At 42.1% G+C, this 69,387-nt stretch overlaps 1 protein-coding gene and 1 pseudogene across 2 annotated transcripts; one reads left to right on the plus strand and one right to left on the minus strand.

Annotated features, from left to right (window-relative positions):
• Positions 1-7,394: 7,394 nt before the first annotated feature.
• On the minus strand, positions 7,395-11,630 carry nono (non-POU domain containing, octamer-binding). Of its 2 annotated transcripts, none has more exons than XM_020464534.2 (10): positions 11,501-11,630; positions 10,702-10,828; positions 10,417-10,610; positions 9,812-10,113; positions 9,610-9,705; positions 9,253-9,449; positions 8,825-9,012; positions 8,554-8,584; positions 8,118-8,218; positions 7,395-7,918 (listed from the first exon to the last, which is right to left on the minus strand). In XM_020464534.2, exons 2-10 carry the CDS (start codon positions 10,826-10,828, stop codon positions 7,811-7,813), a joined length of 1,344 nt encoding a protein of 447 aa, XP_020320123.1. In that variant the 5' UTR covers positions 11,501-11,630; the 3' UTR covers positions 7,395-7,810. The 2 variants fall into 2 exon arrangements, with proteins under 2 accessions (XP_020320123.1, XP_020320125.1); XM_020464536.2 differs by having other exon boundaries at positions 7,395-7,915; positions 11,501-11,612.
• Positions 11,631-26,980: 15,350 nt separating this feature from the next.
• On the plus strand, positions 26,981-32,888 carry LOC109872681 (melatonin receptor type 1C-like; annotated as a pseudogene).
• The last annotated feature ends 36,499 nt before the right edge of the window (positions 32,889-69,387 follow it).

Below are 69,387 nucleotides of genomic sequence, written 5' to 3' on the forward strand. Positions count from 1 at the left end.
GCGAAAAACGAAAGCAGAAAGCACCAGTAGAAACAGATGCTAAGCTAGAGGACTGTTTTGCTAGCACAGACTGGAATATGTTGCTGGATTCTTCCAATGGCATTGAGGAGTACACCACATCAGTTACTGGCTTCATCAATAAGTGCAATGACGTATGTACGTACGGTCACTGTGAAGCCATGGATTACAGACAACATCCACACTGAGCTAAAGGGTGACGCTTATAAGGAGCAGGACTCTAACCCGGAAGCTTATAAGAAATCCCGCTATGCCCTCCAACGAACCATCAAACAGGCAAAGCGTCAATACAGGACTAAGATTGAATTGTATTACACCTGCTCCGACATGGTCTGATGTGGCAGGGTTTGCAAACTATTACAAACTACAAAGGGAAGCACAGCTGTGAGCTGCCCAGTGACACAAGCCTACCAGACAAGCTACAGCATATTACTTCTATGCTCGCTTCGAGGCAACTAACACTGAAACGTGCATGAGAGCATCAGCTGTTCCAGACGACTGTATGATCACGTAGCCGTTGTGAGTAAGACCTTTAAACAGGTCAACATTCAGAAGGCCGCAGGGCTAGACAGACTCCGAGCATGCGCTGACCAACTGGCAAGTGTCTTCACTGACATTTTCAACCTGTCCCTGACTGAGTCTGTAATACCAACATGTTTCAAGCAGACCACCATAGTCCCTGTGCCCAAGAACACTAAGGTAACCTGCCTAAATGACTACGGACCCGTAGCACTCACATCTGTAGCCATGAAGTGCTTTGAAAGGCTAGTCATGGCTCACATCAACACCATTATCCCAGAAACCCTAGACCCACTCAAATTTGCCTACTGCCCCAACAGAGCCACAGATGATGCCATCTCTATTGCACTCAATACTGCCCTTTTCTACCTGGACAAAAGGAACACCTATGTGAGAATGCTATTCATTGACCACAGCTCAGTGTTCAACACCATAGTGACCTCAAAGCTCATCACTAAGCTAAGAACCCTGGGACTAAACCCCTCCCTCTGCAACTGGATCATGTACTTCCTGATGGGCCGCCCGAAGGTGGTAAGGGTAGGTAACAACACATCCGCCTCGCAGATCCTCCTATTGTACTCCCTGTTCACTCAAGACTGCATGGCCAAGCATGACACCAACACCATCATCAAGGTTGCCGATCACCGACAACGATGAGACAGTCTATAGGGAGGAGGTCAGTAACCTGGCCATGTGGTGCCAGGACAACAACCTGATCAAGACAAAGGAGATGATTGTGGACTACAGGAAAAGGAAGACCAAGCACACCTCCATTCTCATTGACGGGGCTGTAGGAGAGCAGGTTGAGAGCTTCAAGTTCTTTGGTGTCCACACCACTAACAAACTAACATGGTTCAAACACACTAAGACAGTCATGAAGAGGGCAAAAAAAGCCAATTCCCCTCAGGAGACTGAAAAGATTTGGCATGGTTCCTCAGATCCTCAAAAGGTTCTACAGCTGCACCATCGAGAGCATCTTGACTGGTTCCATCACTGCCTGGTTAAACAGAGAGTAGCAGCAGTGTGGCAACTGCTCGGCCTCCGACCACAAGGCACTACAGAGGGTAATGCGTATGGCCCAGGACATCACTGGAGCCAAGCTTCCTGCCATCCAGGACCTCTATACCAGGCGGTGTCAGAGAAAGCCCCTCAAAATTGTCAGACTACAGCCACCCTAGTCATAGACTGTTCTCTCTGCTACCGCACTTCAAGCGGTGCCAGAGCGCCATGTCTAGGTCCAAAAGGCTTCTGAACAGCTTCTATTCCCAAGCCATAAGACTCCTGAACAGCTGATCAAAGGGCTACCCAGACCCATTTTTTTACACTGCTGCTACTCTCTGTTTAATATCTATATATATGCAGTTACTTTAACTCTACCTACATGTCCACTACTGTTCAAAAGTTTGGGGTCACTACGAAATGTCCTTGTATTTGAAAGAAAAGCTCATTTTTTTGTGAAGAGGCGACTCCGGGATGCTGGCCTACTAGGCAGAGCTCCTCTGTCCAGTGTCTGTGTTATTTTGCCCATCCTAATCTTTTCTTTTGACCAGTCTGAGATATGGTGTTTTCTTTGCAACTCTGCCTAGAATGCCAGCATTCCGGAGTCGCCTCTCCACTGTTGACATTGAGATTGGTGTTTTCCGGGTACTATTTAATGTAACCGCCAGTTGAAGACTTGTGAGGCGTCTGTTTCTCAAACTAGACACTAATGTACTTATCCTATTGCTCAGTTGAACACCGGGGCCTCACACTCCTCTTTCTATTCTGGTTTGAGCCAGTTTGCGCTGTTCTGTGAAGGGAGTAGTACACAGTGTTGTGCAAGATCTTCAGTTTCTTCACAATTTCTCGCATGGAATAGCCTTAATTTCTAAGAACAAGAATAGACTGACGAGTTTCAATAGAAAGATCTTTGTTTCTGGCCATTTTGAACCTGTAATCGAACCCACAAATGCTGATGCTCCAGATACTCAACTAGTCTAAAGAAGGCCAGTTTTATTGCTTCTTTAATCAGCACAAGAGTTTTCAGCTGTGCTAACATAATTGCAAAAGGGGTTTCTAACGATCAATTAGCCTTTTAAAATTATAAACTTGGATTAGCTAACACATGCATGTCAACATCAGAAGCCTCCTCCCTAAGTTTGTCTTACTCACTGCTTTAGCACACTCTGCTAACCCTGATGTCCTTGCCGTGTCTGAATCCTGGCTCAGGAAGGCCACCAACAATTCTGAGATTTCCATACCCAACTATAACATTTTCCGTCAAGATAGAACTGCCAAAGGGGGAGGAGTTGCAGTCTACTGCAGAGATATTCTGCAAAGTAATGTCGTACTTTCCAGGTCCATACCCAAACAGTTCGAACGACTAATTTTTTAAATTACTCTCTCCAGAAATAAGTCTCTCACTGTTGCCGCCTGCTACCGACCCCCCTCAGCTCCCAGCTGTGCCCTGGACACCATTTGTGAATTGATTGCCCCCCATCTAGCTTCAGAGTTTGTTCTGTTAGGTGACCTAAACTGGGATATGCTTAACACCCCGGCAGTCCTACAATCTAAGCTAGATGCCCTCAATCTCACACAAATCATCAAGGAACCCACCAGGTACAACCCTAAATCTGTAAACAAGGGCACCCTCATAGACGTCATCCTGACCAACTGGCCCTCCAAATACACCTCCGCTGTCTTCAACCAGGATCTCAGTGATCACTGCCTCATTGCCTGCATCCGCTACGGATCCTCAGTCAAACGACCACCCCTCATCACTGTCAAATGCTCCCTAAAACACTTCAGCAAGCAGGCCTTTCTAATCGACCTGGCAAGGACATTGACCTCATCCCGTCAGTTGAGGATGCCTGGTCATTCTTTAAAAGTAACTTCCTCACCATTTTAGATAAGCATGCTCCGTTCAAAAAATGCAGAACTAAGAACAGTTATAGCCCTTGGTTCACTCCAGACCTGACTGCCCTCGACCAGCACAAAAACATCCTGTGGCGGACTGCAATAGCATCGAATAGTCCCCGCGATATGCAACTGTTCAGGGAAGTCAGGAACCAATACACGAAGTCAGTCAGGAAAGCAAAGGCCAGCTTCTTCAGGCAGAAATTTGCATCCTGTAGCTCTTACTCCAAAAAGTTCTGGGACACTGTGAAGTCCATGGAGAACAAGAGCACCTCCTCCCAGCTGCCCACTGCACTAAGGCTCGGTAACACGGTCACCACCGATAAATCCATGATTATCGAAAACTTCAACAAGCATTTCTCAACGGCTGGCCATGCCTTCCTCCTGGCTACTCCAACCTCGGCCAACAGCTCCGCCCCCCCCCCCCCAGCTACTCGCCCAAGCCTCCCCAGGTTCTCCTTTACCCAAATCCAGATAGCAGATGTTCTGAAAGAACTGCAAAACCTGGACCCGTACAAATCAGCTGGGCTTGACAATCTGGACCCTCTATTTCTGAAACTATCCGCCACCATTGTCGCAACTCCTATTACAAGCCTGTTCAACCTCTCTTTCATATCGTCTGAGATCCCCAATGATTGGAAAGCTGCCGCAGTCATCCCCCTCTTCAAAGGGGGAGACACCCTGGACCCAAACTGTTACAGACCTATATCCATCCTGCCCTGCCTATCTAAGGTCTTTGAAAGCCAAGTCAACAGACAGGTCACTGACCATCTCGAATCCCACCGTACCTTCTCCACTGTGCAATCTGGTTTCCGAGCCGGTCACGGGTGCACCTCAGCCACGCTCAAGGTACTAAACGATATCATAACCGCCATTGATAAAAGACAGTACTGTGCAGCCGTCTTCATCGACCTTGCCAAGGCTTTCGACTCTGTCAATCACCATATTCTTATCGGCAGACTCAGTAGCCTTGGTTTTTCTGATGACTGCCTTGCCTGGTTCACCAACTACTTTGCAGACAGAGTTCAGTGTGTCAAATCGGAGGGCATGCTGTCCGGTCCTCTGGCAGTCTCTATGGGGGTGCCACAAGGTTCAATTCTCGGGCCGACTCTTTTCTCTGTATATATCAATGATGTTGCTCTTGCTGCGGGCGATTCCCTGATCCACCTCTACGCAGACGACACCATTCTGTATACTTCCGGCCCGTCCTTGGACACTGTGCTATCTAACCTCCAAACGAGCTTCAATGCCATACAACACTCCTTCCGTGGCCTCCAACTGCTCTTAAACGCTAGTAAAACCAAATGCATGCTTTTCAACCGTTCGCTGCCTGCACCCACACGCCCGACTAGCATCACCACCCTGGATGGTTCCGACATAGAATATGTGGACATCTATAAGTACCTAGGTGTCTGGCTAGACTGTAAACTCTCCTTCCAGACTCATATCAAACATCTCCAATCGAAAATCAAATCTAGAGTCGGCTTTCTATTCCGCAACAAAGCCTCCTTCACTCACGCCGCCAAACTTACCCTAGTAAAACTGACTATCCTACCGATCCTCGACTTCGGCGATGTCATCTACAAAATAGCTTCCAACACTCTACTAAGCAAACTGGATGCAGTTTATCACAGTGCCATCCGTTTTGTTACTGAAGCACCTTATACCACCCACCACTGCGACCTGTATGCTCTAGTCGGCTGGCCCTCGCTACATATTTGTCGCCAGACCGACTGGCTCCAGGTCATCTACAAGTCCATGCTAGGTAAAGCTCCGCCTTATCTCAGTTCACTGGTCACGATGGCAACACCCACCCGTAGCACGCGCTCCAGCAGGTGTATCTCACTGACCATCCCTAAAGCCAACACCTCATTTGGCCGCCTTTCGTTCCAGTTCTCTGCTGCCTGTGACTGGAACGAATTGCAAAAATCGCTGAAGTTGGAGACTTTTATCTCCCTCACCAACTTCAAACATCTGCTATCTGAGCAGCTAACCGATCGCTGCAGCTGTACATAGTCTATCGGTAAATAGCCCACCCAATTTTACCTACCTCTTCCCCATACTGTTTATATTTATTTACTTTTCTGCACACCAATATCTCTACCTGTACATGACCATCTGATCATTTATCACTCCAGTGTTAATCTGCAAAATTGTAATTATTCGCCTACCTCCTCATGCCTTTTGCACACAATGTATATAGACTCTCTTTTTTCTACTGTGTTATTGACTTGTTAATTGTTTACTCAATGTGTAACTCTGTGTTGTTGTCTGTTCACACTGCTATGCTTTATCTTGGCCAGGTCGCAGTTGCAAATGAGAACTTGTTCTCAACTAGCCTACCTGGTTAAATAAAGGTTAAATAAATTTAAAAAAAAAAAACACAACCTGCCATTGAAACACAGGAGTGATGTTGCTGATAATGGGCCTCTGTATGCCTATGTAGATATTCCATTTAAAAAAATGTACAGTTTCAGGCTACAATAGTCATTTACAACATTAACGTCTACACTGTATTTCTGATCAATTTTGATATTATTTTAATGGACAAAAAATTGCTTTTAGCTCCAAAACAAAGACATTTCTAAGTGACCCCAAACTTTTAATGGTAATATACATATTACCTCAATTACCTCGACTAACTGGTATATAGCCTTGCTATTGTTATTTTCAGCTGCTGTTAAATTATTTGTTACTTTTATTTTCTATTTTTTACTTAACACGTGCATTGTTGGTTAAAGGCTTGTAAGCATTTCACTGTAAGGTCTACACCGGTTGTATTCGGCGCATGTGACAAATTAAATCTGATTTGATATGGGTGAGAAAAAATCTATTGAATCCATTTTGAATTCAGGCTGTAACACCAAAATGTGGATTAAGTCAAGGGGTATGAATACTTTCGTAAGGCTAAACTTCACGTCAGTTGCATGTTCTACCTCTTTCCCTTTAGGTACGTTGGACATTTGATCTACTACATCAAAATGTATTTGATTGGTAGTGGTCAAAACCTATTTCCTGCACTTGAAATGGACAGAATAAGGTAGCGTTTCATTCCACCGTCAAATACGCTAATTAAAATGTAGGCTATAGGTTTTGGGTTAAATGTGATTATTTGAGTTTATATCCCCCTTTCATCTGTTTATACAATCTCTTTCAGATATTTCCCTGCAAGCTGACATTTTAATTCAGCAGCATCTTAGAGATCCTAGTATTATCCCCTGGTGCTTTTGAAGTGACACTTGGTGAGCTAGTCTTGTTGTCCTTGAAGTGTCTTACTTCAAATGTATTGTTTCGATGGTAACACTAGGTTATCTCAAATCTAGTGAATATTGGTGTACCATTTATTAAATTTTCTCTAAAGATACACCAGTGTGGTCCAAGCTTGAATCAGGATACATCCCATCTTCAAAGACGTTTCTGAGATCCTGGATGGTAACTTTGGAGTTGAAACATACAAATTCTTATAAAACTATACATCAAGCTAACCAGCTACTCCTGAGATCTATGGACTGTCTCATGGCGAAATGAAGGTCAAGCTAACCAGCTACTCCTGAGATCTATGGGACTGTCTCGTGGCTAAATGAAGGTCTGCACTAAAAACAGCATGCTCTGGGTCCAGGCCTGATGTCCAGTCACGTCACATTCTTGCTGCCTCTGGAAATACAGAATACCTCAAAGCTCGCATTGTTTCACTTAATGGCCAACTATTAAAGAGAAATCTAAACAAACCTGAAAAATGTCAAAACATTTACGCTATTCTGCAAATAAATGGTAAGAGCAGGTTGTCAATGTGGTAAGTTGTAGACTGTAAACCCCCCCCTGCTTACCCACATTGAAATGCTTGGAATGGTCTTCCTGTGAAACGCATTAAACAATGCCCCCGTTAATTTCTACTCCCATCTCATGTCCTGTCCTTACATTAGTTGTTTAAGCAATACATTGTGCCATACAACAAATACAAATGAGTTTTCCCCCACAAAAGGGCTTTATTACAAACCAAAATACTCCTGACTCCTTCGCTGAACCAGCCTTTTGAAGGAAAGGATTACATTCTAACACGGTTAACTCACAAATAAAACACATTAAAAAGTACCAAGGAATTACAATTTTATTTAAAACTGTCCAGAAAGGCTTATTGAGAGAGAATGAGTGACACATTTACTATTGCTATATAAAACATTGCTTTGAGGAATAAAATAAAAAAAGTCTATACAGAATCAGTATTCATCGGAAATACGAAAATGCCAACTCGTGATGCTATTTTAAAACAAAAACATTCTGAATATTTTCCATGCAATTTTCACAGTACATAACATACCATGTATGAATTTTTAAATATAGTACAGTTTCAAAAGTTAAAAAAATGTAATTGACCATTTTAGAATCTGCGACGCTTGTTGGCACCAAAGTCCGCAGGGCCTTGGCCAGGGACTCTTGGGAACACAGGCTGGCCTCCTACGGGCATGTTGTTGTTTCCTGCCCCCTGCTGGGAGAAAACAGAAAAGACACACAAGATGAGTGATAATGACAAATGAAAGAATCTTATTTACATGAGATTTACAAGATTAACAAAGAGGTGAAATGATCAAATACATATTTGGTTACCCTATCCCTGTTGGCACAATAAATGTGTTGATCTTGGTATGTAAATATATTGTTTGTTATTCTAAAATGTCTAACATTACCATTAAAGGGGGGTTCTCAGCAGGTATGTTGGCAGCTCCAGGGATGGGCACGCTGGGGTTTCCTTCACCAGCACCCATCGAGTTTCTGTTAATTCCTTGACCTACACCAAACCAAAAAACAGACCAATACAATACAGTGGGGTCAGGAATGATTGGATCCCTTGATTAAGACTAGAAAAAAATACTGAGCTATATTGTATGCTAAAAATAAAATAAAAAATATATTTTATCCTAATGCAATTGCTCAGCAAAAGAGGTTGCAAGAAGTCTTTTTTTTTTATTCTAAAAAAGATGGGGTTCATAAGAACACATTGGGAGGGATCAAAGACGTTTCAAGGGATCCAATAATTCCGGACCCCACTGTATATACTAGATAACATGGTGACCATCACCCTTGACAGCTCAGTGAAGATCTGAAAGCTAATGTAAACCTTACCTTGCATGTGCATCCGCATCTCCTGCTCCCGCTAAGAAAAATGATAACGCGTTTAAAAAATGCATTCTTTAATCAGATAGATTAAACAATAGACAGCTTAGAATAAGCAACCAAAATATTGTTTTAGTGAATAATGGTCCTTTTTCCAATTGCTTTACCACAAACACAATTGCAAAGGTGCTTAGAAACATTTAGGCAACTCCCATATGAGTATAGAGGAATAATGATAGATATATATTTTTTAAACCAGTCTCAAATAACGATGACTCACATTTCCAGGGAAGTTCCCCTTGAAGCCCTCCTGCTGCCGCCTCATCATCTCCTCACTGTGCATCCTCATCTCCTCCTCCCTCCTGCGACGTTCTTCTTCCTGACGCAGCTCCATCTGCTTCCTCTTCTGCATCTCCTGGTTATGGAGCTCCTCCATTCTCCTCAGCTCCTCTTGACGCCTCAGCAGGTCTGTAATGAGATTAACACCCCATTTGTTAGTAACCTAGTCAAAAGACCTACACGATATGAATCAATTACCAACAGGCTTGGATTTAAGTGGTGTATGACATTGACATCTGGGCTACATCTGGGGTAGGACACTTCAAGAAATACATACATTTCTCCATAAGACACCCTGTTTTGTGTTTATTAGTGTCCTTAACCTTGGACTGATAAGGTGTCTGTAGAGTGGACCCAGACCATACATACCTTGTCTCATCAAGATAACCTGGTGCTCATGTCTAGCTGCCTCCATCTCTTGCTCCAGCTTCTCATGAGCCTCCTTGATGTTCCTGTCCACCTGCTCATACTGTTGCTTCTCCATCTCCATCAGGGCCTTCCAGCGCATGGCATACTCATACTCAAATGTCCCTGGCTGAGCAAATCTCGGTGGCTGCTCCCGCTCCCTGGCAGAGAGATTTTACACAAGAAAACCAGATCAATATGCAACACTTTGTCATGGATTGTACCTCTTTTCAGCAGCATGGTGCAAGATTGTTCTATGCACAGTTCTGATCAATGTATTTGGAGAAAGTATGCCAAAACCCAAAAACTATGATTACTCACTTGTGAAACACTTGGTTTTTGTTTACAATCCTCTCTGGCAGTCCCTCATCCTCATCAAACTGCTCCATTGGCTCAACTGTCACTGGCCTGGGGAATCTGAAAAGCGTAAAACAATCAGCATTACCTCTCCCATTTTGAAAACATCACAACAAAATGCATTTGAAACATCACGTTTTTATTTTATTTACAGCCTGATACTTACGCAGTCAATAGAAAGGCCCCATCTGCACACCTATCCAGAGCCTTCCTTGCTGCAGGCTTGGCTGTGTATTCCACAATCCCTTTTCCTGTGGGTCTCCCTCTATCATCTACTATGACTATGGCCCTTTCAATCTGGCCAAAGACAGAGAAAGCCTCTTCCAGGAGCTCATTGGAAATGAACTGTGGCAAATTCCTCACAGTTAGGGCAGCACCATGTGTTGCAAATCGCACGCGCAACTGTCTGCCTCTGAATGAAGTGTCATCAAGCTCGGCTTTAGCAATCTCAGCCACTGTTTTTGTCTCCTGTTGGTAGAAAAGTACAAAATAAGAACATTTAGAAAGTAGTCACACGTGAATGCTTTCCCATTCATTTAAGATTGAGGAATATAACTTATATCCCTTGAACATGCTACTGTGAGAGTGGAAATTAAGCCCAAACCGGAGCGCAAACCTACAACCCTCCCCACTGTAACAAAAACTCAAGAGGCACTGTCAATACAACTGACCCAGAAAGCTAAGGCAATTCTGAATCGGGGGTGACGGTACTTCTACATCTCAGTAAGGCAGTAGTGATGCACTCGGTCATCCGCTACACTAACTACTTACCAGTCTAATGAATCCAAACCCCCGGTCCTTGTTGATGAAAATCTCAGCTGCCTTGCCATACTTGGAAAACAACTTCTCCACCTCTGCCTCTGTAACACCAGTTGGTAAATTTCCCACAAACAGACGGCTGCGCTGAGTGTAAGTCTTCTCTCCAGGTTTCCTGAAGTTTTGTAGATCTATGGTTATCCCTGCATCTAAAGAGAAGAAAATATTAGAATCATCTAATACTGGATGATTTAATTTCTTTCCAATACAGGGCTCAGGAGTCAATGAAACCTATCTTACTTGGGCTCTCCTGCTCATCTGCATGCTGTCCATTGCTGTTGACTCCAGGATTTTTCTGGTTTTCAAACTGGTGTCTAGATGGGCCATGATACTGCTGTTCTCCACGGGGGCCCTGGTTTCCTTGCATCTAATTAAAAGGACAGTCATTAACAGAGTCACTACATCGATTTTTTTATAGTTAACACCATCGGGCAAAAAAAAATGCATGAGGATACACGAGATGTCAAAGCCAGAGGAAGGCTAAAGCTAACGTTAAGCTGGCTAGCAACGTGTTTCGTTATAACGTTAGCTATAACAGATCATTTCAGTCTAAATCACATTTTGGCTAACGTTTAACAAGCAAATCGTATATGGTAACGAGTGGCGTTGAGAGTTACCATTGGCTAGGTAACTAAATGTAATATACAGTAGCTAAATCAACTAGCTAGCCAACGTTAGTTACTGTAGAGTAACGTAATCAAAATGTGAAAGCCACCGTCTTTGTTTGCTAGCTAGCATAGCTAGCGAACTAGTTCAAGACGGGCAGTGGCAGCTAGCAAACCAATATCGATTGTTCAACAATCTGTTAGTTAGCTAACGAATTAAAACATGTTAGTTAACTGTTAGCTACTTATGTGAAGCTGGCTAGTAATTTCGCTACTTACCTAAGCTAACCTCCTCACCACTAAGCTAACATAGCTAACTAGCACAACCGTTTTGTTCCTAGCAAATGTATGTAACATATTGCAAGTTAGCTAATATAAGCAACTTCTCAGATGAAAGCAAACATGTTGCATATTCAACTAATACGTTTTCATACCTTCACAAAATAAATGTTTGGGGATTCCAACACACGTAGAAGGGGAAATCGCTCTTTGCAAAGAGCATATAATGGATTTCACAAACAACCTATTGATTCCACTTGAGGAAGCAGATTGGCTAACTGGGAGAAGGCGGATGTAGTGTAGACATGCAGTGATTGGAAGAATTCCCGTCAATTATCTAGAGAATAGTAAATCTAACAATCTAATTGGTACATATTCTATTTGGACCATTCCTTGATTTTTGTCAGAGATCTGAAAGAATGACTATTGAAATTAGATTAATTGAACGGTTTTGGAACCTATGACCCTGGCTATATGACGGATAAACTCTTGGGTACACTCGCAATGGCTGCCTGGTATTATGATGCAATAATTTCCATGTAATGTAGAATATTCCTTAGGATAATGTTAACTGATGTGGATCATGCAATTTAATGTACTTTTTGCAACGTCAATTGCGTTGAATCAACAAATCACAACACATTTTGATGGATACACTTCCTGCTTATACTTATTTTACTTCCTGCTTTGCTCCATAGTACCACAGTATGAGTGGTAGTCAAACAGGGAAATGGTTTCAATCTTTTTTCTTTCTTTAAAAAAAATTAACAACAAATCAATACATAAAGCACATGAGAGAACACAAGCATACATAGATGACAAACAATGGACAATCGAGCTAGGGGGTACAATATGACAATATGACATCACGTGACATTACACAAGGACCTTAAGGGACACACATATACTTACAATTCGAACAGCTATTTTGTTAGTAGAGCATTTAACCGTCTTAAAATAAACTTCAATTTCTTTTTTTAGGGTAAGAAAATGTGGTTTTCTGTTTGTAAATTTACATTTGTGTATATGAAATTTGGCCAAATGAATAATGAAATGAATTACATAAAATTGCTTCAGCTTATATCTAACGTATGTAAAGAATCCAAGCAGTACATCTCTCCACAATAGTGTAAAATCTTCATAAATGTGTTCAATTATAAATCTACTGATGTCTTGCCACAGTTTTCTTACATGAATACAATGCCAAAAAAGATGCAACACTGTTTCTGGGTGGTCCTTAATTAAAAGTCTTCATATAGTGGTTGGCAGGATAATATTTATTAATAACTTTAAAGGAAACGTCCTTAATTTTGTTAACAAGTAGGTATTTGTGTGGCAACATCCAAACTTTTTCCCAACAGATATTATCAATAAATCCATTCCAATAAGGCATGACATAAGGTATGGATACAACATCCTGCTGAAACAAGGATCGCATCACTGTTGTTGAATGGACCAAAAGAGAAACAAATCTTTCCTACTGATGAGTCAACCGGGTCAATAAAAGGTAGGCTCTGAGGGTCAGGTCTTGACAAGTTCCTGAATAACAGAGCAACACCTGAGGGAATGGCATCTAAACGAATTGCAAAATCTTTAGGTGTTACATTGACCTTGTAAAGTGATAAGAATTCCTTATAACTGATTAAAAGACCCTCTGCATTTACCAGTTGGCTCACCAATAGGATATTATTTTGGAACCAATATTCTAAAAACAAAAGTATTTTTTATACAATATATCCCGATTATTCCTATCAAATATCTGTGTGGAGAAAAATGGTGTTTATAAATTAAGGACCATGATAAGAAAACCTGCCGATGAAAAGCAGAAGGTTTCACTGGAATATTATAATTGCAAAACAACATGAAGTTAAGGCCACCAAAAGTAGAGAAGACATGATGAGGAATAAAATTCCAGATAGAAGTGGGTCTTCTTAGGAATTGTTTTATCCAATTGATCTTAAAAGTATTATTTAAAGTAGTAAAGTCCAGAAAATTCAGTCCACCATTCTCATAAGTGTTCATTACAACAGTTTTCCTAATGTAATGGGTACGGTTTCTCCACAGAAAGTTGAAAAGCATCTGGTCTATCTCCTTCTTATTTTACTGTCAAGATATAAAGATAGAGCGCCATATGTTAGTCTAGAGATGCCTTCAGCCTTGGTTATTAGGACTCTACCTTTTAAAGATAAGTCCCTCTGTAGCCATTGATTTAGCTTCTTCTGGTTTTTTTTAATAAGAGGGTTAAAATTGAGTTAGCCTCTAGACTTTTGATCCTTTGTAATGGTTATGCCTAAATATGTAAGTAACTTCTTTTACTGGAATACAATAATATGAAGGTGTCACACAATCTTTGACAGCTATGAGTTCACATTTATTAATGTTAAGATATCACATTGATCAATATGGGAATTTGGTTTAGCGTCTTTCAGAAAAAGTGTAGTATCATCAGCCAGCTGGTTTATAATAATTTCTTTACCAGCTATGGAAATACCTTGTACAGGACTATTATTATTATTATTTAAAAATAAAAATAAATTAAACTCTGTTTATGAAGTTTTACACACACACAGACAAGATAAAGCAATATAAAAAATACAAATATATATATATTTTTAAATGGCTTTAAAGATACCAGACTTTAGACAAGTTAAACACACCAGGCAGAAGGCTACAGAGGTTAAAGGGCAATCTATAGTACAGGGACAGAGCAAACACCTCACCATTGTTCTTGTCAAGGGATAAGGGTGGAGAAATGCAACCACTCACAGAGAGTCATGGCCACAGACCGACCATCCACTGGATAAAAAAAAAAGTTTACAATGCTTTAAAATTAAAAATAAATAAATAGAATGATTATTCATGTAGGCGTGAACAGAATGTAAAAATAACTGGGAAAAACAAGCTCACATTTCATTCTCAGCCCGGGCAAGATGAACAAGGCATCTGCGGATCACAATCAATAAGCACATTTTTTTTTTTTTTACCTTTATTTAACTAGGCAAGTCAGTTAAGAACAAATTCTTATTTTCAATGACGGCCTAGGAACAGTGGGTTAACTGCCTGTTCAAGGGCAGAACGACAGATTTTGTACCTTGTCAGCTCGGGGATTTGAACTTGCAACCTTTCGGTTACTAGTCCAATGCTCTAACCACTAGGCTACACTGCCGCCCCATGGACCTTAATGCCCTCCCCAGCAAAAACACAGAGAGAAGCTCCTCCAACCCTCAAGTCACAGACTTATTTAGTATTAATTGGAATGCCATCAGAGGATGGACTGTTTAAAGTAAGACCGGAATGGAGCCCAAGCCTCATCAAACAGTTTGGGGTTCCCACGTGAATTGAATAGATTTTTTTCTAGTTTCTGAGAGCACAACATATCCCTCACCCAATATTTATAAGATGGGGGAGCTGCCATCTTCCAGTTCTGTAGTATTAGCCGTCTAGCTAAAAGAGCTGTATAAGCAACAGTGTCCGACTGGATTCTTGATAGGGGGGTACCCATGGGCAGTACTCCAAAAAGGGCTGTAAGGGGAGACGGATCTATAACAGTGTCATATATATCAGAGAAACATTTAAATATTAATTTCCAGAAACCTGACAGTTTTTGACAGCCCCAAAACATATGCAACAGTGTGGCTGGTTCCACTTTACATCTGACACAGGTAGGATCAAAATCAGAGAATATTCTTCCAAGTTTGGCCCTCTCGACCAGTGGATACGGTGAACCACCTTGAATTGAATGAGGCTGTGTCTAGTGCTAAAAGACGACGAGTGCACCCTGTGCAGCACAGATTCCCAGGCGTCTTCCCCAAGTTCCTCCCCCAAATCCTTTTCCCATCGAGTCTTTAAAGGCACCAAAGAAGGGTTCTGTAAGTCATGAATGATTGCATATACATCTGAAATTGCGCCCCTAGGAAGCTTGCTCAGCTCCAAGATGCTCTCTATAGCTGTATTCGCAGGCCTATTGGGTAATCCAGGTGTGTTAGCTCTGACAAAGTTTCTAGTCTGGAGATAGCGGAAAAACTGGGATTGGGGGAGATTGAACTTTTCCTGCAGCTGAGAAAAAGAGGCAAATGTATCATCAAAGAATTAATTGGGCTACCGAGGAGAGGCCTAGTGAGTGCCAAATGCCAAAAGCCCCATCATTCAAAGATGGAGGAAATAAAATGTTCTGATTGATTGGGCCTGATAGAGAAAAGACTCGGAGGCTAAAGGCTAAACGGAACTGATTCCAAATTTTAAGAGACTGCTTTACAATTGGGTTGACACACCTTTTGCCTAGGGACACTGGGAGAGACGAGCACAGCACAGAGGAAAGTGCTGCAGGTTTACACGATTCAGACTCCATCTGGACCCAGAGTGGTCTAGGGCCAGTAGGATCAGTCTGCAGCCAGTACAGAATGGCTCTGAAATTCGCAGCCCAGTAGTATGTCTGAAAATTTGGTAGAGCTAAACCCCCCAATGACCTAGGCTTCTGTAAATGTTTTCTACCAATCCGTGGTACCTTGCCATCCCAAATAAAATGCATGAATGTTTGAATAAAAATGGGTAAACATTGAAATAAATATAAAAATTTGGGCAACACATTCATTTTAATGACATTAATCCTTCCGATAAGAGAAAGGGGTAGGGAATTCCAAAAAGTAAAAGATTGTTTCAATCTGTCTGCTAGAGCAACAAAGTTTTCCTAAAACAAATTTGAATATTTCCCTGTCACTTTTACTCCCAAGTAAGTGAATTGATCCCGGACAATCCTAAACTGAGAACTTGTAAAAGAGCACTTTAAAGCAGCCTTGTTTACCGGAAAAAGCTCACTCTTGCCTAGATTCAGCTTGTACCCTGAGATTGAACCAAACTTTTTAAGAACAGATAGGGCACGTGGCAATGAGGTATCGGGGTTGGAGATAAACAAAAGGAGGTCGTCAGCATATAGCGAGACTTTCTGCTCCCAACCCGCCCTGATTATACATCGAATGGCATCATTAGAGCGTAGTGCAATGGCGAGAGGTTCGATTGCCAAAGCAAACAACAAGGGGGAGTGTGGGCAACCCTGTCTGGATCCGCGGTGCAAGGGAAAATAGTCAGAGGACAAGTTATTAGTCCGTACCGAAGCCATGGGGGAAAAATAAAGAATCTTTATCCACGCAATGAATTTGGGGCCAAAGCCAAATCTATAAAGGGCAGCTGTTAGGTAATCCCACTCAACGCGGTCAAACGCTTTTTCGGCATCAAGTGAGACCACCACCTCCGGGTCCTCCGACGCTGGGGAGTACAGTATATTCATAAGGCGCCTAATATTGAAAAATAAATGCCTATTTCTCACAAAGCCAGTCTGGTCAGAGTGTATTACTTGGTGCAGCAAGCCTTCCATACGGATGGCTAAAAGCTTAGCTAGGATTTTGTAATCACAGTTTAAAAGCGAGATTGAGCGATAGGATCCACATTCCAGGGGGTCTTTGTTTTTCTTTAGTAGTAATGAAATTGAAGCCTGATAAAGACTAGGCGGTAGCTTTGAAGTATTAAGGCACTCTGCAAATAGTCGAGACAAGAATGGACAAAGCAGACCAGAAAACGTCCTGTAAAATTTGGTTGGAAAACCGTCCGGACCCGGTGATTTACCACTTTTCATTGCGGACACTGCTGTTGCAATCTCCTCAAGCGTAAATTCTTCTTCTAGATAGTCATGGGAGTTTGTATCAATTGAAGGCATATTCAAGCCATTAAAGAAGGAGTCAATCAGCAAAGGGTCTTGAGGGGTTTCAGAGGTGTATAGCGCAGAGTAAAATTGTTTAAATTGATCATTGATCTCTTTATGGATAACTGTGGTGGCACCAGACGGGGTCCTTATTTGTGGGATTAAACGTGAGGCCTCAGATTTACGGATCTGATGCGCAAGGAGTTTACTGGCCTTGTCGCCTTGTTCATAGACTTTGTATCGAGCTCGCAAGAGTAACTGTTCAGCTTGCCAGGTAGAAAGCTCATAAAATTCAGATTGGAGTAGTTGGCGCTCTTTATCCAGATCAGAGGAAGGATCTGTAGCATACTTCTCATCCAATGTGGCTATGGACTCGCTCAGGTCCCGAAGTCGCTGGGAGCGAACTCTGTTTTGGTTGGCTGTATAAGAAATAATTTGGCCACGTAGGTATGCTTTGAGAGACTCCCATATGGTAGAGCAGGACATACCTGGTGTTGAATTAATTTCTAGGAATAAGGTGATTTCAGAAGAAATGAAATTGACAAACTCCTTATCTGAGAGTAAAATGGGGTTGAGACGCCATTGATAACACATAGGAGGTCGCTGGGGAAACTCTAGTTCAAGCACTAATGGTGAATGGTCAGAGATAACAATACTCTCGTAAGTACACTGCCGAAGGTTAGGCAGAAGTTTTTTGTCCAAAAAGAAGTAATCAATCCGGGAGTATGTTTGATGAACATGAGAATAAAAGGAATACTGTCTATCTATAGGATGTAGGAAACGCCAGGCCTCAAACATAGCATATTTCTGAAGAAAGGATTGAATAAGTAGAGCACATTTAGATGGGCCTGTATTTGTTTGTGAGGACTTGTCAAGAACTGGGGACATTTTACAGTTGAAATCCCCCCCTAAAATCAACAAATGAGAATCTAAATTGGGAATAGCAGACAGAAAGGAAGAAATGAAACTTGTGTCATCCCAATTGGGAGCATAAACACTAGAAAGAAAACAGTTCACCGGTTACTATGACGTATCGTCCCTTAGGATCAGCAATAACCTCAGAAGCTACAAAGGGAGTAGCTTTATCAACCAGAATAGCAGCACCTCTTGATTTACTATGAAAGTTCGAGTGGAACACTTGACCAACCCAGTCCTTACGCATCCTAAAATGCTCACCAGTCCTCAAGTGAGTCTCTTGTAGAAATGCAATATTTGCATTCAAACCCTTTAAGTGTGTCAACACCCTCTTACGCTTCATCGGGTTGTTAACCCCTTTGGTGTTCCAAGAAATGTACTTGATCGCATTATTTCGGCCCCTCTGGGCATTCCCGTTATTCAACCCTGTCATTAGAGCATAGAATGGAAAAGCAATGAGCGCCCAAAACCCCCAGAATAACTTGTCTCAGAGTAATAATGTACGGTGGTAAATGTTTGGAAAAAGTACAGAAAAAAAAACTGAAAAAAAACTAAAAAGACAGAATGACAACATTAGAACTGAACAATTCAACCTGCCCCCCCACCCCCTCCCCCCATACCAGACAATACCTCCCCAAACGAGGTACAAGCCTAAATAGAACATGTTCTCTTCGCACAGTATGTCTGTGAGAGTGCGGTCTTAAACCTAAACCCACAGTCCCGCTCTTTAAAGTCGCGTTTTGTTAGTGGATCAAGCAGCAAAAAGAAAGATTTGTATGTTTTTTTTTCAAATAAAAAAAAAGGCGAATCCCTTGTGCAAACGGAATGACAAAGCACCACCTGTAGATGTGTATAATTGTATTCCCAGTCTTATAACAGGCATTGAGAGAGAAAATAAATTAAAAGTATAAAGGCTCTCAGCCAAAAATCTAATTTGAAGTAAGGAAATCGTAGTAAGACAATCAAAAATAATAGTAATTATAATAGTAGTCTAGTTGATGCTGAGACAGCTTACAACCAATACCAAAAAACTATGTGTGCGCAACGTTGAACGTTTGCTGGGCAAAACCTTTACAATTAAAGTGAGGCCCCAAAAACCGTGTAGCCTCGGAACATTTACTGTTTACTGGGTCAATGCAAACGGATGCAGTAAACAAATAACCAAAAATATTTTGAGTCACTGAGACAATGTGTAAACAAACTAAATAGGTGAGCGAGATAAGGCACGCACACTAGATGATCAAAACATTAGATCACATCAAATAAGCCTGAATAGTTTCGCCAACTATACAAGACTAGCCTGTTATATCTAAACATAATTTTACCACAGGTGGGTTACTTACTATCCACAGTTCGCTAGGAACAGTTGCTGAATTGTGAGCATATTCAAGACTTCTTGATGTGACGTTGAATGTGAGCCATAGCCTCATCCGGAGATTCAAATGTGTAGTCTTTACCCTCTTGAGATATCCATAAACGGGCCGGGAATCGCAGTCCATACTTCACACTTGGATGGTCCTGAAGTACTCGTTTGGCCTGTCTGAAAGCTGCGCGCTGCCTGGAAACAGTGGCAGAGTAGTCCTGGTAGATGGAGAAGCTCTGTCCTTGAAAGCTCAGAGTGGTATTGCGGGCTCGATGGAGGATCTCCATCTTCTCATGAAAAAAGTGCACTCGAAGAATTATGTCACGGGGCCTCTCCCCATCCCGGGGCTTTGGGCGCAGCGACCGGTGGGCTCGATCAATCAGGGGCTTTTCATCTAAGGCAAGAACATCCTTCAGCAGCCCTGAAACGAAATCCGTGGCGCGATGCATTTCCGCGGACTCTGGGACCAATACAAGTCTCAGATTATTGAGGCGAGAGAATCCCTCTAGACTCACACAGCTCTCCTTCACCTTTTTCAAATCCGCAGCTAGGCGTTTAACTTCAGCCTCCAGGGATGTAGTTAAATCGGAGACATTAGTAGCGGAGGTCTCCAGTGCTGCAATCATTGTAGTGTCGTTCCGCAGGATGGTTAAATCTGCTTTTAAAGTATCAGAAACCTCCTGTATTCTGGCTTCAATCGTAGCAACCACCTGTGTTTTCATTTCAACTATCTCAGAGCGTAGTAGTTTGATGGCCTCTAGAACGTTCATTTCAGCGCCACCGGGCCAAGCCGCGCCCCCGGGTAAAGTGTGCGTCCCCGGGCCCTCAGACTCAGGAGAGGGCGGTGATGAGAGCGGGTCTTGTAGGCCGGGTTTTCTCAAAGTCATGCTTTTGGCCTTATGCTTGGTCGACATGCTAACATTCGGAAGCAAAGTAGTCTTGGTTTTTACGGAAAGGGATCACCAAATTAATATTTGAAAATAAATACGGTTCTGCTGCAGAATTCACATAAACTTTAAGAATACCACGGGAGCAAACGGAAAACACGTCAGTCGCACATGGCGTCCCCTACCATCCCCCTGAGGACTATTATTTAAAGAATTCGCAAGAAGTTGGGTGATTAATAAAAACAGGTACGGAGAGATAGTACAACCTTGCCTAATTCCTCTCTTTAACTCAAATCTAGGTGAGGTGCCATATTTCTATTTGATAGAGCTGTTATCATTTGCATAGAATGTCTCAATAGCCGTACAGAAAAAATCCCCAAAGCCAAGTCTCTCAAGGGAGTGGAAGAGAAACTGATGCTCTACTGTGTCAAATGCTTTATAAAAATCTAAAAATAATATGAAGCTATCCTCAGTTATTAGGTCTGAGTAGTCAAGTATGTCTAATACTAGTCTGACATTGTTAGAAATATGTCTGTTCCTCATGAAGCCAGACTGTGTTTCATCAATGATTGCATCCAGGACTTCTTTAATTATTTTTGCAAGTAGTAAGGCTAATATCTTATAGTCATTATTAAGAAGACAAAATGGATGCCAGTTATCGATGAGCAGCACGTATCTTTTAGACTTAGGTATCAGTGTTATTAACCCCTGGGCGCTGGGAGGGTGCAGTACGTCCTATGCCTGCGCTCCGCCCGTGCCGGGCGAATGTGGGCATTGAGCCTAAGGGAGAGGTGCGAGTAGTATGCAACAAATCTCCAGTGCTCACCCACAGCTCAGTTCAACCTGTGCCTGCACTCTGGATGGTCCGGGCTAAAGTGGTCATCCAGCCTGGAGGAGTGGTGCCAAGGCTGCGCACCAGAGCTCCAGTGCTCCCCCACAGCCCGGTCCATCGGGTGCCCCCTCCACGCACCAGGCCTCCTGTAGGTCTCCCCAGCCTGGTGGGTCCTGTGTGGCAGCCCCACGCACCAGGCTGTCTCTCTGTCTCCTCCTTCCAGGTTCAATCTCCAGGCCAGAGCCGCCCGTCAGTCCGGAGCTGCCAGAGCCACCCGTCTGTCCTGAGCTTCCGGAGCCGCCCGTCTGTCCTGAGATACCGGAGCCGTCCGTCTGTCAGGAGCTGCCGGAGCCGCCTGTCAGTCAGGAGCTGCCGGAGCTGCCGGAGCTGCCCATCAGTCAGGAGCTGCCGGAGTCGCCCTTCACTCTGGCGCTGCAGGAGTCTTCACTACGGCGCTGCCGGAGTCGCCCTTCACTACGGTGCTGCCGGAGTCTCCCGTCTATTCGGGGCCCGCTGTTAGGGTTCCCAGTACGAGGTCGGCGGCGAGGGTCGCCGCTCCAAAGGCGCCACTTAAGTGGGCCAAGACTATGGTGGAGTGGGTCCATGTCCCGCGCCAGAGCCGCCACCGCGGGGGGGTACTGTCACGTTCTGACCTTAGTTCCTTTTTTACGACTTTGTGTTAGTTTGGTCAGGGCGTGAGTTGGGGTGGGTAGTCAATGTTCTTTTTTCTATGTTGTATTTCTGTGTTTGGCCTAGTATGGTTCTCAATCAGAGGCAGCTGTCGATCGTTGTCTCTGATTGAGAATCATACTTAGGTAGCCTGTTTTCCCCATTTTGGTTGTGGGTGATTATTTTCCGTATCAGTGTTTGCTCCATACTGGACTGTGTCGGTTTCCATTTATTCTCTTATTCTTTTGTTTTCTGTGTTCAGTTATCTTTCATTAAAATGATATTATGGACACTTACCACGCTGTGCATTGGTCCGATCCTTCCTACTCCTCCGCAGAAGAGGAGGACAAAAACCGTTTCACCCTAACTCATTGTAGGAGGGAGAACATTGTTTTTAATACTCTCTAAAAAATACTTCAAATAGGAAGGGAGCTACTAGTTCAGAAAATAATTTGTAAAATTTTGATGTAATTCCTTCAACACCTGGTGATTTATTGTTCTTCAGATGTTTGATTGACTCTATAATCTCTTCAATTTTGATGAGTTCATCACACTGTTTAGATTCTATATCACTGATAGAGCGAACATTATTCAGTGAGTTAAAAAACATATCTGTGGATTCCTGACAGTACGTAGAGCTATACAATTTTCTGTAAAAATTGATACAGTATTTTGCGATTAATTTTTGGTCGTCTGTAATAACACCATCAATGTTTAACTTATGGATAGTGTTATTTTTTAGAGTGACATTTCTCAAGTCTAAATAAATAGGATGAATTCTGTTCTCCCTCAATCCATTTTTTCCTAGATCTAATAAAGGCTCCTTCTGCTTTTAATCTATATATATTATCCAGTTTATTTTGTAACTCAATTAGTTACATCTTCTCCTCCCCCGAGAAGCCGGCTGGGGACCTCTGAGAAAGGGAAGTTATCTTAATGATCACCTTTTCCTCCTCAGCTCTTCTGGTCTTAGCAAGATTACTACCATATTTTCTAAGGTATTTGGACACCTCAAATTTAAAGAGCTCCCAGTTCTTGCAATAAGATTTTTCTTCACAAGCCCTTTCCCAAAAGTGTGAGAGCAGGTCTTTAACTTCAAATTGAACTATATCATTATTTAATAATGAGCTATTTAGCTTCCAGTAGGATGCTCTACCCAGGTTAGTATCAGGGGTAAATATGTTGATATCAATGTAAATGGCCCTATGGTCTGTGAGGGGAGTAGTACAAATATTTGTAGTAACACACTCACTATCAATACATTTGGATATAAGCCAAAATTCTATTCTGGATTGTCTGGAACCAAGTGAATGATCTGTCGGTTGGAAACCTCTCTCCATATATCAGTAAGATCAAACTTTTCCATAAAAAGTATTAAACCCAAATTCTGATTGGTTGGCCTACCTGGGGGGCATCTATCAGTTGAATTATCTATAGTAATGTTAAAGTCCCCTCCTATCAATAATAATGAATTGGGAAATTTAGATAACCAATGAAGTATATGTTTCTCTATAGATTCAAGCAATTCATCATTCTCATGTTTGGTGTTGTACCCGTAGAAGTTTACAGTAATGAGCGTAATGTCATTGTAACTGATCACAAGACAAATATAGTGACCAAAGGGGTCACATTCCGAGTGTAGAATATTACCACCAAAGGTATTTTTCATTGTAGTGACACCAGCGGAGCGTTCAGATCCATGGGAAAGCCAAATATCGTTGCCCCACTGTGACCTCCAGAAGTTGGCATCAGCCGAAATTGAGTGAGACTCTTGAAAAAAGAAAAATCTGTTCAAAATTATTTAGAAAATAACTATAGACAAAGACAAAACAACAAAAATTATAGAAAAGTATAAACTGTAGTAGGATGAGTCAAAGACATAGGAGCAGTGAACGTGAACGATAAGGAACCGAGATCTCCACCATTTAAGTCAATTTAAAGTGAAAATAGCTTATTCTATAACCTTTAAGCTAGACGTTATCCGGCTTTGAAATTCAACTCAACTGAAAATGATGTTCAAGACCAAACCAAGGGTTCTTGTAGTTAGAGACACTAAAAACCCTCTTTAGTCTAATCAGGAACTATTCTGAGAAATAAAATACAAAATAATAATTTAAATAAACGGGGACCTACTATTTTAAGTGCATATGAAAACCGATCATAAAATAATTGAATAAAAAATGTTCCTAAGATCTTTTTGGAAATAAGTATTAATAACTAAATAGAACAATAACCGTGTAAAGTCAGAGCAGACCTGTATGCCCTTTAAAACAGTATCTTAGTTACTGTATACATAAAAAATAAATACAGCTTTCAATCTTCTTCGTAAGTTTGTAAACAAAATAGGTCTTCTGGTCGTACAAGAACAAACGAATAAATTGAAGTACCTGAGTATTCCTGAAAAATAGTCACCTGATGTTTGTTAGGTAAACAACAAAGGAAAATGAGAATACCATGGCTGAAACCATCAACCTGTTCATTCTGGTGAGATTTTAGGGAGGAATATGGATTTCTGAACCGTTGATGAAGCCTCATCCTCCGACGAAGTAAGCAGCCTTACGCTCATTTTGTGCTATCTTGATCTTTTGCCACAACTTGTTCCTTCTTTCTATGTCCTCCGGGCTAAGATGCTCGGCGAAACGCAGACCATGGCTCGGAAGGAAGGCGTTCTTCCTAGCAGCTTTCCAGACATCATCCCTGTAGAATCTGACAGTGAAGAGGATGATGATGCCCCTTGGCCTTGAATCGTTTTGCTGTTGCTTCTTGCCGAGGCAATGCACAACGTCGATGGAATCAACAACTTTGTTCTTCTCTGCAGGCCTAACTTCTTGGCAGATGCGGATAGCCTCTCCTCGCACATCTTCATTCTCCACCTCTGGCAAGTCGTAGAGTCTCAGGTTCCATCTTCTTGTGTATTGTTCCAGATCAGTGAGACATCTATGGTAGACATTCTTATTATTTTCCACACATTTAAAAACTTTTGCCACTCTCGTTTTCACATCCTTGATTTCACCACATGCAAACTCCACAGTCTTTTTCAAGCCTTCGATAACCATGGTGTTCGCGCCTACCATTTTCTCAATGGCATCAGACCTGGAGTTGATGAGTAAGGAGAAAGTAGCCACGATGTCAGAGTTCATGTTGGTTTTTTTCGAGGGTGGAGGTTTGCACGGAGTAACCGGTAAAGAGGGGAATTCGTCATCTTCAACAGCATTCGAAAGCATGATATTATCCATAGGCCAAGCGTAGTTATGGCAGTTGTCTATAAGCACGTTTCTCTCTTGCTGATTAACAATAGAATGGATAACTTCTTCCTTTCTTTTTTGTCATGACTTTTCCTGGACATGCCGAAATAAATTATCCAAATATTATTCCAGTCACAGGAAAGGTCTTATATCTTGAACACATAAAAATAGTAATGACTGTAAATCTTTCTGAAGTTTTGTACGGAGCTCAGTAAAAAAACGTCTGTTCAAGCCGCCATCTGGGCACCTCCCGGAAATGGTTTCAATCTTTTTTCGACCATTCATTTTTCCCATAGCAATCACTTAAAATAAGGGCTGTGTTCCGTGTAGGCTTACCCTGGCGTGATGCTTTGATAACCGTGCAAAGCTCTCTTGGACAATGTCACTTTTATCAATATAGTCGCCTGCAATTACCCCCAGAAATGAAACGCTAATTAGCTCGTAATGTGGCTAATCATACAGAACTACACATCTTGTCGCAAGCTTTGACGTCATCCCTTAAGGCACATTTCAGTGTGCCTAGCAAGTAAATATTTTAACCTTTTTTGTTTGATATTGTGTATTTCTTGTGTGCATGCTTGTTTAGCATTTTCTTAATTACCTAGCTAGCTACCTTTAGCATTTATTAGTTACTAGAATTACCAGAATGCCCCATTTGTGTAGTCAGATTTGCTAGCTAACGTTACGACGGCACCATGGCAAGGCTAATTGGTTAGCTAGCATGTCACCAATTAGAAAAGTCTGACTACATGAGCTATTTATTTAACATTTTTTGTACTTTTGCCCCTTTTTCTCCCCAATTTTGTGATATCCAATTGGTAAGTATAGTCTTGTCCTATCGCTGCAACTCCCCTACGGACTTGGAAGAGGTTAAGATCGAGAGCCATGCATCCTCCGAAACACGACCCTGCCAAGCCGCACTGCTTCTTGACACACTGCTCGCTTAACCCAGAAGCGGGCCACACCAATGTGTCGGAGGAAACACCTTCCAGCTGGCGACCGAAGTCAGCTTGCAGGTACCCGGCCCACCACAAGGAGTCGCTATAGTGCAATGGGACAAGGAAATCCCAGGCCCGCCCAAACCCTCATCTAACCCGGACGACGCTGGGCCAATTGTGTGCTGCCTCATGGGTCTTCCGGTTATGGCCGGCTGTGTTTTGGCCGGCTGTGACACAGCCTGGGATCGAACCAGGGTCTTTATTGACACCTCAAGCACTACAATGCAGTGCCTTAGATCGCTGTGCCACTCAGGAGGCCCTGGTGAACTAATGTTAACTAGCTAGCTAGCTAAATATCGCCTAGTGAGCTAACTAGTTAGACACCTTGGTTAGATAGTGAGCTAAAGTTGGCTAGCTAGCTCACAAAGTACTTGTGGCCTCAATGTTTTCCCATACAAAACACAAACTCATCAAATGATACAATATTGTGTAAAACATTGAATTTGTAGATGCATCAAAATTGACTTTCTATCCACATTTTCCTCGTGGTTTAGACATGAGGCGTGACATGCGGAACATCAGGCTCACTCCAAGAGAAAGCAGTGCATGATAAATGCCACCCTCAGCAAGGATATCTGTTGGAAGTGATGGGGGAAAGACATAATTTAAACATCATGGATATAAATTCCAACTGTGCCCATGATAAAATGCAATGTGATTTGTGTTGTACTACTGAATGAAACTGTGAGCAGATGCACTCAGACCAGCCTTTGTGATTTAATTTATGTTAACTACATTACTTTAGCTGGCTGCTTTTGAGCAAAACTTGTATAATATAACCTATTCTAGGAGCTTAGTGTGTGTATGAACTTTGTGGAAGTTTGAACCATTGGCTTCCCTGAAACAGGTACTGACAGGAGGCGCGACGAGAACACTGATCTGGAGCCTGCCCAAAAAACTGATTGGAATAAAACCTCAAATTAAAAACAAAAACTGCGTGAAAAAATATTGATAAGATATTTAGATGTTCACTGATGCAATGACAGCTTTGGAAGCATGTGGTCCTTGAAAAACTCCTCTAATCCAGCAAAATGAGTCTGCCAGAGGTCGTCATGCTGGATGGGGGTGGTGATGGAGACTTTGGTGGTCCACACAACGAAGAAGAAAGTGTCCCTTCCATTGATGTGGAGCTGCCCTTGGACCTAATGCCAGTAAGGATGGTCTTCATGGAGGGTGTAAGACCCTACCTCCTGGATCTAGAAATCCTTCGACTTCACTGCCTCCTCAATGGTAAGGTCCCTTGCACCGTAGAGACACTTGACGTCCACCACAACTGTGGTGCCCACCAGACCATCCGGTGAAGCACCCAGGACCCAAAGCTCTGACTCCTGCACATCCCTCCCTGTAGTCATTTTGAATGCCTTGATGCCCTCCTATTCATTATCTGTGCCACACTTTACAGAAAACACCTCATCCAATGACTGTGATCCCCTGGTCACCTATAGAGACCTGCCGAGAGGAAAGATGTTAAGTGCCACATGCCTTTCAATGCATGACTTTGAACACCTTGAAATGCATTTGTTGTAAGATATGTGCTATATAAATAGTTTGATTTGGTTGATGACATTACAGCTGTAGAATATTTAATAAACTGTATTTTTCATGAGGACAAGTGCAGTTTTTCCATAAACCTTTAATTGATCATTTAGGATTTTATCACTTGACATACTATCAGTCATATAGTGGGAAGGATCATATAAATCAAGACTGAATGCATGTACTGTATCACCCTAAATCAATCAATTCTGTGCCTTTCCAGATTTGTGTCTGGTCATGAAACTACAATACAGGCTGGATGTCTAAACAAAGTCAGTTCTGAATGTCAACAGATTTTTAGGTTCATACTCCTTCAAAGACAACATTCTAGAACTGAGTTATAGCTCATCAAAGTCTGGTGTCTGGGGTAGTGATGCACGGGTTGACCTGGGGCGGATGGGTTTAGGGTCATTAAATATTTTGTGGCTGTGTGTTGAAATAAGGAGAAACATAAAACTTATATCCATAAATGTATAATTATTGTGCAATTTATATAGGCTACATTGAGTTTTTTATTTTAGGCTATGTGGTATTAGTGCTTCAGCCTTAACTTTAGGGCTGTGTAGGCCCCAAATATCCTACACAGCCAATTGCAAAACAATGCTTTTGGGAACGGAGGCAAAAAAGGACATTGTCTAAGTTTAAGTCAATAAGACAAAAGCTGTGAAATGAGAGTGGAAAATAAAGAGAATGGCCAGAAAAGTAACGTTTGGAAAAGATTTGGTGAAGTTGTAAAAGAGGATGATAGCAGGCTATGTTATGTGTGATGATTGTGAGGCACTATACAAATTCGACAGTCACAAGACGGGGACTTCAAATAGGCCTATGGCATGTCAAGGGAACTGTAGCCTACTGTTTAGATGGTTTAAATGGAAACTGAAATCCTCTGATAATACTAGTCCCGTGTGAATCGACATACCTATGTTTTGAGAGAAATGTCTGAGTTTGACAGGTATTGCTCGAGGTTTGAGCAAGAAAACAAGAACTGAGTCGTTGAAATTAAACAAAGTGCTGCGCATAGCCTACAGTGCATTCTGAAAGTTTTCAGACCCATTTACTTTTCCACATTTTGTTATGTTACAGCCTTATTGTAAAATGGATTCAATAAAACATTTTCCTTATCAATCTACACACAATACCGTATAATGACAGAGTGAAAACAGGTTTAGATATTTTTGTAAATGTATTACAAATACACAGATACTTTATTTGCATAACTATTCAGATCCTTTGCTATGAGACTCGAAATTGAGCAGAAGCATCCTGTTTCGATTGATCATCCTTGAGATGTTTCTACAACTTGATTGGAGTCCACCTGTGGTAGATTCAATTGATTGGACATTATTTGGAAAGGAACACGCCTGTCCACATAAGGTCCCAAAGTTGACAGTGCATGTCAGAGCAAAAAACAAGCCATCAGGTCGAAGAAATTGTTCGTATAGCTCCGAGACAGGATTGTGTCAATTCACAGATCTGTGGAAGGGTACCAAAAAATGTCAGCAGCATTGTATGTCCCCAAGACTACAGTGGCCTCCATCATTCCTAAATGGAAGAATTTTGGAACCACCAAGACTCTTCCTAGAGCTGGCCACCAGGCCAAACTAAGCAATCGGGGGAGGTGACCAAGAATCAGATGGTTACTCTTACAGAGCTCAAGCGTTCCTCTGTGGAGATGGAAGAATATTCCAGAAGGACAACCAGCTCTGCAGCACTCCACCAATCAGGCCTTCATGGTAGAGTGGCCAGACAGAAGCCACTCCTCAGTAAAAGGCACATAATAGCCCACTTAGAGTTTGCCTAAAGGCACCTAAAGGACTCTCAGACCATGAGAAACAAGATTCTCTGGTGTGATGAAACCCACATTGAACACTTCGGTGTGAATGCCAAGCGTCACGTCTGGAGGAAACCCTGGCACCGTCCCTACGGTGAAGCATGGTTGTGGCAGCATCGTGCTGTTGGGATGTTTTTCAGCGGCAGGGACTGAGAGACTAGTCAGGATCGAGGCAAAGATGAACGGAGCAAAGTACTAAGAGATCCTTGATGAAAACCTGCTTCCGAGTGCTCAGAACCTCAGACTGGGACGAAGGTTTACCTTCCAACAGGACAATGACCCTAAGCACACAGCCAAGACAATGCAGGGGTGGCTTCGAGACAAGTCTCTGAATGTCCTTGAGTGGTCCAGTCAGAGCCCGGACTTAAACCTGATTGAACATCTCTTGAGAGACCTGAAAATAGCTGTGCAGTGACATTCACCATCCAACCTGACAGAGCTTGAGAGGATCTGTAGAGAATAATGGGAGAAACTCCCCAAATACAGGTGTGCCAAGCTTATAGCGTCATACCCAAGAAGACTCAAGGCTGTAATTGCTGCCAAATGTGCTTAAACAAAGTACTGAGTAAAGGGTCTGAATACTTATGTAAAAATGTCTAAAAACCTGTTTTTGCTTAATCATTATGGGGTATTGTGTGTAGATTGATAAGGGTAAAAAACAAACAATTAAATGCATTTTAGAATAAGGCTGTAATGTAACAAAATGTGGAAAAAGTCAAGGGTTCTGAATACTTCCCGAATGCAATGTATATAAGAAGGTCCTACATGTATAAACTTTGACAGTGAATGCTTTTGTTTGTACATTTTGTGCAAATTAATTGAACATTGCCAAATGCATTTTTTTAAATTCACCCGTTGAGCATTTTTGGGATGCTCTGGATTGATGAGTATGACCACGTGTTTCAGTTCCTGCTAATATCCAGCAACTTCGCACAGCCATTGAAGAGGAGTGGGACAACATTCCATAGGCCACAATCAACAGCCTGATCAACACTATGCTAAGGAGATGTGTCGCGCTGCATGAGGAAAATTGTTCCTGTAATTTCTGTTAATTGCATTCAATATATTGTTATTACAGTCTTTTACAGTTCTCACTGTCGGAGTGGACACGTTGTTTGCAGTGCACAATCTAGGCTACACTTGTGAGAAAAAAAGTTTTGTTTTATTTCATTCCATTTATGAGTTGTATATTTATTAATTGTGTTTTGTTTGGAGTGCTCCTGTCAATGTTGAGTAAGGACGGCACCTGACTACGCATAGAAATAGACCTAGGCTACCTGGCCTGTGCACAAATGTACGTTTATAAATGTGCCCATTTGTGGATCTGATGGTATTTCTGATTGTCTTAACTCACCATCAGTAATGAGCTGTGAAGCTTCTCAAAGAAATTTTTTCTTCACCTCAAACAGCAAGTAAACAAGTAAATGTTTTGACATCCATTGAGAATGACATCTTCCCAGCTCTCTCCCTGTGAAAGGGAAAAAAATATCATGCTCTATCTGATCCAGTGGAATCTTCAGAAAATTGGCCTATTAGATTTACTTCTTATCCCTTGTGCAAATAGCTTACAGCTGTGTCTGTCCTGAGCTCACTGGTGCAGGAAACTCTCAGGGTCCAGAATATGCAAGCTTTGGCTAGACCAAGTTGATTGTTGATACAATGTTTCAAGTTCCTTGCAGACAGGCCATGAATAGCAAATGTGATTGAATTTTATTAGGATATTTTTTATCTGCAGGCTGCAATGTTTTTATATGTTGGCTATTTTTGTAGACTATTTCTTTTACATAGTTGGCAATGGCAATATAAATTACTTTTAGATCTGTATCTATATTTGTATAATTTTCATAGATCACATTTTTATTAATCACATGACAATGACTGAGATAAGACTTTATTACGAAAATGTGCATATGAAAATCATAACTGGCATGCAGATCGGTAGAAATGGTAAGATAAATTGGCACTCCAAATGGAAAAGGTTGCCGACCCCTTGTGTAGCCTATTACCAGCAACTTCGGGAGCGTAACAGGAGAATCTGCAAAGCCCAGCAGCAGCTGGAGGAGGAGGTTTGGTTTTTTCTTCTGGTTAAGCTATCTTGATTTCTGGCTCCCTCGAGTCATTTGTGTGTGTCTTAATTATTTAATGACAGCGTGCTTAAAGCATCAGACAAGCTCAGTCGCCTACATATAGTTGATTTTATTAAAACACATAGGGTGTGTGTATGTGTGGAAAAATACACGTTTTAAAACTACAACCAGTCGATTGGTCGAAAGACCAGACTACTTTTGGTCGACCAATATGTTTTTTGGTCGGGGACAGCCCTAGTAAAATCTTTGAAATTGTTGCATTTATATTTTTGTTCGCCAGTCTTTGTAACCAGTCAGATTTGTCTGTCGATGACAAAAATACACTGATCTACAATCCAAATTGGATGATGATTACATGAAGAAGGTGAATAGCACCTACATCAAATCAATCAAGGGCAAAGTGGATAAGATTATCAAGTCAAGACAATTCTATTATTGAGAAGTGTGTGTTTCTCTGGCTGGACATTGGTCATCGGAGGGTGAGAGAGATACAGACGCTACTCCTGTCAGGAGGAATCATGCTCCATAAATCAAACTGATGACATAGAGTCCACAGCAGGAAATTATTTTGCTTCAATTGGCTCAGTACATTTTGTCCCATTGGATTAGACATTTTTAAGATTAGGTTATTGATTTGCTGCTCAAGTTTACCTGAACAAATACTACTATATTAGTATGCACCTAGTCTTGTGAAACCAGACGACTGTGTCTCAAGTCAAATGTATTTGTCACATGCGCTGAATACAACAAGTGTCTCTAAATATTACGCAGTAACTGTCTGGCCATGCTGTTCCAGTGCATACATATATTTAATACGGCTGAATGTTTATATTCACTAAATGGGACCATTAAAATTATTGTTTTGTCTCTTGTAGGAAACATATTTGGTGAGCATGTCGGTGGTAGACGTGGTGGCAGTATACCCCTACCCCCTGGCTCTCCTGTCCATCTTCCACAATGACTGGATCGTTGGGGACATGCACTGCCAGCTCAGTGGCTTCATCATAGGCCTCAGTATCATTGGCTCCGTCTTTAACATCTTGGCCATTTCCATCAACCGGTACATCTGCCACAGCCTGCACTATGACCACATGTTGTGCACCAGGAACATCTGCTGTTACCTGGGCCTCACTTGGCTGCTCACTGCCATGGCCGCAGTGCTCAACTTCTTAGTGGGCTCTCTGCAGTATGACCCACGCCTCTACTCCTGCACCTTCACCCAGACTGTCAATTCCTACTAGACCAGCTCTGGTGCTGATCCACTTCCTGGTGCCCCTCTCGGTGGTCTGTTACTGCTACCTGAGGATCTGGGTGTTTATCATCCAGGTGAAACAGGGTGAAACCAGATGACAAGCAGAAACTAAAGTCATTTCTTGACCATGTTTGTGGTGTTCCTAATGTTTGATGGGCTGGGGACCACTAAACATTATTGGCCTGACACTGGCCATTAACTCTGGAACGGTGGCAGCAAAAATCTCAGATTGACTCTTTGTCACCAGGTACTGGCCTATTTCAACAACAACTATCCAGTGGCGAGTCGTCATTCATACCCACATTTTTAGGAAAAATGGCCTGTTTTGCATGTTATTTTAGCATTAATACATGTCTCATATCTATTTACAAACAAGGTAAAAAATAATATATATCATTGAGTTATTAAAGCCGCATACAAACATGGTCTCTTTTTTTGTTTTCTTGAGTAAGGCAGCTCCAAAATGCAGGTGTTTCAGCCTAGCTCAGTGCTTTCTGTGGTGGGGCAAGCCAACAGAAAATATGGAGCGTTGCGCTGTGATTGGCTCAGTGTTCTGTCACTCGTGGGGACTTTACGTCACTGCCAAGTGGAAGAGGAGACCTTAAATTCTAGCCCTTCAAGTGTTACATTAGAAGTGCTCATCCAAGAACAGTCAAGGTCATTGGCCACAGATAAAATTACATCAAATCACATTATACTGTATGTACAGCAGCTTTGATTGGACTGATCATGTCAGCATCATACTTTCACAATCTTAGCTAGCAGTCATCATCATCATCATGAATCAAGTCGACAATATACTGGCAAATCCTTTTTTAATCCTTGTCATATGAAGTTAAATAATGAAAATAAATGATAGATAAAATGTATCGGTGCTCATTGGCCATTACACAACATTACACAACAAGTAAATCGCAAATTCAACAAGTGGTTTGGAAGAAATCAGTGACAGTGGCTGTGTGGTCTCAAATCTGGTATTAAGGGGCTCTTTTCCAAGTTTAAAATGATAAACATTCAACATGATTCGTGCCACGCTCAAAACAACTGTTAACTTGACTTCAGTGAGTTCAAGACAACTGGGAAGTCGGGAATAAACGAGCTCCGACTGGGAAAATACGTTTTGAATGGTCATCCAACTCGGAATTATAAATCCGGCCTCCAGTTGTTTTGAAAGCAACATAAATCCAGAGAATGCCAGACTTTGATGACAAAATTGGCTCACGAAGTTCCGCCGCGCCACCTTCCTTTTCAAGTGAGCACAGCACAACAAGGTGAGTCCAAAATTGTATTGTATGTTGCTGCATAAATGATGTAATATGCCAGGGAGATATGTATACTATAGCTAAGAAAGTAATGCTAAGTGTATGTTGTGAAGTAAGATGTTAGTGGCCTGTAGGCCTCACCCTAATACTTTGGTCTATTTACCCCTCTTAATTTTGCCTACTGTTCTGACTTGGTGGTGCACATCTAGCCTATAACCTGTTTAAGAGAAATGTAACCATAGAATGTTGTAAGAGCTTTCATTGTCTGCTTATATGCTCCCTTTATTTATCCTACTGTTCTGACTTAGTGGTGCACGTGTAGCCTATAACCTGTTTTAGAGAAATGTAATCATCAAATATTGTAAGAGCTTTCATTGTCTGCTTATACTGTATGCATCCTACGGTTCCTTTATTTATCCTACGGTTCTGATTTGGTGTAAGAACGGCCCATGTTCTGAATTCAAAAGTGCTAAACAAATAGTTATATTGACTAACGTTACGTCCGTTCTAGCTCGCTCATTGTCTTAATCGAAATTACGGATTGCCTCTTATCCGCTTGTCATCCCCTTATGCCATAGTTTGTACATCTCAATTGTAAGTAGAAGCAAGTGAGCCATGTTTTTTTAAAGGCAGTAAATGAGGCTGAACTGTTTCACTGCCAGACAAGGCTCCGCTGATAGCCAGGTGTAGCAGTGGAAAGATGCTGGGACTGCTGTTAGTGGGTACCGTTTGTCATCGTTATAGTGCAAATTCATGTATTGTTTAGTGTTGTTTTGTGGCTTTTCTGGAATGCATCCCACTTTATTTATTTTTCCCCCATCATGATTGACATGCTAAAATGGCCACTGAAACCATCACACATAGGGTCAAACAGCAAACAGGCAAGGGTGAAGGAGAATAGCTAATTACTGTTCACTTCTTCCTTTAAAATAATATGAAAGGGCACAAGATAAATGTCATGCTTTCATAGGTTATAACATGTTTTTGATCAAATTTGTTCAAAGTGTTCAACAGTTTTTTTTTGCGTAACCAGTACATCATGCTTTGTGTCATATTTTTTTGCCTACAGAGAAGTTTGTATTGTAAAATTCTGCTACATTAGATATTTAAAGAAGTTGTCCTTTATAAGGTGTACAGAGATTACTTCATAGAGCATATACAGTTGAAGTCGGAAGTTTACATACATTAGTTTGGAGTCATTAAAACTCGTTTTTCAACCACTCCACAAATGTATTGTTAACAAACTGTAGTTTTGGCAAGTCGGTTTGGACATCTACATTGTGCATGACACAAGTCTTTTTTTGGGGGGGTTTACAGACAGATAATTTCACTTATTCACTGTTCCAGTGGGTCAGAAGTTTACATAAACTAAGTTGACTGTGCCTTTAAACAGCTTGGAAAATTCCAGAGAATGATGTCATGGCTTCAGAAGCTTCTGACAGGCTAATTAACATAATTTGAGTCAATTGGAGGTGTACCTGTGGATGTATTTCAAGGCCTACCTTCAAACTCAGTGCCTCTTTGCTTGACATCATGGGAAAATCAAAAGAAATCAGCCAAGACCTCAGAAAAATAATTGTAGACCACAAGTCTGGTTCATCCTTGGGAGCAAGTTCAAAACGCCTAACGGTACCACGTTCATCTGTACAAACAATAGTACGCAAGTATAAACACCATGGGGCAAAGCAGCCATCATACCGCTCAGGAAGGAGACACGATCTGTCTCCTAGAGATGAACGTACTTTGGTGCAAAAAGTGCAAATCAACCCTAGAACAACAGCAAATGACCTTGTGAAGATGCTGGAGGACACAGGTACAAAAGTATCTATATCCACAGTAAAGCGAGTCCTATCTTGACATAACCTGAAAGGCCGCTCAGCAAGGAAGAAACCACTGCTCCAAAACCACCATAAAAAAATCCAGACTACGGTTTGCAACTGCACATGGGGACAAAGATTGTACTTTTTGGAAAAATATCCTCTGGTCTGATGAAACAAAAATAGAACTGTTTGGCCATAATTACCATCGTTATGTTTGGAGGGAAAGGGGCGTGGCTTGCAAGCCAAAGAACACCATCCCAACCATGAAGCATGGGGGTAGCAGCATCATGTTGTGGGGGTGCTTTGTTGCAGGAGGGACTGGTGCACTTCACAAAATAGATGGCATCATGACCCCAAGCAGACACCAAGCATACTTCCAAAGTTGTGGAAAAATGGCTTAAGGACAACAAAGTCAAGGTATTGGAGTGGCCATCACAAAACCCTGACCGCAATCCCATAGAAAATTTGTGGGCAGAACTGAAAAAGCATGTGCGAGCAAGGAGGCCTACAAACCTGACTCAGTTACACCAGCTCTTTCAGGAGGAATGGGCCAAAATTCCCCCAACTTATTGTGGGAAGCTTGTGGAAGGCTACCTGAAACGTTTGACTGAAGTTAAACAATTTAAAAGCAATGCTACCAAATACTAATTGAGTGTATGTAAACTTCTGACCCACTGGGAATGTGATGAAAGAAATGAAAGCTGAAATAAATAATTCTCTCTACTCTTATTCTGACATTTCACATTCTTAAAATAAAGTGGTGATCCTAACTGACCTAATACAGGGATTTTTTTCTAAGGATTAAATGTCAAGAATTGTGAAGAACTGAGTTTAAATGTACTTGGCTAAGGTGGTATGTAAACCTCCGACTTCAACTGTATATGAAGCAAAACAAGTGCCAAAAGAGTTTAAAGCAAGACACTGCTGCGTCATACAGGTAATGAGATTGAAACAGTTGACCTCATCAGTGATATTGTCTCTCATCAGTCTCAGCTAAAAGTTCTAACCTGTAATTTTTTATTTTAACTTATCTAAAAATCAAATAAAACTCCATTTGTCACATGCACCGAATACAAGTGTAGACCTTACCGTGAAATGCTTACTTACAAGCCCTTAACCAACAGTGCAGTTCAAGAAGAGTTAAGAAAATATTTACCAAATAAATTAAGTAAAACATCATAAAAAAATAACACAATAACACATCAATAACGAGGCTAAATACATGGAGTACCGATACCGAGTCAGTGTGCAGGGGTACAGGTTAGTTGAGGTAATTTATACATGTAGGTATCGATGAAGTGACTATGCATAGATAATAAACAGTGAGTAGCAGCAATGTACAAAACAAATGTGTGTGTGTGTGGGGGGGGGGGTCAATGTAATAGTCCGGTGGCCATTCAGCAGTCTGATGGCTTGGGGGTAGACGCTGTAAAGGAGCCTTTTGCCGTGCGGTAGCAGAGAAAACGGTCTATGACTTAGGTGAATGGAGTCTCTGACAATTTTATGGGCTTTCCTCGGCCACCCCCTATTATATGGGTCCTGGATTGCAGGAAGCTTGGCCCCAGTGATGTACTGGGCCATATGCACTACCCTCTGTAGCGCCTTACTATCAGATGCTTAGCAGTTGCCATACCAGGCGGTGATGCAACCGGTCAGGATGCTCTCGATGGTGCAGCTGTATGACTTTTTGAGGATCTGGGGACCCATGTGGGGGAAAAAGTTTTGTCGTGCTCTCTTCACGACTGTCTTGGTGTGATAATGGGGGCATGTTCAGCCCGCCTTTTCCTGTAGTCCACGATTAGCTCCTTTGTCTTGCTCACATTGAGGGAGAGGTTGTTGTCCTGGCACCACACTGTCAGTTCTCTGACCTCCTCCCTATAGGCTGTCTCATCGTTGTCGGTGATCAGGCCTACCACTATTGTTGTCAGCAAACTTAATGATGATGTTGGAGTCATGTTTGGCCACGCAGTCATGGGTGAACAGGGAGTACAGGAGGGCACTAAGTGCACACCCCTGAGGGGCCCCAGTGTTGAGGATCAGTGTGGCAGACGTGTTGTTGCCTACCCTTACCACCTGGGGGTGGCCCGTCAGGAAGTCCAAGATCCAGTTGCAGAGGGAGGTGATTAGTCCCAGGGTCCTTAGCTTAGTGATTTGCTTCGTGATGAGCTTTGATGGCAATCAAACAGTACCCAACCAGGACCCGAAGGACAAGTTAGAATTTTGGACCCGGACCTGCTCAGTATATCAGGTTTAGATGGACCCGTGAAGACCTTTACCAGAGAGTTTCTAAATCCAGAGGCACCATGTTTGTTACTACTGTACATTATTACTGTGACTTTTCAAGCATCAGGTCATCATGTGAGTGCATCTGTAGCCTAGAGATAGTCAGAAACAAAGTTATCAGTATTTGATAGGACAACAATGTTGGTGAATTAAATTATCCTATTTTAGAAACATAGACATGGTTAAAAGAACACTGATTGGCACTGCACAAATAAAAAAAATATGCCATGTCAACACTATTGACTTTAACCTGTGTGCCAGTCTATTTCTGTTCTCTTAATTGAACTCCTGATGAAATTGTCATGACAAACATGACAAGGAGTGGAATAGCTAATCAGACTGACTGGTACCCAGGCTACATTGACTTGGTCAACTCTTGGTTTCTATAGACTGGTTGGCTGACAACTTCACAAAAATAATGTATGTGCAATGTGGCCGGAAGGCATGTGTTGTTATGATTCTGAAAGGTCAGATGGCTTTCAACAATGCCAAGAAGCCGCCATGTGGGGAATCGTAGGTGGCTCGTTTCAGCTTGTTGTATCTTGTTATTGAAACCATGTCTTGTTTTGAGGTGTTTTGACTGATGTCATGTCTATGTTGATGTCACAGGTCCCATGTGGTGGGGACTAAAATGCAGATAATGTTATGTTTCTGTTAAACAGAAGAAATAAAAGGAGACAGGAGGAAACTGCTAAAGTTGTAACAAGCGTATTCATCTAGTGTTGATTCACTTTTCGTTTGATAAAGCACTCAATCATGTTTTCTTAACTAGTTAAAGTTCAAAAAGCTCATGTGTACAAATTACTCTTCCAATATTCTTCTTAAACAAACATGAGAAATCACAATGAAATACATTCAACTTGTTTTCCCTTTAGAAACTCATGAGACCTTATAAAGTACTGTAAGTGCAGCAATATAATACAGCCTCTGTATTTAAAATAGTCCTACTAATACATTGACTTGAATTTCAAAATATACCATTGCAGTATTTATCACAACCTCAGATAAAACTTAATAAACATGCACTGTTTTAATAAAAATGAACAAAGGTATAAATGAAGTAGAAAAGAAACCACAATATTATATTAGAGGAGATATAAACCAAACGTTCAAACTCAAATATTAGCAGGCGCCATTTTGTCTAGTATTATTCTATTAACTAGCCTAGCTGAACCCATTCATCTCTGAGATCGCTTTGAAAAAAGATTGCAGTCTGGGTCCAGTACAAATGCAGTATGTGGCAAATACTGCATTCCAATTATTATTATTTTACTGCAGTAAATTATGCAATTCAACTACAGTTAGAGTGCAGTTATTCTGCAATTACTGCGTCCAAAATACCACAGTCGACTGCAGTTGCTGCACTTTTACTGCAGTTTCAAAGCTGCAATCATTTTTTGTAAGGTTCATTTTCACTCGATCAACTTATACATTTAAACTTTTCAATTTCCACATAAAAAGGTAAGTATCACTCGGATAACAATTTCGACTATAACATTTCCTATAGATAATGTGATTGGTACACTACATACTGTACCTGTTAAACAGAATACATTAAAGAGAGACAAGAGGAAACTGTTAAAGTTGTCACAGGCATCTTCCTCTAGTGTTAGAGTTGAGACACAAACCGCTGTGCTCGCGCTCCTACCACGCATGCTGCTGGCGGCAACAGGTATAAACCTGAACAACAACTGTAACAATGTACAGTATTTGAGAGACAAGTGCTCATTGTGAAAATGTATTTATATTTTCAATAATCATTTGGAGACTAAATATTAGTGTACATGTTGCCAACAGTCTAAAGGCATCAGCATGCTTTTCGTTCGAACCAAACGAGTGTGCTCACATACTCCCTTAAATTACATTCTCTTGAAAAACAAGACAAACAAATAAAAAATACGAATTGGGGAAAGTGGAATCGGTTTGAGTGACCAGGAGCGGTATGATGCTGATTTCGTGTGTCAAAAGCACAGAAGGCGAAAGCTCTGTGGCTCAACAAGATGTCGACGTATGATTTGGAAAGTTATGATTTTCAGAGTAGGGCACTGGTTAAAGGTGTCATCTCTGGTGTTTTGTTGGACATAGAGACTGTGTGGTTTAGGGAGAACATTCCAGGAGTGGTAGATGCATGTTGATTGAATCGAATGATAGACGGAAGGAAGGAGTATAGCATATCGCTTTTAAAAGTTTTTGGGTGAAGTGATTCTCCCAACTTATGTAAAACTTGGATATGTGAGATATGCGGTGAGACCGTATGTACAGATGCCGTTGCAGTGTTATAATTGTAAAAGGTTTGGACATGTGGCAAGTGTTTGTTGAATGAATAAATATGTAGTAGTTGAAGAGTCAGATGAAGCATGTTGTTGTAATTGTGATGGGAATCACATTCCCGAGTTCCCGGAGTGCCCTGTACGGATGAAGGAGGTCGCTGTACCTAGGATCAGGGCGATCCAGCATGTCTCCTATAAGGAGGCAGTGAAAATACCTGAAGGAGTGAGTAGAGAGGAGATAGTAGTGGATGTCCCACAGTCTGCAATGAATGCCATGCAGGAGAGGGATCCTGACTAATAGTGAAGAAGGTGGACTTTGTTGCGTCTATAGCACAGGTGATACATTTAACTACTCAAACTAATCAAAAATCAAAGAAGCTAGACATCATTCTGAAGGCGGCAAATAGATTTTTGGATCTCCAGGACTTTACAGCCAAAATGTTACAGGGGTTCTCCCTTTTCCCTCTTTCCTGAGCCTGTGTAGGGATCTGAATAGTAGTTTTTGTTTGAAATTCAGGGTAGTAGGTTACATTTAGTTTTTGTTTATTTTTTGTATTTTATTTTTGGTAATTGCTATGATTTGTTCATAAAAATAAAAAACCTGTACAGTAGGTGGCGGCAGTACACCTTATGAGTCTGCCAATAAACCTCAGCGGAAAAAGAAGAAGAACGAGAATAACACGTCAATAGTACAGTTTGTCCATTTTGAGATGCAGTAGCCACTTACTCAAAATAGTCAGAATAACTCTACGATTACTCAAGAAATCACGCATTAATTTTTGTTTTAACCCGGAAGTCCCGTATGTTTACATCGCCACACTGCAAGAGTCATCGACATTGTAATATTTTATTCAAAAGTATTGCTTGTGGAATTTAGTTAAGCCAAAAATTGATAACTATAATAAACAATCGCCAGGTCCTGTTCCAGATATCAGAGGGTAACTTGACACGGATAGGAAAACGTATGCGGCTTGCCATAAATGGTAACGTTAGCAGAAGGTGAATGTTGAACTTTTGTTGCATGCATATCCAGATGATGGTGCGTACTTCTTGGCGCAAGGATTCTGTCGGTGTGATCGAGCTTTAACACAAACAGTTTGATGCATACGTTCGATGAATCCAAGGTATGCACCACACCGAATGCACTGCAACTGCCTCTGCAATGCAATAAGTTGAAAACAGCGTTACATGGGAAATGAATGTAATTCTGGTGGACCAAAATGCAATAAACACTGTCAGTGTGATCGAAGCGTAAGGGTTGCGACATAGATACTACTGTAACTAACTAGCTATTTAGCAAACTGGAAGACTGGGAATGAAATGTTTTAGCTAGTTAAATAGCATAGTTTGCATTGCTAACCCAGATTGTGAATTCAATTTATTCAATAATAGCTTATGCACTTGCATAAGTAGTTACATGCAATAGTGTTAGCTACTGTACCTCAGCATGGGCATAGTATTTGAGCACCTACAAAATCATCACCAGAAAATAAATAAAGCTAGCTGGTTATCCATCTAACTAGCTAGCACAAATTAATAATGCCTGGGGTTATGCATATGGGGTGCCTGTCAATCAGATTGAAATGGTTCAGTCTGAGGTTAATGCCATAGATTTATTTGTTTGGAACATTTCCTCTCACAATCACTTCCTCTCACATTCAAATTATAGTTTAACTTATTTCACCGGTTGTCTGTGCAGTTTATCCTTTTGCAGGTAGTAATGTGAGACAATGTATCCACAGGAAAGTATAATCTAATTTACTTTTCAATGCTCTCGTAGTACATTTACATTGTTATCACCTTAAGCATGTGCAGAACCATGTCAACACGTGTACAAGCTCAGCAAGTATGCATGCATTTTCATATTGTTCACGTGATTTAGGTCATTTGGTGCGGCAGGTAGCCTAGTGGTTAGGGCGTTGGACTAGTAACCTGAAGGTTGCTAGATCGAATCCCTGAGCTGACAAGGTAAAAATATGATGAACAAGGCATCCACTGTTCCTAGGTCGTCATTGTAAATAAGAATTTGTTCTTAACTGGCTTGCCTTTAAAAAAATCTGAATGCACTATGAGTACTTTGAAAAGTTGATTTATTTATACTTTCCTGTGGATATATTGTCTTTATGCATACTACTACTTCATTTTACAAAAACACATTTACTTGACAAACAGTGCAGATGCAATGTTTGGTAACAGAATGAAGTTTGTGCCGTCATTCTGTTACCAAACTTTGCATCTGCACTGTTTGTCAAGCAAATGTGTTTCTGTTTAATCTTCTGTGGAAATTGTGAAACATGATTTTCCTGTGTTTTATATATAGTTCCACACTATAAGATTAGAATAATACTTTACTTTGTTTAATCTTCTGTGGAAATTGTGAAACATGATTTTCCTGTGTTTTATATATAGTTCCACACTATAAGATTAGAATAATACTTTGAAATTGTTGAAATGATGATAATGCCCTTTTAGTGTACGAGCTGTTTGAAAAGACTGCCCGAAATTTCAGCCTGTTATTGTGGGGTGGAGTTTTGGCCTTCCTGGTGACATCACTAGGTAGTAAATGAGTTAATAGACCAATAAGAAATAGTTCCAAACCTCTCTGCCAATAAATGCTAGTTTTGAGTTTTCCCCTCCAGACTCAGACCACTCCCAGACATCCCTAGCAAAATTCTTACTTGAGAAATGTGTCTTTGCTAAGAAGCTATTTTTGTTTATTTTTTACCATTTTAATTTAAAAAAAAATTCACAGTAAGGTACTTCATTGTTATCCAGAAATGATTTGATATTGAGATAAAAATGTCTGCATTGGACCTTTAAAAGTAGTCCTTGTGCATAGCAGTTGTATGGTTTGTTTAACTTTTTAATCATTGGTTTTTGTTTGACATACATTTTTTAAGAAAAAATCTGAGTCTCAGCATCATATCATAGTCTCAGCCCATATGAATAAATTATACTGGAATTTATTTTATTTGTTACTTATACAGTTGAAGTCGGAAGTTTACATACACTTAGTTTGGAGTCATTAAAAGTCGTTTTTCAACCACTCCACAAAATTCTTGTTAATTAACAAACTATAGTTTTGGCAAGACGATTAGGACATCTACTTTGTGCATGACACAAGTAATTTTTCCAACAATTGTTTACAGACAGATTATTTCACTTATAATTCACTGTATCACAATTCCAGTGGGTCAGAAGTGTGCATACACTAAGTTGACTGTACCTTTAAACAGCTTGGAGTTTGCAAGCCAAATAACACCATCCCAACCGTGAAGCACGGGGGTGGCAGCATCATGTTGTGGGGATGCTTTGCTGCAGGAGGGACTGGTGCACTTCACAAAATAGATGGCATCATGAGACAGGAAAATTATGTGGATATATTGAAGCAACATCTCAAGACATCAGTCAGGAAGTTGTGGCAAAATGGTTTAAGGACAACAAAGTCAAGGTATTGGAGTGGCCATCACAAAGCCCTGACCTCAATCCTATAGAAAATGTGTGTGCAGAACTGAAAAGGCGTGTGCGAGCAAGGAGGCTTACAAACCTGACTCAGCTACTTCAGCTCTGTCAGGAGGAATGGGCCAAAATTCAGCCAACTTATTATGGGAAGCTTGTGGAAGGCTACCTGAAACGTTTGACCCAAGTTGAACAATTTAAAGGCAATGCTACCAAATACTAATTGAGTGTATGTAAACTTCTGACCCACTGGGAATGTGATCAAAGAAATAAAAGCTGAAATAAATCATTCTCTCTACTATTATTCTGACATTTCACATACTTAAAATGAAGTGGTGATCCTAACTGACCTAAGACGGGCACTAGGATTAAATGTCAGGAATTGTGAAAAACTGAGTTTAAATGTATTTGGCTAAGGTGTATGTAAACTTCCGACTTCAACTGTACCTGTATGCCTATGGATGTGTAGCTAGCTATCTAGCCGATCTGTGTATGGACCCAAATGTTTGGTATACATATTAGTTCAGAACCTAGCTATGAACCTCAGCTATCGTAGCCAGTTGTATCAACTTGAAAACAGTCTGAATGACATTTAATGAAGCCTATGGATGGAGTATAATATAACTTTGTGCCAAGGACGCAAGTCGTATATACATGTAGTTATTACCATGCATGAGATCCATCCCCACATTGTAACCTGTACATTTTTATGTATTCACTGATCATGTATTCTACCTTGGTAAATAAAGGTGCAGTTCAGGTATGAGTGTCTGAGATTATTTCATATCCAATAAAAGGTGTATCAAATTCCAGTCTTTGAATGATGTGTCTGCATTGGTTATACATTGTAACTAATAGACTAGAAAAAGGATTTAACTAGGCTGATTTGTAATTCATATATACAGAAATATAATTTTTAAAAACAGTACACCACTTCCTATGCATCATGTAAATAGCCTAAAACCGGTTAATCTCAATATCTAATGCCCTTCATCTGCATTGATGTGATAAACACAGGATAGGTTTAGTATTTCATCAAATGAGACTTAATTTCAACAGTAGAGAATGAAATGCTTTATTGAAAGAAGTGAATTATCCAAGTGTTATAAATACATGCATTATAAATATAATTGCAATATTATAAAAACAAGTTAAATCTGTACTTCAATGCACATCTGTTGTGTAGTATAAAAACAGAGGAAGAAAGAGGTGGCAAGAGAGGTGGAAAAGACAAAGGGACAGAGTTAAGAACATAGGAGCAGGGAAGGCAGCATATGATTCATGAATTACAGTGCTACCCAAATATTCTCTCAGTTCATCACAATTACATAATAGTGTCTCTAGTCAGCCTGAAGGTTATCTTAAGAGCGGTGAGGTGGCGATGATGTTACTGGGGGATGGCATCCTCTCTCACATCAAAACATATCTGCATGTTTAAGCCTTTTAAAAAATGTCTTATTCTAACATTGTTAGTCATCATAATAATCAGGTGAAGTGTGAAACTGACCTTCAATTATTGACTCTGGGACTAGTGCATCTCTATCTGTATTTCAATGTAAAGCATCTCTTTATTAATATTACTTCCTGTTGACCTGACAAAGTATCCTCTATGTAGCCAGTTCAGATGTGGGAGGGGTTCACCGACACAGATTATATAACCTAGAGGATTTAGGGAGAAGAGGAGAGAGGGATGAAGTGAAGGAGAGAGACTTTTATTGAGAAAATATGGTAGTTAAGGAGACAGTGTTCAACAGGAATCTGTGTGTGGCCTCACCTGGTGTCCACACCACACTAAGTGGCTGCAGGGTACTTAGTGCCTTAAAACATGAACAGCCACACGAGGACAAACGATATAGCGTAGTTATAGAAATAATGAAGTGTCTTACTATTCTCGATGGTTGGCCCTCTTTGCCTATTCGTTGAAGGTAGAAGGAGCCAGAAGTTATACACTTGAACCTCCTTACTGCACAACACAATCCATCAATCAGATTGATACATGAGTGTGTGGGTTATAGGGTGTCTAATTGTTCTACATTTTTACAATATGGGCGACCGATTAATTGGCATAATTATGGCCGATTTCAAGTTTTCGTAACAACCGGTTATCGGCCTTTGTGGACAGCGATTACATTGTAATCCACGAGGAAACTGCGTGGCAGGCTGACCACCTGTTACGCGAGGGCAGCGTCAAAGGGACCTTGTGGCTGCAAGGAGCCAAGGTAAGTTGCTAGCTAGCATTAAACTTGTAAAAAAAACAATAATTCTTCACAATCACTAGTTAACTACACATGGTTGACGATATTACTAGGTTAACTAGCTTGTCCTGCGTTGCATATAATCAATGCCCTGCGTTGCATATAATCAATGCGGTGCCTGTTAATTTATCACCGAATCAAGCCTACTTCAACTTCGCAAACGGGTGATGATTTAACAAAAGCGCATTCGCAAAAAAAGCACAAATGTACCTAACCATAACATCAATGCCTTTCTTAAAATCAATACACAGAAGTATATTTTTTTAACCTGCATATTTAGTTAAAAGAAATTCATGTTAGCAGGCAATATTAACTAGGGAAATTGTGTCACTTCTCTTACGTTCAGTGCAAGCAGGGTTAGGGTATATGCAACAGTTTGGGCCGCCTGGCTCATTGTGAACTAATTTGCCAGAATTTTACATAATTATGACATAACATTGAAGGTTGTGCAATGTAACAGCAATATCCTGTCTCAGCCTCCAGTATTTATGCTGCAGTAGTTTATGTGTCGGGGGGCTAGGGTCAGTTTGTTATATCTGGAGTACTTCTCCTGTCCTATTCGGTGTCCTGTGTGAATCTAAGTGTGCATTCTCTAATTCTCTCCTTCTCTCTTTCTTTCTCTCTCTCGGAGGACCTGAGCCCTAGGACCATGCCCCAGGACTACCTGACATGATGACTCCTTGCTGTCCCCAGTCCACCTGGCCTTGCTGCTGCTCCAGTTTCAACTGTTCTGCCTTATTATTATTCGACCATGCTGGTCATTTATGAACATTTGAACATCTTGGCCATGTTCTGTTAAAATCTCCACCCGGCACAGCCAGAAGAGGACTGGCCACCCCACATAGCCTGGTTCCTCTCTAGGTTTCTTCCTAGGTTTTGGCCTTTCTAGGGAGTTTTTCCTAGCCACTGTGCTTCTACACCTGCATTGCTTGCTATTTGGGGTTTTAGGCTGGGTTTCTGTACAGCACTTTGAGATATCAGCTGATGTACGAAGGGCTATATAAATAAATTTGATTTGATTTGATATTTAGACTTAAGGTTGCCACCCGTTCGATAAAATACGGAACAGTTCCGTATTTCAATGAAATAATAAACGTTTTGTTTTCAAAATGATAGTTTCCAGATTTGACCAAATGAATGACCAACGGCTCATATTTCTGTGTTTATTATATTATAATTAAGTCTATGACTTGATAGAGCCGTCTGACTGAGCTGTGGTAGGCAGCAGCAGGCTCGTAAGCATTCATTCAAACAGCACCCTACTGTGTTTGCCAGCAGCTCTTAGCAATGCTTGAGGCACAGCACTGTTTATGACTTCAAGCATATCAACTCCCGAGATTAGGCTGCCAATACTAAAGTGCCTATAAGAACATCCAATAGTCAAAGGTATATGAAATACGCATCATAATTCCTACAATAACTACAACCTAAACCTCTTAACTGTGAATATTGAACCATCAGCTTTCATATATTCTCATGTTCTGAGCAAGGAACTTAAACGTTACCTTTTTTTACATGGCACATATTGCACTTTTACTTTCTTCTCCAACACTTCTCCTAACACTTTTTGCATTATTTAAACCAAATTGAACATGTTTCATTGTTTATTTGAGACTAAATAGATTTACATTTTGTATTATATTAAGTTCAAATAAAAGTGTTAATTGTCCATTCAGTATTGTTGTAATTGTCATTATTACAAATATATATATATATAAATCGGCCAATTAATCGGTAGCGGCTTTTTTTTGGTCCTCCAATAATCGGTATCGGCGTTGAAAAATCATAATCAGTCGACCTCTACTTAAAAGAGCCTGTTTTGTTTTTGTACAGACATCCCTTACCTAAACAGCAACCTCAAATGAGAAGTAGAAATCAAAGGGAGAGAAACTGGGAACTGAATAACTGCAGTTGACATCGCTAAGTAAATGGAAGAATAATCTTATTGCAATGTGAAAGGCTCTTAATCAAAAGAGCCTGTGGTTGTGCATAGTGTAGTCTATGGTGTTGCCAGGGAACAGAACCCTCTTCGAAGAAGTAGGAGGTGAAAATCTCCCGCACACGGATTGCCTCTCTTAGGAGGACGTGCATTTGTTGGATCCCATCCTTGAAACATCCTGCAGAGCAGCAGACTTTCCCTCTGGCACACAGCGGCGAGCTGCAGATCCCCTCCTGGTCCACGTGTTCATCCTAATGAAGTTATGCAGGAATTACGATAAAGCAATTAAAAACTGGAGTGATAGATGTGCAGAGGATGAATGTGCAAGTAGAGATACTGGGGTGCAAAGGAGCAAAATAAATAAATAAATACAGTATGGGGATGGGGTAGTTGGATGGGCTATTTACAGATGGGCTATGTACAGGTGCAATGATCTGTGAGTTGCTCTGACAGCTGGTGCTTGAAGTTAGTGAGGGAGATAAAAGTCTCCAGCTTCAGCAATTTTTGCAGTTCGTTCCAGTCATTGGCAGCAGAGAACTGGAAGGAAATGCGGAAAATGAGGAATTGGCTTTGGGGGTGACCAGTGAAATATACCTGCTGGAGCGCTTGCCAGGGGTGGGTGCTGCTATGGTGACCAGTGAGCTGAGATAAGGCGGAGCTTTACCTAGCAAACTTATAGATGACCTGGAGCCAGTGGGTTTGGTGACGAATATGAAGTGAGGGCCAGCCAACGAGAGCATACGGGTCGCAGTGGTGGGTATATGGGGCTTTGGTGACAAAACGGATGGCACTGTGATAGACTGCATCCAATTTGTTGAGTAGAGTGTTGAAGGCAATTTTATAAATTGCATCGAAGTCAAGGATGGGTAGCATAGTCAGGTTTACGAGGGTGTTTGGCAGCATGAGTGAAGGATGCTTTGTTGCGAAATAGGAAGCAGATTTTAGATTTAATTTTGGATTGGATATGCTTAATGTGAGTCTAGAAGGAGAGTTTATAGTCTAACGAGACACCTAGGTATTTGTAATTGTCCACATATTCTAAGTCAGTACGGTCCAGAGTAACGATGCTGGACGGGCAGGCGGGTGCGGGCCGCGATCGGTTGAAGAGCATGCATTTAGTTTGACTTGCATTTAAGAGCAGTTGGAGGCCACGGAAGGAGAGTTGTATGGCATTGAAGCTTGTCTGGAGGTTAGCTAACACAGTGTCCAAAGAAGGGTCAGAAGTATACAGAATGGTGTTGTCTGCGTAGAGGTGGATCAGAGAATCCCCGCTAGCAAGAGCGACATCTTTGATGTATACAGAGAAAAGAGTCGGCCCGGGAATTGAACTCTGTGGCACCCCCATAGAGACTGCCAGAGGTCCGGACAACAGTCCCTCCGATTTGACATACTGAACTCTGTCTGGTGAACCAGGCGAGGCAGTCGTTTGAGAAACCAAGGCTGTTGAGTCGAAAGCCTTGGCCAGGTCGATGAATACGTCTGCACAGTATTGTCTTTTATCGATGGCGGTTATGATATCGTTTAGGATCTTGAGCGTGGCTGAGGTGCACCCATGACCAGCTCGGAAACCAGATTGCATAGCGCAGAAGGAACGGTGGGATACCAAATGGTCGGTTATCTGTTTGTTAACTTGGCTTTCGAAGACCTTAGCGCCAGGGTAGGATAAATATAGGTTTGTAACAGTTTGGGTCTAGAGTGTCTCCCCCTTTGAAGAGGGGGATGACCACAGCACCTTTCCAAACTTTGGAGATCTCAGACTAAAGAGATGTTGAACAGGCTAGTAATACGGGTTGCAACAATTACGGGGGATCATTTTTGAAAGAGAGGGTCCAGATTGTCTAACCCAGCTGATTTGTAGGGGTCCAGATTTTGCAACTCTTTCAGAACATCAGCTATCTGGATTTGGGTGAAGGAGAAATGGGTGATGTTTGGGCAAATTGCTGTGGGGGGTGCAGGGCTGTTGACCGGGGTAGGGGTAGCCAGGTGGAAAGCATGGCCAGCCGTAGAAAAATGCTTATTCAAATTCTCAATTATCGTGGATTTATCGGTGGTGACAGTGTTTCCTAGCCTCAGTGCAGTGGGCAGCTGGGAGGAAGTGCTCTTATTCTTCATGGACTTTACCGTGTCCCATAACTTTTTGGAGTTTGTGCTACAGTATGCAAGTTTCTGTTTGAAAAAGCTAGCCTTTGCTCTCCTAACTGCCTGTGTATTGGTTCCTAACTTCCCTGAAAAGTTGCATATCACAGGGGCTATTCAATGCAAATGCAGTATGCCACAGGATGTTTTTGTGCTTGTCAAGGGCAGTCAGGTCTGGAGTGAACCAAGGGCTATATCTGTTTCTGGTTCTACATTTTTTTGAATGTGGCATGCTTATTTAAGATGGTGAGGAAAGCACTTTTAAAGAATAACCAGGAATCCTCTACTGACGGAATGAGGTCAATATCCTTCCAGGATACCCAGGCCAGGTCGATTAGAAAGGCCTGCTTGCTGAAGGATTTTAGGGAGCATTTGACAGTGATGAGGGGTGGTCGTTTGACCGCAGACCCATTACGGACGCAGGCAGTGATCACTGAGATCCTGGTTGAAGACAGCAGAGGTTTATTTAGAGGGAAGGTTTGGCGAATGACCCTCTTTACGTCGGAGTTTACCACATGGGTTGGTCTTCCAACACATAAACATTACATATTGCCGTTTACCTCAGCTCATTGGCTATCTACCCAACTAGATTTCCAGACGATCAGTGGTCATTGGGTTAAAATACAGTCAATCAAAGAAACAGCGGTCATATCATTGGTGCACAATGATGTCATTACTTGTTGTCTTCAAATAGTTTTTTTTCAGTCAATACGTCCCGCGAAATGACCCATCAGGTTTGCTTGTGTTACAAACAAACCAGTTGATTGCAATGAAACCAAACATGACTGGAAAAGTCACGTTTCGTGTGTGTATTTACAACGAATGTGTCGTCGAAAATGGAATGAGACGGAATTCACGACACAAGCGGTTCACAAAATGTTTCGTGTTACGCTATAAAAATGTATTTTATCAAACAAAAGACCATTCATTGTGTAACAATGAGCATTGGGATTACAAACAGATGAAGATCGTCAAAGGTAAACAATTTATTTTATTGCAGTTTGTGATTTTGTTACGCCTGTGCTGGTTGAAATAGTTGTTTTTATGGGCCTCTATCCTCAGATAATCGCATCGTATTTTTTTGCAGTAAATCTTTTTTAAATCTGACAACGCAGTTGGATTAGCAAGATTCTAGGCTTTCAAAACATGTGAGACACTTGTATTTTCATGAATGTTTAATATGACTATTTATGTAGCGATCACCGTATGTTGTTGAATTTCATCCCGCTAACAGGTTCTGTGCGCAGAGAGGTTAAGCATGTCCCAGTTTAGGTCACCTAACAGTATGAGCTCTAAAGATATATGGGGGTCAATCAATTCACATATGGTGTCCAGGGCACAGCTAGGGGCAGAAGGTGGTCTATAACAAGCGGCAACGGTGAGAGACTTGTTTCTGGAAAGGTGGATTTTTAGAAGTAGAAGCTTGAATTGTTTGGGCACAGACCTGGATAGTATGACAGAACTCCGCAGGCTATCTCTGCAGTAGATTGCAACTCCGCCCCCTTTGGCAGTTCTATCTTGTCAGAAAGTGTTATAGTTAGGGATGGAAATTTCAAGATTTTTTGTGGCCTTCCTAAGCCAGGATTCAGACACAGCTAGGACATCCAGGTTGGAAGAGTTTGCTAGAGTAGTAAAACAAACTTAGAGAGGATTCTTCTAATGTTAACATGCATGAAACCAAGGCTTTTACAGTTACAGAAATCAACAAATGAGAGCGCCTGGGGAATGGGAGTGGATCTAGGCGCTGCAGGGCCTGGATTAACCTCTACATCACCAGAGGAGGAGTAGGATAAGGGTATGGCTAAAGGATATAAGGACTGGTCGTCTAGCGCGTTCGGAATAGAGAGTAAAAGGAACAGGTTTCTGGGCGTGGAAGAATAGATGTGAATACAGTGGAGGTAAACCTAGGCATTGCTTGACGATGAGAGAGGTTTTTTCTCTAGAGACATCATTTAGACCAGGTGAGGTCACCGCGTGTGTGGGAGGTGAAACAAACGGGCTAGCTAAGGCATATTGAGCAGGGCTGGAGTCTCTACAGTGAAATAAGACAATAATCACTAACCAAAACAGCAATGGACAAGACATATTGAGAGACATTAGAGAGAGGCATGCATAGCCGAGTGATCATAGGGACCAGTGGGAGGCTAGACAAGCTGGAGACACGGCGATTCAGATAGCTAGTGGGCCGGGGCTAGCAGGCTAGCAGAAGGGCCTTAGGGGGGACGTTGTGACGGAAGAAAGTCTGTTGTAGCTCCCTCGGACGGTTACGTTGGCAGACCAGTCGTGTTGGATTGGCAGAGCTCCGTGTAGGCAGTTAAAGGGTCCAGGCCAATTGGTAAAATAGGTATTGTAGCCCAAGAAATTGGCTGATGGTCCTCTTCAGCTAGCAGTCCGATATGCTCTAGACAGCTAGCGGGCCGCTGTCTAGAGCATATCGGGACAGAGACGTTAGCCAGGGGGATAGCCACTCGGATAGCAGTTAGCTAGCTACGATGATCCAGGTGAAAAGGTTCCGTGTTGCGGTAGGAAACTGGAGATGGAGAAAGAGCAGTCTGGTAAGCTCTGGGTTGAAACGTGCTCTGCAGACTGGCAGGAGTTGACCAGGGTAAGGTTAGCTGATGATCGCTAGCCGTGCCTAACTGTCTATTAGCTAGTAGGTAGTTACAGTGCCTTGCGAAAGTATTCGGCCCCCTTGAACTTTGCGACCTTTTGCCACATTTCAGGCTTCAAACATAAAGATATAAAACTGTATTTTTTTGTGAAGAATCAACAACAAGTGGGACACAATCATGAAGTGGAACGACATTTATTGGATATATCAAACTTTTTTAACAAATCAAATCACCCCCTTTAAGTTAATACTTTGTAGCGCCACCTTTTGCTGCGACACACAGCTGTAAGTCGCTTGGGGTATGTCTCTATCAGTTTTGCACATCGAGAGACTGACATTTTTTCCCATTCCTCCTTGCAAAACAGCTCGAGCTCAGTGAGGTTGGATGGAGAGCATTTGTGAACAGCAGTTTTCAGTTCTTTCCACAGATTCTCGATTGGATTCAGGTCTGGACTTTGACTTGGCCATTCTAACACCTGGATATGTTTATTTTTGAACCATTCCATTGTAGATTTTGCTTTATTTTTTGGATCATTGTCTTGTTGGAAGACAAATCTCCGTCCCAGTCTCAGGTCTTTTGCAGACTCCATCAGGTTTTCTTCCAGAATGGTCCTGTATTTGGCTCCATCCATCTTCCCATCAATTTTAACCATCTTCCCTGTCCCTGCTGAAGAAAAGCAGGCCCAAACCATGATGCTGCCACCACCATGTTTGACAGTGGGGATGGTGTTCAGGGTGATGAGCTGTGTTGCTTTTACGCCAAACATAACGTTTTGCATTGTTGCCAAAAAGTTCAATTTTGGTTTCATCTGACCAGAGCACCTTCTTCCATATGTTTGGTGTGTCTCCCAGGTGGCTTGTGGCAAACTTTAAACAACACTTTTTATGGATATCTTTAAGAAATGGCTTTCTTCTTGCCACTCTTCCATAAAGGCCAGATTTGTGCAATATACGACTGATTGTTGTCCTATGGACAGAGTCTCCCACCTCAGCTGTAGATCTCTGCAGTTCATCCAGAGTGATCATGGGCCTCTTGGCTGCGTCTTCTCCTTGTATGAGCTGAAAGTTTAGAGGGACGACCAGGTCTTGGTAGATTTGCAGTGGTCTGATACTCCTTCCATTTCAATATTATCGCTTGCACAGTGCTCCTTGGGATGTTTAAAGCTTGGGAAAACTTTTTGTATCCAAATCCGGCTTTAAACTTCTTCACAACAGTATCTCGGACCTGCCTGGTGTGTTCCTTGTTCTTCATGATGCTCTCTGCGCTTTTAACGGACCTGTGAGACTATCACAGTGCAGGTGCATTTATACGGAGACTTGATTACACACAGGTGGATTGTATTTATCATCATTAGTCATTTAGGTCAACATTGGATCATTCAGAGATCCTCACTGAACTTCTGGAGAGAGTTTGCTGCACTGAAAGTAAAGGGGCTGAATAATTTTGCACGCCCAATTTTTCAGTTTTTGATTTGTTAAAAAAGTTTGAAATATCCAATAAATGTCGTTCCACTTCATGATTGTGTCCAACTTGTTGTTGATTCTTCACAAAAAAATACAGTTTTATATCTTTATGTTTGAAGCCTGAAATGTGGCAAAAGGTCGCAAAGTTCAAGGGGGCCGAATACTTTCGCAAGGCACTGTATCTGGCTAGCTTCTGTTGGGGGTTCCGGTTCTAAAGTATAGAAAATAGCACATCCATACCACATTGGGTGAGTCGGGTTGCAGGAGAGCATGTTGAAACAAACAGAGGTTAAAATATAAAAAAATATATACGAAGGGAAAAAAAGATATATAAAGGGGACAAGACGAAGACAAAGACATCTAAACTGCTACGCCATCTTGGACTAAAATAGAGTATGATTTAATTTAATAATTTGATTAGAATTGTTTCAACACCAATCATAGCAAACTTTTGACTTCAAAAAATACAAAACATTTTTTTTTAAAGAGCCGTTTGGGAGCCAAAAGAGCCGTCTCTTTTTAGTAAGCTGAGCCGAATGAGCCAGCTCACTGAAAAGAGCCGGAATGCCCATCACTAGTGTGCGGGCATGTGGATGTCTAAGTGTGTTTGTTTTTCTTTATTCTCCCTTCTCTGACTCACCATGATGGCATTTCCTCAAGCTGCAAGGTCAGTACGGTAGATGGGAGTTGTAGAACACAGTTTATTTAATTAACTTTTTATTGCTACATGAATCCTGGTCAACTAATTGATGAAAAAGATGTACCATGAGGACTCCAGTGGTGTGCATTGTTAATAATGCATAATTTATGCTACTGTAGTATACTATGACAACCTATGATATATGTCTAAGTGCAGGCATATATATATATATATTGTGTTTTTGTTGTTGTATGTTATACATTATATTTTATGGTATAACTGATAGCTGATATTTGAAGTGTGTAATGAAAAATGGATCTGCTGAAAGGTGTCTGTGGCAAGAAATGCCTTAGTCTGTCGGTACAACTTCATTTGGCATTTCTAGCTGCCTTTTCACCCAATGTATTTTCAAGCATACAGGGATCAGCGCATACTTCATTCAGCAAGCCTCTAATCATTACACTATGAAGATGTACATTTGATTACTATTCGATGGTTCTACGGTCAATTAGTGGTGATCCTTTATAATTAAAGCCAGCACAGCAGTATCTTTCTACACTGGCTTTAATTATAAAGGATCATCACTTTGCTGCATTTTAGACCTCTACATTATCTAGTAATAACCCCCAAAATAAATGTTCCCAAATCATAAGCATAGAATGTTCTGTATGTTGCCTAATCTAGAGGTGACCAGTCACAATACAGCCAGGGAAGACCACTAGGGTTAAGTAATGGCTGGGAGGAATCTCTTGCTCTCCTCTTCCGAAATAGAATGAAGTCACCATGTCGCCATGGACACACATGGAACTAATATCCTGTAAGGTTATTGTGCAATGTAACCAAGGGGGATTCACCAAAGAGCAGTGATTTCCATAAAGGTTTGTGCCATTATCAGAATTTCAAATCAATTCACTTCAGGTCAGAGCTGTTTTGGAGTGCATATGTGTAACAGCAAGGACTCCTTTGAATCTTTTCTGTTATATACCACATTTTTAAAGGTTTCAGTAGAGCTTACTGTAAATTGTCTGACCAAGACAAATGACGAGCAGTGACATATTAAGGAAATAAATATTCCACACCATAACCTAAGGTTACTTGCATAACCCTGGTTCTCTGATAATGAGTGAGGTCGCTCACTATGGGGGACACGCCTTCGGGGCAGAGTCACAGGAATCTCCAATCATACAACATCTGTCGGATACAGACAGGAAGCATGGTGAATAGTCGGGAACCCCACTCCTTATAAGGCGCCACTGTCCCGCCCACTACTTCATTATCAACCATAGGTTTTCTTTTCCTTACAAGTGTGAAGGGAAATTCGGTGAGAGACCTCACTCATATTATCAGAGAATTGGTGGTAAGCAAGTAACCTTAAGTTCTCTTACAAATACTAGTTTTGGTCTCTCACTATGGGGATGAAGCCAACTTCCGTAGTGCTCATATACTCTCTGAAGCTAGGTAGTCTTGACAGAATCATACCTAAGAGGCCCCAAACTATGGGATGTATGCGCCGAACAGGCACAAGACGTCCATTCGGTGGAAACCTCATAATGAATGAGGGGTAATGTAGAGCTTAACAAATCTCTTAACATAGATGCCTCAAACAATGCCATTGAGTGGGCCTGAAGGTGCCCAGGAGACAGGGAGAGGCAGCTCTCCTGTCAATCCAACTCTATCCAAACAGATGTGTAAAAAGCACAAATGGATCCCCAAGTTGGGAGGTGCCCTTTTCCTAGGGGAAAAACGGGGGTTGTGAGTAGAGACCAGTATCGTCTGGATGGAAAAGCGTCCCACCGGTACCAGGCAAAAGGTAGGGTTCGATCCCGTTTACGGAAGAAACCCTGGCAAGCTGCCGGCAATAGCAGAATGATAGTGTCGTGGTGCACCCATTCGCTCTGCGGATGTAAAGGCTATGGCAGATGGCTTGTCACAGGAAGGCAAAGTGTACGTCTAACTGCAGCTGAAAAGCTGCAACACGAAATCCCAGCAAGACCTACAAGGCCCGCAACGGGACCATAGGCTTGGAGATGAAGCATGAGCAGCGCTGCCCCTCCATAGGGCACCCTACTAGAGGGAGGCTTTCCTCGTTGTATTGCTCCAGCGCCTATATAATACAACAATGGTGAGAAAGCTAGGCGTCTGTAAATAATTATAGCACGAAAGCTATCCGGGGGAACAGAACATGATGGAAGCGGAAGGTGGACGGTAAATCCCATTACTGACACCAACGTAGCGAACGGCGGGGCAGAGAAGCAAACCCAGGTCGCTGGCTTAAAAAGGCAAACACCTTACACATAGCGTCAATAAGGTTCACCCTGTCTCCATAGATTTGTAGTTCTCTACTTACCTGGTGTATCGGCTGGGCTGGCAGAGTAGGACTCGGCCAATGGAATCGGCTGTCAACATAATATATAATAATATAAATCTTTAACTAAATATGTAACAGCTGATGTGGTCAAATGTAACGGAATAAAAATAACCCACAGAAGCTGACCGTGAGAGGTATTAATTTAAATTGACACAGCCTTTACAGCCGTGGGCTTTTATCCTCAAAAAATCTTGAGGGGATGGCAGATGTCACTGTGCGCAACACCAAGTCTTAAACATGTGCGTATGGTGAGTGTAAAGTGTGCCAACATACCACTCACACCCTGGTGAAACTCCCATCAAACAATGAAATTGCCCTGACCCAATGGTCAGTTGCGACCTCCAAAGATAAAGAACAGAGGACCAACATTACAGTGAAGAAGGAGGTGACGACGACTGAGGACAAACTTGTCAGTCATTTCCAGGACAGGCTCTTCAGATTCAGGCACCACCTTTTTAACATCAGATGGCAGTATGCAGTATACAAAGAGCTGAGGGCGAGTCTCAAGCTGTATCACCGCCTGGTACGGCAACAGCACTGCCCGCAACCGCAGGGCTCTCCAGAGGGTGGTGCGCCCAACGCATCACCGGGGGCAAACTACCTGCCCTCCAGGACACCGACAGCACCTGATGTCACAGAAAGGCCCAAAGATCATCAAGCACAACAACCAACCGAGCCACTGCATGTTCACTCCGATATCATCCAGTAGGTGAGGTCAGTACAGGTGCATCAAAGCTGGGACAGAGAGACTGAAAAATAGCTTCTATCTCAATCAAATCAATCAATCAAATGTATTTATAAAGCCCTTCTTACATCAGCTGATGTCACAAAGTGCTGTACAGAAACCCAGCCTAAAACCCCAAACAGCAAGCAATGCATGTTTAGAAGCATGGTGGCTAGGAAAAACTCCTTAGAAAGGCCAGAACCTAGGAAGAAACCTAGAGAGGAACCAGGCAATGAGGGGTGGCCAGTCCTCTTCTGGCTGTGCCGGGTGGAGATTACAACAGAACATGGCCAAGATGTTCAAATGTTCATAGATGAACAGCAGGGTCAAATAATAATAATCACAGTGGTTGTCGCTGGGTGAAACAGGTCAGCACCTCAGGAGTAAATGTCAGTTGGCTTTTCATAGCCGATCATTCAGAGTATCTCTACTGCTCCTGCTGTCTCTAGAGAGTTGAAAACAGCAGGTCTGGGACAGGTAGCACATCCGGTGAACAGGTCAGGGTTCCATAGCCGCAGGCAGAACAGTTGAAACTGGAGCAGCAGCACGGACAGGTGGACTGGGGACAGCAAGGAGTCATCAGGCCAGGTAGTCCTGAGGCATGGTCCTAGGGCTCAGTTCCTCCGAGAGAGGGAGAGAAAGAAAGAAAGAAAGAAAGAAAGAAAGAAAGAAAGAAAGAAAGAAAGAAAGAAAGAAAGAAAGAAAGAAAGAAAGAAAGAAAGAAAGAAAGAAAGAAAGAAAGAAAGAAAGAAAGAAAGAAAGAAAAAAGAAAGAAAGAATGAAAGAGAGAGAGAGAATTAGAGAGAACATACTTAAATTCACACAGGACACAGGGTAAGACAGGAGGAATACTCCAGATATAACAGACTGACCCTAGCCCCCCAACACATAAACTACTGCAGCATAAATACTGGAGGCTGAGACAGGAGGGGTCGGGAGACACTGTGGCCCCATCTGATGATACCCCCGGACAGGCCAAACAGGCAGGATATAACCCCACCCAATTTGCCAAAGCACAGCCCCCACACCACTAGAGGGATATCTTCAACCACCAACTTACCATCCTGAGACAAGGCCGAGTATAGCCCAGAAGATCTCCGCCACGGCACAACTCAAGGGGGGGCGTCAACCCAGACAGGAAGATCACGTCAGTGACTCAACCCACTCAAGTTACGCACCCCTCCTAGGGATGGCATGGAAGAGCACGAGTAAGCCAGTGACTCAGCACCTGTAATAGGGTTAGAGGCAGAGAATCCCAGTGGAGAGAGGGGAACCGGTCAGGCAGAGACAGCAAGGGCGGTTCGTTGCTCCAGTGCCTTTCCCTTCACCTTCACACTCCTGGGCCAGACTACACTCAATCATAGGAACTACTAAAGAGATGAGTTTTCAATAAATACTTAAAGGTTGTGTCACGGCTCCTCCTCTGCATTGCAGGCAGAGGAGGGTCGTTAGTGATTGGAGTCACCTGGGATCAGAGTATTTAAACTGTCACTAATCACCTCTCTCTCTCTCTCTCTCTCTCCGCTCCTCCAGGTATGAACCTGTTTGTTCTTTTGTAGTTTTTCATAGTTTTCACCCAGTCATTCACACACACAGATTCACGCATCCATGCACTTCACATATACCTTACATTATGATACTTCCACACCTCATTCCTTTTTCTTAGTTTAAAGTTAATAGTTTTGTTTACAATAAAGAACATTTTTTAATTGGCCTATACCTGTTGTTCCCGTCCCCTCATTTTTGCCACAGGCTATGAGCCGGCCTGTGACAGTTGAGACCGAGTCTGCGTCTCTCACATGGGTAGGCAGACCATTCCATAAAAATAGAGTGCTATAGGAGAAAGCACTGCCTCCAGTTTGCTTAGAAATTCTAGGGACAGTAAGGAGGCCTGCGTCTTGTGACCGTAGCGTACTTTAGGTATGTATGGCAGGACCAAATCGGAAAGATAGGTAGGACCAAGCCCATGTAATGCTTTGTAGGTTCCCAAGGCCATCAGACTGTTAAATAGTCATCACTAGCACATAGAGGCTGCTGCCTATATACATAAATCACTGGCCACTTTAATAAATGGAACACTAGTCACTTTAATAATGTTTACATACAGTTGAGGTTGACAGTTTACATACACAGCCAAATACATTTAAACTCTGTTTTTAAGAATTCTTGACATTTAATCTGAGTAAAAAGTCCCTGTTTTAGGTCAGTTAAGATCACCACTTTATTTTACGATTGTGAAATGTCAGAATAATAGTAGAGAGAATTATTTATTTCAGCTTTTATTTCTTTCATCACATTCTCAGTGGGTCAGAAGTTTACATACACAATTATTATTTGGTAGCATTGCCTTTTAAATGGTTTAACTTGGGTCAAACGTTTCGTAACTTGACTTTATTGTCCTTAAGCCATTTTGCCACAACTTTGGAAGTATGCTTGGGGTCATAGTCCATTTGGAAGACCCATTTGCGACCAAGCTTCAACTTCCTGACTGATGTCTTGAGATATTGCTTCAATATAGCCATATAATTTTCCTCCCTCATGATGCCATCTATTTGAAGTGCACCAGTCCCTCCTGCAATAATAATAAGTGAAATAATCTGTCTGTAAACAATTGTTGGAAAAATTACTTGTGTCATGAAAAAAGTAGATGTCCTAACCGACTCCAAATGCTAGTAAAACTAAATGCATGCTCTTCAACTGATTTTTACCCGCCCGACTAGCATCACTACTCTGGGCGGTTCTGACTTAGAATATGTGGCCCACTACAAATATCTAGGTGTCTGGTTAGACTGTAAACTCTCCTTCCATGCTCACATTAAGCATCTCCAATCCAAAATTAAATCTAGAATCAGCTTCCTATTCTGCAACAAAGCACCCTTCACTCATACTGCCAAACATACCCTCGTAAAACTGACTATGCTACCGATCCTTGACTTCAGCGACGTAAATTACAAAATAGCTTACTGTACCAGCCCATCTGTAAATAGACCACCCAATTGACCTACCTCAGCCCCATACTGTTTATATTAACTTTTCTGCTCTTTTGCACACCAGTATCTCTACCTGTACATGACCATCTGATCATTTATCACTCCAGTGTTAATCTGCAAAATTGTAATTATTCGCCTAACTCCTCATGCCTTTTGCACACAATGTATATAGACTCTTTTTTTTCTACTGTATTGACTTGTTAATTGTTTACTCCATGTGTAACTGTGTTGTTGTCTGTTCACACTGCAATGCGTTATCTTGGCCAGGTCGCAGTTGTAAGTGAGAACTTGTTCTCAACTAGCCTACCTGGTTCAATAAAGGTGAAATAAAAAATATATTTTTAAAAAACAAGACAAGACCCAGATGCAGACACAGGAGGCAGATGGTTGGAGTCTTACAATGTTTAATAATAAAAAGGGGTAGGCAAGAGAATGGTCGTGGACAGGCAAAAAGGTCAAAACCAGATCAGATCCAGCTACAATAGTCATTTACAACATTAACAATGTCTATATTGTATTTCTGATCAATTTGATGTTATTTTATTGGACAAAAAATGTGTTTTTCTTTCAAAAACAAGGACATTTCCAAGTGACCCCAAACCTTTGAACGTTAGTGTACATGCATCATTAACACTTTCAGATAGGGTGGAAATATCCCGTGGTCCGTGTGTGAACAATCTACCGATATTTACTAGGATTTAAGTGCCTGAGCTTGACCAATATGTTTTCCTGATACACAACAAATGAGAAATATTTTTTTTCTCAAAACTTATGTGGTCCAAAAGGAACCACATTGTAGGAATGTCCCAGTTAGCTTCCTAGCAAGATAACTTTCATTGAGCTTGCCTCATCAATTGCCTGTTTTGATAACAGAGAACCAAATAACTGTCTACTTCAATTTCAACATTTTAAAATCATTGTTGGTTAGCTGTTTTTTCCACTGAAAAACTATCGAACTTACTTCTTAATTTTTGTCAGCCATGTCAGCTTTCACCGTCCCCTTTCATTTCCATGGTAAAATAAATCTGGTTAGAGAACAGTCAAGCCGTGATTGGTCCAAAAACCAGACCAATTGCGTTTCAGTAGACTTCAGTAGACTGCTACAGGCTATGTATGTTCCTTGGCTCGAATGTCCCCCTGTTATAAAATTATAGTAAGCATTTGCGAGAGCTAAAGGGATTTTGGAGAGCAAAGTGGAAAATTGATGTGGGCTGGAGAAAAGACACCAGTGTGGGGCAGCGGCGTATTTGTGAGAGTGCAGTAATTTCTGAGTTCTGAGTCTAGTAAGTATTTCTTCAGGCGAACAAAAATCTCTGCTCTCTAATTAATTTACTGTGTGAGGAAATGTAGTTCAAAGTCACACTCATAAACTCTGAAGTTTAATTTCTGCACACTACGCTGGCCTTTCATCTTGCACGTGCCATCTTGTGCTTGTTAGACTTTGGGATTTTACACCATAAGGTTCACAGATCATAGGGTCATACAGGAGGCATGTATAGGCATGTACCTATGCCCTGCATGTCCAGGTTAGGGGAGCCTTCAGGGGATAGTCTGGTGGAAAACGGCTTGCCCCAGGACCAATTTGCCTCCCTGAGGCAGGCTTGGACCACCGGAATGAGCTGTTTGGTGGGCACCATCTGTGAAGAGAATCTCCTTCCGTCATAGGCTACCCTATCGTTAGCCTGGCTAGGCGGATCATTTGACCACTCAATGTTGAGCTTGGCCGCGGCCCGCCTACAGATGTGCAGAAGCAGAATTCCCTAAAGGGAGAAAGATACTCCTCACACAGGTCCGCTGTGAATGCCTGAGAGGCTCCCACCACTCCATTCCTGTGTACGCAAATGTAAGTGAGACTGCTATTGTACTCAGCCTCATAATCCCCTGCCTCCCCCTCCCCTGAGACTATGTCATCAGAAAGTGAAGGGAGAGAGTCGAGGTTGTCCATGATCTCGCCCCAGATGGGTTGGGTCAAACGCTGGTGCTTTTCTTCAGTGGGTGGCTTGGAAGCCGGAGCTGTCTTTTTAAGCCTCCTTCTCCAGCTAGACTTTGATAGTGCCCTGCAGTACATACAGGACTCTAGTAAGTTGAGAGCCACCTGAGCATGTTCATGCCCCAAGCAGGCAAAACAGACAGGATGCAGGTCCTTCTCCGAGATGCGAGAGCCACAAGGGCAGATGGCTCGAGTGCCTGGCCCCCAGATCAGGGAAGGAAGTAGACATAACTCTGGTGGTTTTGTGAGCCAGGTTATGCGAGTGCTTCTTGAAGCTTGAAAGTACAGCGTGTCTAGCTAGTAGCAGCCGAGTGTGCTAACGCTTGGCTGTAGTAGCTAAGAATGCTACCAAGAGCCGGTAGAAAGAGCTAGAGGAAGAGCTCTAAGCATGTACTGGCCGATGTTAGCTGTGTAGGTAGTCCCGGCATTTGCTAACTATCATTCACCTAGTGGGCCATATAGCCTAGCTATTGCTAAGTCTTTAGTGAGCTAGCTAGATTAGCTTTGCCTTGCAGCATGGGATAACCACATTTTAAAAGACTCCTCTGTCTCGTCTACCGTGGTGGGAACAAAGCAGCACGAAGCAGGTAGCTAACTGGGCTAGAGAGGCGAAGGCTAGCCGTAGCGCTAGTTTCGACTGGAGACTGAGAAGAAAACGTTACTTTAGGTAAGTGTGCTCAGTCCTCATGACGAGAAGCTCATATCCTACACTGAACAGGTCACAGTTAAGCAGTTGTTCAAGTCGTGTTGAGGAGCGACAGCGTGTTTGCCTTCTCCCTAAGGAAGAAAACGATAATGAAGTAGAGGGCAGGACCGTGGCACCAAAGATTCTTTGTAACTAAACCAAGATAGACCACACCTTGTCATTTCAAACAGGAACAAATGAGTCATAGTGGGAAGAACAAGCAAGGAGATGGGCAGAGCCAAACACGAACTAGCGAGATCCTATTGGGGTGTTCTAGCATACATTTGCATATTTCTGTTAGGGAACGCCTACTCTGGATTAAGTTTACAAAACTTAATCCACTCTGTTCATAAGAGATTCTACTCTTGGGAACAGAAAACTGTATTGGGGTTCAAATGTTTCATCAATGAGAAAATGTGCAGAATGTCGGCCAAAATCGATCTCATTCCATCTTCTCTCACTGCCGGCCACTGGGCTACCTCTCAATACCATATTTGGTATTGTAAAGAATGGTGCCTTAGGAGATGGCTGCCGTCTTACGATTGCGTAACCAGTTGTGCTATTGTGTATTTTTTTTGCGTTATTTGTAACTAATTTTGTACATAATGTTTCTGCCACCGTGTCTTATGACTGGAAGGAGCTTCTAGATATCAGAACAGCGATTACTTACCCGTACTGGAGGAATACTTTTTCTTCAACGAGTCGGACGGGAATAATTTACTTCAGATGCCCGACAAGGCCCTCATCCCCGTCATTCGTAGGAGGAGGAGATGGAGGTATCGCGGACGAAGGTCCAGGTGCCTTGTTAGGATCCTTCGCCAAGAGGGAAATCTACCTTTACCATCAGTCCTATTAGCCAACGTACAATCAATCGATAATAAAATAGACGAACTATGATAATGTGTATCCTACCAACGGGACATTAAAAACTGTAATATCTTATGTTCCACTGAGTCGATGAACGATGACATGAATAACATATAGCTGTCGGGTTTTAAGCTTTTTCAGGCAGGATAGAACAGGGGCCTCTGGTAAGACAAGGGGTGACGGTCTATGTATATTTGTAAACAACAGCTGGTGCACGAAATCTAAGGAAGTCTCAAGGTTTTGCTCGCCTGAGGTAGAGTATCTCTTGATAAGCTGTAGACCACACTATTTACCAAGAGATTTTTCATCTGTATTTTTTGTAGCTGTCTATATACCACCACAAACCGATGCTGGTACTAAGACCGCACTCAATGAGCTGTATACGTCCATAAGCAAACAGGAAAAAACTCTAGACCACCTTTACTCCACACAAAGAGACACGTATAAAGCTCTCCATCACCCTCCGTTTTGCAAATCTGACCATAATTATATGAAAGCAGGAAGCTTTCTTTTTTTTTTGACTCGGTCAATAAGGAAGTGCTCAGATGAAGCAGATGCTAAGCTACAGGACTGTTTTGCTAGCACAGACTGGAATATGTTCCGGGATTCTTCCGATGGCATTGAGGAGTACACGACATCACGACGTCACTGGCTTCATCAATAAATGCATCGATGACGTGGTCCCCACAGTGACTGTACGCACATACCCCAACCAGAAGCCATGGATTACAGGCAACAGCCGCACTGAGCTAAAGGGTAGAGCTGCCGCTTTCAAGGAGCTGGACTCTAACCCGGAAGCTTATAAGAAATCCTACTATGCCCTCAGACGAACCATCAAACAGGCAAAGCTTCAATACAGGACTTAGATTGAATCGTACTACACCAGCTCTGACGCTCAGTGGATGTGACAGGGCTTCCAAACTATTACAGCCTACAAAGGGAAGCACAGCCACGAGCTGCCCAATGACACGATCCTACCAGACGAGCTAAATTACTTCTATGCTCGCTTCGAGGCAAGTAACACTGAAGCATGCATGAGAGCATCAGCTGTTCCGGACGACTGTGTGATCACGCTCTCCGTAGCCGATGTGAGTAAGACCTTTGAACAGGTCAACATTCCCAAGGCCGCAGGGCCAGACGGATTACCAGGACGTGTACTCCGAGCATGTGCTGACCAACTGGCAAATGTCTTCACTGACATTTTCAACCTGTCCCTGACTGAGCCTTTAATACCAACATGTTTCAAGCAGATCACCATTGTCCCTGTGCCCAAGAACACTAAGGTAACCTGCCTAGATGACTACCGACCCGTAGCACTCACGTCTGTAGCCATGAAGTGCTTTGAAAGGCTGGTTATGGCTCACATCAACACCATTATCCCAGAAACCCTAGACCCGCTCTGATTTGCATACCGCCCCAATAGATCCAACACTCAACACTGCCCTTTCCCACCTGGACAAAAGGAACACCTATCTGAGAATGCTATTCATTGACTACAGCTCAGCGTTAATCACCATAGTGCCCTCAAAGCTCATCACTAAGCTAAGGACCATGGGACTAAACGCCTCCCTCTGCAACTGGATCCTGAACTTCCTGACGAGCTGTCCCCAGGTGGTAAGGGTAACAACACATCCGACATGCAACACAGGGCCCCTCAAAACGGGCCCCCTCAGGGGTGCGTGCTCATTCCCCTCCTGTACTCACTGTTCATTCACGACTGCATGGCCAGGCACGACCACAACACCATCATCAAGTTTGCCGATGACACAACAGTGGGAGGCCTGATCACCAACAACGAGGATACCGCCTATAGGGAGGAGGTCAGAGACCTGGCCCATGTGGTGCCAGGACAACAACCTCTCCCTCAACATGAGCAAGACAAAGGATATGATTGTGTACTACAGGAAAAGGAGGACCGAGCACACCCCCATTCTCATCGATGGGGCAGCAGTGGAGCAGGTTGAGAGCTTCAAGTTCCTTGGTGTCCACATCACCAACAAGCTATAATGGTCCAAACACAGTAAGACAGTCGTAAAGAGGGCACAACAAAGCTTAATCCCCCTCAGGAGACTGAAAAGATTTGGCATGGGTCCTCAGATCCTCAAAAGGTTCTACAGCTGCACCATCGAGAGCATCCTGGTTGCATCACTGCCTGGTATGGCAACTGCTCGGCCTCCGACCGCAAGGCACTACAGAGGGTAGTGCTCACGGCCCAGTATATCACTGGGTCCAATCTTCTTGCCATCTTGGACCTCTACACCAGGTGGTGTCAAAGGAAGGCCCGTAAAATGATCAAAGACTCCAGCCACCCTCGTCATAGACTGTTCTCTCTGCTACCGCACGGCAAGCGGTACCGGAGCACCAAGTCTAGGTCATAAAGGCTTCTTACCAGCTTCTACCCCCAAGCCATAAGACAGCTGATCAAATGGCTACCCAGACCCCTCTTTTACACTGCTGCTACTCTCTGTTTATTATCTATTCATTGTCACTTTAACTCTACCTATGTGTACATATTACCTCGACTAACCGGTGCCGCCACACATTGACTCTGTACCGGTACACCCTGTATATAGCCTCCACATTGACTCTGTACCGGTACACCCTGTATATAGCCTCCACATTGACTCTGTACCGGTACACCCTGTATATAGCCTCGTTGTTGTTGTTTTACTGCTGCTGTTTAATTATTTGTTACTTTTACTTCTATTTTTTACCTAACACTTTTTTTCTTCATGTAAAGCACTGTTGGTTAAGGGCTTGTAAGTAGGCATTTCACTATAAGGTCTACACCTGTTGTATTCGGCACGTGACAAATAACATTTGATTCGGTTTTGAAATTCAGGTGTTAATTTGATTTCTACATGCGAATGTACATTTTGAAATCATGATGTCATGTGGATATTAGACATTTTAATATTTTAGTGATTTAGATAATGTGAAAGTCTCATAGCATTTCTCAATCATTCTAAATACAAAAGTCATACGTATTTTCAATCATCAATTGCACTGAGTTAGGTTTGATACTGTGTGGCCTTTATCTGTCCTGTATAAAGACCGTAAAAAGTCCAGGATGACCCAGTTTCAGCCCACCTGTTTAATCCAACTATAGTGGTCTACTTTAAACTCTAGCATAGTAGGCTATTTGTGCCATATGCCAATGGTAAGGCTTAATAGTTATTGCCTCCCTTTTCTCAGTATATATCAATGATGTTGCTCTTGCTGCGGGCGATTCCCTGATCCACCTCTACGCAGACGACACCATTCTATATACTTCCGGCCCGTCCTTGGACACTGTGCTATCTAACCTCCAAACGAGCTTCAATGCCATACAACACTCCTTCCGTGGCCTCCAACTGCTCTTAAACGCTAGTAAAACCAAATGCATGCTTTTCAACCGATCGCTGCCTGCACCCGCATGCCCGACTAGCATCACCACCCTGGATGGTTCCGACCTTGAATATGTGGACATCTATAAGTACCTAGGTGTCTGGCTAGACTGTAAACTCTCCTTCCAGACTCATATCAAACATCTCCAATCGAAAATCAAATCAAGAGTCGGCTTTCTATTCCGCAACAAAGCCTCCTTCACTCACGCCGCCAAACTTACCCTAGTAAAACTGACTATCCTACCGATCCTCGACTTTGGCGACGTCATCTACAAAATTGCTTCCAACACTCTACTCAGCAAACTGGATGCAGTTTATCACAGTGCCATCCGCTTTGTCACTAAAGCACCTTATACCACCCACCACTGCGACTTGTATGCTCTAGTCGGCTGGCCCTCGCTACATATTCGTCGCCAGACCCACTGGCTCCAGGTCATCTACAAGTCCATGCTAGGTAAAGCTCCGCCTTATCTCAGTTCACTGGTCACGATGGCAACACCCATCCGTAGCACGCGCTCCAGCAGGTGTATCTCACTGATCATCCCTAAAGCCAACACCTCATTTGGCCGCCTTTCGTTCCAGTACTCTGCTGCCTGTGACTGGAACGAATTGCAAAAATCGCTGAAGTTGGAGACTTTTATCTCCCTCACCAACTTCAAACATCTGCTATCTGAGCAGCTAACCGATCGCTGCAGCTGTACATAGTCTATTGGTAAATAGCCCACCCATTTTCACCTACCTCATCCCCATACTGTTTTTATTTATTTACTTTTCTGCTCTTTTGCACACCAATATCTCTACCTGTACATGACCATCTGATCATTTATCACCCCAGTGTTAATCTGCAAAATTGTAATTATTCGCCTACCTCCTCGTGCCTTTTTGCACACAATGTATATAGACTCCCCTTTTTTTTCCTACTGTGTTATTGACTTGTTAATTGTTTACTCCATGTGTAACTCTGTGTTGTCTGTTCACACTGCTATGCTTTATCTTGGCCAGGTCGCAGTTGCAAATGAGAACCTGTTCTCAACTAGCCTACCTGGTTAAATAAAGGTGAAATAAAAAATAAACATAAAAAGCTAAGTCTGTCAGGGTAGTGATGCAATATCACAGTCCATTCAGTGATGGAAGCAAGTAGCAGTACCCCTTCATTTTATTAATTAATGGTTGTTGTGTAACCAAATAAGTAGCTGAACACACTTCATACGACTTGGTCCTGACACCAAAAAGGCCGTGCACATGATGCATGTTGCATAAATTGGAAACTGCAGCAGCAGATTACCTCGGTTGATAGCCTAGTACGAATTAATTGCTAATCGGAACTAGGAAACTCGGACATTCCCGATTTACTAACGTTTATTGAACGCGCCGTGTTCAATAAATTAGCAAATCGTTAATATCCGAGTTTCCTAGTTCCGATTAGCACGTGAACGAATATTTATAGTGAATGGCCGTTTCCGAGAGCATCAAAACGACTGCAGGCAACAGCCGACTGACTGATCTACAAATCATCTTGCATCATAAATAAAAAATAATTACCCATTGTAGATCAGTCAGTCACAATTTACCCATGATACATT

This window comes from Oncorhynchus kisutch, linkage group LG28 (genome assembly GCF_002021735.2).
Source record: "Oncorhynchus kisutch isolate 150728-3 linkage group LG28, Okis_V2, whole genome shotgun sequence".
NCBI classification, from domain to species: Eukaryota; Metazoa; Chordata; class Actinopteri; order Salmoniformes; family Salmonidae; genus Oncorhynchus; species Oncorhynchus kisutch.

Excerpts from the sequence above, each read along its gene's own strand:
- nono (XM_020464534.2), bottom strand. The coding sequence starts at position 10,828 with ATGCAAGGAAACCAGGGCCCCCGTGGAGAACAGCAGTATCATGGCCCA. Across the intron at positions 9,450-9,609 it reads AAAAACCAAGTGTTTCACAA|GGAGCGGGAGCAGCCACCGA; the intron begins GTGAGTAATCAT and ends TCTCTCTGCCAG. Across the intron at positions 9,013-9,252 it reads GGTTATCTTGATGAGACAAG|ACCTGCTGAGGCGTCAAGAG; the intron begins GTATGTATGGTC and ends ATCTCATTACAG.